Source organism: Malus sylvestris, chromosome 14 (assembly GCF_916048215.2).
Source record: "Malus sylvestris chromosome 14, drMalSylv7.2, whole genome shotgun sequence".
Lineage (NCBI taxonomy): Eukaryota > Viridiplantae > Streptophyta > Magnoliopsida > Rosales > Rosaceae > Malus > Malus sylvestris.
Genome location: NC_062273.1, coordinates 16,666,784 through 16,727,791, shown reverse-complemented (window position 1 = coordinate 16,727,791; position 61,008 = coordinate 16,666,784). Strand labels below are relative to the sequence as shown.

The 61,008-nt window shown below is 39.8% G+C and overlaps 2 protein-coding genes and 2 pseudogenes across 2 annotated transcripts; all 4 read left to right on the top strand.

The window, feature by feature from the left end:
- Positions 1-21,696: 21,696 nt before the first annotated feature.
- LOC126600403 (serine/threonine-protein phosphatase PP1-like) lies at positions 21,697-25,298 on the top strand (annotated as a pseudogene).
- An 18-nt stretch (positions 25,299-25,316) lies between these two features.
- On the top strand, positions 25,317-27,631 carry LOC126600404 (serine/threonine-protein phosphatase PP1 isozyme 6-like; annotated as a pseudogene).
- An 11,738-nt stretch (positions 27,632-39,369) lies between these two features.
- On the top strand, positions 39,370-46,626 carry LOC126600398 (E4 SUMO-protein ligase PIAL2-like). Its single transcript, XM_050266976.1, has 16 exons — positions 39,370-39,682; positions 39,772-39,844; positions 39,947-40,012; positions 40,244-40,309; positions 40,388-40,470; positions 40,812-40,863; positions 40,946-41,017; positions 42,114-42,181; positions 42,271-42,319; positions 42,422-42,506; positions 42,596-42,697; positions 42,818-42,869; positions 43,514-43,565; positions 44,259-44,375; positions 44,462-45,319; positions 45,610-46,626. The coding sequence occupies exons 1-16, from the start codon at positions 39,486-39,488 to the stop codon at positions 46,306-46,308; spliced, it is 2,691 nt and encodes an 896-aa protein (XP_050122933.1). The 5' UTR covers positions 39,370-39,485; the 3' UTR covers positions 46,309-46,626.
- An 8,128-nt stretch (positions 46,627-54,754) lies between these two features.
- Positions 54,755-58,906, top strand: LOC126600401 (serine/threonine-protein phosphatase PP1). Its single transcript, XM_050266980.1, has 4 exons — positions 54,755-55,238; positions 56,647-57,206; positions 57,897-58,106; positions 58,585-58,906. The coding sequence occupies exons 1-4, from the start codon at positions 55,061-55,063 to the stop codon at positions 58,594-58,596; spliced, it is 960 nt and encodes a 319-aa protein (XP_050122937.1). The 5' UTR covers positions 54,755-55,060; the 3' UTR covers positions 58,597-58,906.
- Positions 58,907-61,008: the final 2,102 nt, after the last annotated feature.

The window sequence follows — 61,008 nt, the reverse complement described above, 5'->3', positions numbered from 1 at the left end:
ACAAAACCGAGCGCAATGGCGTTCTAGGATTCATATAGCCGACCCCACTTAGTGGGAAAAGGCTTTGTTGTTGTTGTTGTTGTTGTTGTGGTCATTCCGAGATAGTCCGGTGCAACAAATGCACCCTTACAATAGGAGTGTGGTTATTGAAAATCATGAAGTCGTTGATCAGATTTGGACTTCTTGTTCGGTTTTTCGTGTAACCTCAATGAAGAATGAGAAAATCGTTTGTTCATGTGTTGCAAAGGTTTTCTTATGCAATGAATTGTGAATGAATGAATGAATGTGAAGTTTGGGTGGGTTTTTTATTTATTCAAACTATAAAGGATAGAAAAATAGGAAAATTAATGGAAAAGGATTTGAAAATTGTGAGTTTTCATGATAAGAACAAAATAAAAGGTAAATTGAATAGTATCATGATTGATTTTTTAGGGTAAAAATATAGTTTTTTGTTAAAGTGAACAGTACCGGGAGTTTTTCGTTAATGTTCTCAAAGTGCAAAATCACATTCTTTCAACTACCCTTCAACAAGTCCATTCGAGAAAATGTCATATTTGCCCTCTAGCTCCAGAAACTTCAGAATTTGTTTGAGCTCAAAATATTATTTTGGGCCGAGCCTGGGATTATTCTTGCCCAATGGCATTTATTTAGAATTTTCCTGTGGGTTGTCCAGTTAGGGTCGACTGAATCTTGTTGCGAAGAGGATTAGTTTAGATAAAGGGTGAAGTAGTCGATTCTTAGTGGAACAAGGAGTTTTGAAGCTGAAGGTGCTTAGGATCAAGAGATTAATTTGGTTTGTTATGGAGCTTGGTTCAAAGTCCTATTGGAGCTAGGACTGGCCAAAACCTAATCAGATTGGGTTGAAGAGTTCTAATCCGAGTACGATTCTAGCTCGGCCATAAAGGGGTTTGCTACTATATATAAATAGAAGAGGGAGTGCATTGTTCAAGGCTCTCTTCAATTCAATACACAAATTGCCATGTGCAAAGCTTCTCAACAACTTGAGATTTTATCCTTCTCCCTTTTCTTCCGCCAACACACAGCACTGTGAAGGTAACCGGCGATATCTTCGATTAGGATAAACAACATTGTGAAGACAACCGGCGACATCTTCAGTTTGGATAAACAACACTGGAGTCGTAGAATCAGCCGATCAATGAGCACATTCAGTTTGGATAAACAGCACTACTTCGAGACCGACTAGTTATTTATTCAAGTTTTGGTCGATAGGGACTTTCGAGTTCTTGTTGGTAGAGGTCATCTCATCAGCCTTCTCGGCGGAGTGAGGTGTTATAGGTTACTAGGCTCAGCACATTGAGCGTCGAGTTGTTTTATGATTGGAATTTGCAAGTGAGTTTCAGAGTTTGACATTCCGACGGCTGAAACCACAATTACTATCAAGACATACATCTCTTTCGAATACTTGTGTCTATATAGCCTGGTGTCAGTTTGACGTGCTTACACTCTTACGAATATAATCACTGTGACCGAACCTAGTGCCGACGATTTGTGAACTTCACATAACTAGCAGCCTTGTCTTCAGGCTCAAGAACCCAAAGGCCGAGATTTATTCCTTCCTCGGGCTGCAATCGCAGGATCAAGAAGTTAGCAACTTGCTCAACGCAACATCAACACATTTTACTCCCCGGTCGAGCTTGGTCGTCGAGTTAGCACGCCCCACACATAACCGAATGACATAGTTAGCTTATTAGTTACTCGGCCTACGCGCCACGTAGGCTTGGTAATTTTTAGGGTTTACAGAATTAAAAGAAAAAGTCACGAGACGACTACATACAGTTTAGTAGTATCTTGATCGATGCAAGAAATCATTGAAGAAACAAGGTCTTAGGTTCCTACCAAATTACCAATGTTCTTTTATTTTTTTATTTATTTTTGTTTGAATTAAAAGAAAAGGTCACGGGATGACTATATACAGTTTAATAGTATTATATTTCACTCATAAATAATAGATCTCAGATCACGAGTTAAATATTACTTAACCCACATCATTCCTGCTAGGTAGACTAAATTTGTAAATCATGTGATGTGTCACTAATAAAAATAAGCACGTTAATCAACAATTTAGTTCAGTAATATTCCAACAGACCACATACCTAACACAATATATAAGACCATCTTCAATGGATTAGGTTATAGGGTTTGGGCTTTTTTATAGCCCACAATGAGTAAAAAACCATCTCCAATAGAGGTCCAGGCCAAAGGAAAAAAGGGACCTACTGGGCCAAACTCCAGCCCATGACCATCGAGCTGGGGAATTGAAGCCAGCCAGACAACCTGCTAATGGGGCCCAACCTACAGTAGCCATCATCTACATAACGTCATGTAGTTGTTGGATTTGAATTTTTTTTAAAGGATGAAATTAAAAAAAATATTAAAAATCTAATTTTTTTTGTATTTTTTTTATTTTTTTATAAATACATAAACCATTTCTCACATTATTGTCACCCTTCCATAATATGGAGAGTTGCTCACTTTAACGACACGTGTCACTCAAAATTCTATTCGAAAAATGATTAAGATTATATAAAGATAAAAACCCGAAGGTCTATTCATTTAGTGACAAGTGGCATTCAAAATATGTCCAGAAACCTTATTTTAGTATGACAATTTAATTCAATTAACCAATAAAATTAAAGAACAAACTTAAAATAATAAATTATTGAGGGGGCTAAAAATAGTCCATTTCGGTTGAAGATGGTATATAAATATGGCCTATCACTGTTTGTTAAAAAATAATTTCTTACACGGCTATAATTTGGACAGGGGCTAAACATAGCCCGTTCGGTTCGAGATTACCTAATAATTGACATTTTATACGTTCAAAGTTAAAACATTTATACATTGTAGACGTTTGCACCTATGTTTTTTCTATGTATACAATTATCCCATTCTCCCTCCGTTTTAATGTTTCAAAGTTAGATGCCTCAAATCTCTACTTTTCCTCTGTTGGCCTTAAGAGTTCTAAAGTGACCTTGGTTCAAATCAAAGACACGCTTGTTGCAAACTCTTCCATACAAAAACCATTTCCAAAAGAAGAAAGTGAGAAAAGAGTGTTAGCCACATTGTGATCCGTTGGAAAATTTTAGCGTCTAATTGCTATATTAAATCATGTAGAAAATTAAGAAATAATTTGTGCAATTATATATCAAAGTAATGTGTGCACATGAGTAACCATTGTTAAATGAACATGACATAATAGATTAGAAAAACCCGAATATATGGTTGAGGCAAATGTTGGACATTCTATCCTTACGACAAGTTTACGCCCTACTATGATGTTTATGGTTGATCGGCGCTTGTCTTATAGGATACAACGACCACGTTCTTGTAATCAAGGTCTAAAGTATCGATATTATCCCGATATTTCCATCGAAATTTTCGTGTTTTTTTTACTACCGATATTTCCGATATCATTGATATTTTAGACCTTGATAGGAACTCTATGTGGTACTAAGTCACTCATGTATCTTACCATGTAATGTATAAAGTGTAAAATATTGTACTAATTCATTATATATAAATGATTATGATGTGTTTAAACTTCTTTCATTAATTACTACATATTTTCTACACTCACAATGTTTGCCAGCTCGCTATATAATCAACTTAAATCAGTTAAATCCATGTGCAATGCATTTCCTTCCAATTTTTTTTGTGATAAACTAATAGATAATTAATTAAATAAACATCCTGCAAAGTTTCAATAAAAATTTCCAAGTTTTTCTTACAATTTCCGTGGTTTTTATTCAATTTTTATCGATATCGATAATATCCCGATATTTCCATCGAAATTTCTGTATTTTTGGACTACCGATATATCCAATATTATCGATATTTTATACCTTGCTTGTAATAGTTGCAGCACTCCAAATCACAAAACTCCAATGAACCACGATTATTTTTAATACTCTTTTATATGGACTCAATGGGACACTACAAAACTCTCTAACAATAGTGCATTATATGTTTGAATATATGATTAAATGATTATAAGGGGCTTCCTATTTATAGAATTTGAGATAACTCTTTTAAAAACATGTGACCTTTCATGAAAAGCAAAAAATTGCAAATCTTTATTAAGAGTTAAGACAAACACATATTTCAACCTTTCTTCTTCTTAAAAAAAAAAAAAAACACATATTTCCACCAAAAGAAATCATTTTTAATTTCCATTCAATTAATAAATTTAATATAACAATAATATTAAAATTTCCAACATGATGATTTCCACCCTCCATTTCAAAAAGAACACATAAATGATTTCAAATAACATATATTTGAATGGTTTGGATGGCATCAAAATTTCATGATTTTCAACATGGATTCATGATCATAATCAACCAATCATAGTGTTTAAAGTATGAATATTGATGGAAATATTCATATGCAAATTTATGGAAATATCAATATGTAAGTTTATGAAAATATCAATAAATATATTTCACTCGGTATCGGTTGTCTTCGACAAAAATGATGAAAATTTGCTCAAAACATGAAAATTTAAAATGAAATTTTAGAGAATGTCATGTGAAACCATAATACATGTATGAATTAAAGAATTGATGATTAAATACTATGTAAACAAATAATTATGTGATATGTGAAAAAGAAAACTTCTTTCTAATGACTAGTAATAAAGTAAAACATCTCATTAAAATTGATAAATTATACATAACTCAATCAAAACTTTTATAAAACTAGCACAAGTCTTGAGCGCTCGACTCGACCAAGATGAACAAGGGGCCACCCAAGCGCTAGAAACACGTGGACAAACTAACAGTTTTATGAAATTTAATTGAGGTTGTTGGAGTTTAACTTTTAGGACTATGATTAAGGGTCCCATCATTGCACTAACAAAACAAAAATTGTGTCATTGTACACTCCATATAGATATAGTTGACAAAAAGAGTGACCACCCAGGTGCGAGTCACGTGCTCCCAAAAGTTTCCATAGGGTTGGCAAGCACCATACGCAAGCAGAAAGAAATAGGCCCCCCCCTCTAAAACCTCAACTGTGACTCATTTTTCAACTCTCTCCGCCATTTCTATCTCCTTTCTCTGTCATTTCACCAGCCGAAAATGGCCGCCACGCACACCACATCCTCTCCAACCCTTAAATCCCTAAATATTATTGTGAACACGAAAATTCCTGAAACAAATGAAACAAGAACACGTGTACAAAATAATATTTTGTATTAATGATTTAGGGGTTACATTATCTCTCAAATTTGAGCATCTGATTCGATTTCCGTAAGGTGTTGATTTGTGGATGTGTGATTGATCCAATGGCCGTCGATGCTTGATCTTGGATGAATGGTTGAAAGTTTTCTTCAAGGGCCGTTGGGGCTTAATCTTGAAGGTTGGGTTGACGAAGAACGAAGAGAGCTTTCTTGATCCTTCGGGATTTGCTTGGGAGCTTTGGAGTTTCAAAGCTTCAAGGTTTTGGTGTAAGGTGAATTGGTTATGAATTGGTCCCTAAAAATGAATGCCTTGGCCTCCTATTTATAGAATTCCAAAACTTGATTTTTGGATTTAAATAATCAGATGAAATAAACCATTTCTGCCAAGTGTTGACAAGTTCCTTCAAAAGGCCGTTGGGGTTTGATCTTGAAGGTTGGGTTGACAAAGAACGAAGAGAGCTTTCTTGATCCTTCGGGATTTGCTTGGGAGCTTTGGAGTTTCAAAGCTTTAAGGTTTTGGTGTAAGGTGAATTGGTTATGAATTGGTCCCTAAAAATGAATGCCTTGGCCTCTTATTTATAGAATTCCAAAACTTGATTTTTGGATTTAAATAATCAGATGAAATAAACCATTTCTGCCAAGTGTTGACACGTGTCATGTTTAATGACTTTTATGATGATTCTTGATTTTTTGTTGAGTCACATGCTATGTGTAAAATTTATATGACACGTGCACGTTGAAATTTTAATTATTGATCAACATTTATTTCACCGAAATTTCAATGTCTACAAATGCCCCCACTTCAAGGCGCGTCGTATACATGTGCTTGTCACATGTAGAAGACGTGTTTTGAAGTCCCTTAATGTAGATGTCGATCCAAGGGCCGTTGAGGGTTGATCTTCAATCGGGCTGGAGATTTCTTCAAGGGCCGTTGACGCTTGTTCTTGAACTTTGTTTGAAATTTCTTCAAGGGCCGTCGAGGCTTGATCTTGAACTTTGTTTGAAATTTCTTCAAGGGCCGTTGAGGCTTGTTCTTGCACTTTGTTTGAAATTTCTTCAAGGGCTGTCGAGGCTTGATCTTGAAGGTTGAAATTGGATCACAAAGAGCTTCACGTGGTAGATGATCTTTGGCTTTGGTAGTGGATGAATCGGCGCGTATTTTATTACGCGTATTTTATTGCGCATGTTGACTTTCCACAGCTTTGATCTTGAACTGGGTTAGAGGATTTTCTGGATTCCTCCCATTGTTTACTTTCCACAACTTATTCTTGAACTGGATTTGATTCAAGGGTGGTGAATCGGCACTTGCAGCTCACAACGCCTAGCGAGTCGACCCAAGAATTTGAGGGTCAAAACAAGTCCATCAAACCCAGAGTGATTACAACCCTGATGAGATGAGATACTTCTGATTTTGAAGAAGTAGCGGATGAATCGGCACATGCTTGTTGTGCTTGTCTCCACATGCTTCAATGTACCATTTTCCCTTGCCTTATCTGTTCTTCAAGCAGATGTGGTATCTTCTCTGGAAGCATAAGATGTTGAAACAATGGATGCTTCTAGAGCAGTGCTAGGTAAGCAATTAGGGAAGGGTTCCAATCAGTCGGTTCCTGACTGGGAGTTTGAGTGGAGGTTCCGACATATTGCTTTCTTTATCCTTGTCTTTGCAGGTAAGAACAAGGACAAAGAAAAGGACAGGGAGATTGCATGATATAAGATACTCTTGCTTTCTACCCTGATGATATGAGATACTTTCTCTTTTGGTGTCATTTGTTTGCAGAGGTATTCCCGGAGAGGAAGAAAACTAAGTATTTCAAGAGGCTCTGCTGGGAGTGTACTCTCGGAGGTGAGGAATGGTTGGGCATTTTTGCAGGTCTGCCTTGCTATGGAGGATGAAGGTCGACATATATAGGATTTTTTTTTTCAACAGTCAGTAGCGGCACTATTCCTTTACTCTTGTCGGCAACCGTTGGATGATTTAACAGTAAACTTCATGTGCTTTCTACTTCACAAGAAATCTTCAATAGATTGCCTGAAATTTCCGCAAGGCTGAGTGTGCATGTGACAAGCGCTGACACATTTGGTAAAGCAAGTGCCTCTTCGATATCTGGAATCAGCGCTTCGACAAATTGCCCGTGATTTCCGCAAAGCTGATTGTGCATGTGACAGATGCTGACACGTCTGGAAAAGCTGATGCCTCTTCGATTTTTGATCTTGCCTCTTCGAGTTCTGAGCTCGCCTCTTCGAGTTCTGAGCTCCGTCGAGTGTAGAGGTTGCATGTGACAAGTGCGGACAAATCTGGAAAAGAAGATTGGCCCGTGGTTGCTGAGCAAGCCCAGCTTTTGAGAAAGCTAGCGCCTCTTCGATTTTTGAATTGGCCTCTTCAATTTCTGAGCTCGCCTCTTTGATCTCTGAAATCCCGTCGAGTGCTGATTTTTATAGAGACACGCAGTACGTTTCAAAGCACACTTGAATTTCTGCCTGTAGAAACTCCCTTCTTGCACTTATACGATCTTGACTTGTCCGACCTCTTCTTTCTTCAACACCTTTGAAAATGTCTGGTCCTTCCGACCGTCGTTTTGACTTGAACCTTGGTGAAGAGGCAGCCATGCCTTCTCTAGACAACATATGGCGTTCATCCTTCATATCCCATACTGGTCCTCTTACCGTTGGGGATTCGGTGATGAAGAATGATATGACCACTACGGTGGTAGCCTGGAACCTTGTCACTCCAAAAAATAATAGACTGTTTTCCAAATGGTCTGCTGAGTTGGCTGTTAAGGATTCTCTGGCTCTCAGTGTGTAGTGTGCAGGTTATGTGTCTAATATGGCTCAACGCCTATTTGCTCGAACCCGTCAAGTTGAATCATTGGCGGCTGAAGTGATGAGTCTCAAACAGGAGATTAGAGGGCTCAAGCATGAGAATAAACAGTTGCACAGACTCACACATAACTATGCTACAAACATGAAGAGGAAGATTGACCAGATGCAGGAATCTGATAGTCAGATTTTACTTGATCATCAGAGGTTTGTGGGTTTGTTCCAACATCATTTGCCTTCGTCTTCTGGGGCTGTATCGCGTAATGAAGCTCCGCCGACTACTGAGACTTCTCCTAAATAGCCTTTGTGAAGGCTCCCTCTTGTATGTTTATTTTGATTCATGTATATGTACATATTTGTAACTTATCGGAGATATCAATAAATGAGCTTTATTTCATTTAGTGTCTATATATACATATTTTTTTTGTTGGTGCCTGAGCACCATTTTTTTTTTTTAGCACCATTGTTATATATATATATATATTTTTCTTTTGTCATATGGTGCCGTACACCATTCATGATATCTTTATCAACATATGTATGTATATTAGTAAGTGCAGACAACAATCATGTCAGAGTGAGTGGACATCAACACCTTTTTTTTTTTTTTTAAAGCACCATTGTTTTATATATTATTTCTTTTCCTTTTGAAGCTGTACCACCATTTTTTTTCTATCACATGGTGCCGTGCACCATTCATGCAAATCAATTTATATATATATTTCTGTCACATGGTGCCGTGCACCCTTATTTTTAATTTTTTTAATATATATAGCACTATAGCTTTCCTTAGCAGACTTCCCAATCTCCATTTTTTTATCTCTTGAACTCTGGGCATAAAAGGCTTTGGGTGGGGCTCGATGAAAGAGAGGACGCAGCTTTCTTGATCTTGCCCATGGGTTGGTGAACAAAGAGGAGGAGGGTGGCAGTGAACTCAGCAATGAAATCATTCAATCTAAAAAACACAACTAAAGCCGCATGTCCTTGTTTTTCCCCAAATATGCTGCTTGCATGTTGTTAAAGCTTTTCCCAGCTTTAACAAAAGATTTCTGCGCAGGCTGCTGCATGTGTGAGCATCATCATTCATTGCATGTGCTCTGTAATGTTGATCAATTTTTTTTTTTCAATTTCTGGTGTGTATAAGTAAGCCTTCATGTAAGGCTTTTAGATAGGTATTCGATCCTTATTCCATTCCCATCAGTTTGAGATTTTTAACCTATCAAGTGTAGTTCTGTCTATTTGCACCAAAGCTTGCTGCTTCATATTTGTGCATGTTCGCTTGCTTCTCTGGACACCACAACTGCACAACCATTTCACAGCCAATTGCGCAGCCACTACATTCTCACTGCCTCTTGTGAAGCCTTTACCTTGTGAGGCCTATTCGCGTATATATATTTGCATGACACTATCACAATGTTCGTGTATATAAAATAATATATATATAGGTGCACGGCACCATCACCATGTTCATATATATACATACATATATATATATATATAATCTTTATTTATATATAATATGTGTACCCCTCTTATTGATTTTTTTTTGTAGTGCTGGAGGATTGTGTCGTCACTGCACAACCATTGCATAGCTGCTGCATTCTTGTTGCCTGGGGTTTGTTGGAGTGTATCACTTATCGCATGGTGTTGTGTAAAAGACTGCAGCGAGGTTTCGCTGCATAGTGTCTTTTTATCACAGTTTTCCCTCGGTGGTGCGTTGCCGTGTGGTGTTGTGCAAGAGACCGTGGAGGGACTTCGTTGTGTAATGCCTTTTGTTCATAGTCTTTTTCCCTTGGTGGTGCGCTACCGTGTGGAGCTGTGCAAGAGACTGCAGCAAGTTTATGTTGTGTAATGCCTTTTGGTCACAACTTTCCTCGGTGGTAACGTTGATGTGCCTCTTGCCGCCGCTTGGAAGGACTGTCTTGTAGCTGCCCTCTTTGCCGTGCTGCTTAAGTTTTGTGGCTGATTTTTTTTCCGAGGTCATGGTATTTTTTAAGTGCTTTAAAAGCAGCACCATCACCATTTTTGCGAAGGCAGACGATTCGCAAGATAGAGGAACGACGTTGAAGTTTTACGAGCCACTGACTGGTCCTAAGACGCTTGCCCTTCCCGTAAAAGATAACTCCATGCATATTAAGTCGTGGTCTTTCGAAGTATCTTAGGAGGTGGTAGATTCTGTTCAACCAGATACGAAGAAGAAAGCGTGCATCTCGAGGATTCTTATCTTGAATCCTTCGCACCATGCTAGTGACAATCATTCGGCCACGTTTAAGCTTCTTGGTGATCACATCCGCAGCGGAGCTATGACTTGGAATGGTAACCTGTCGACTGTTGGAGAGGCCATTTTTTATGAGTTTTATTGGAAGTGCTTGAAGATGTCTTAAGCCGACTAAAGATGTGCTTACTAACGTGGGCCTTTACCACACCGTGTACTCATCTTTGTTTAGTTATGATCGCCATCATTCCGTCATTCGTGCGTTCTTTGAGCATTGGTGTTCAGTGACCAACACACTTCACACAGCGCAAGGGGAGATGTCAATTTCACTTTGGGATCTTCACAGGATAGGAGGCTTGCCGATCCAAGGTAGGTTTTACGACGAGGTCGTTCCCAGCGCAGATGAACTTTCTCTTTGCAATAGCCGAGGATTGCCTGCGAGTTGCCGCTGTTTGTTTTGGGCGTATCACAAGCTTTTCCAGGATGCTCAAGGTAAATCAGATGTGAGGATTTCCTCGTGGATCCGATTTTGGTACTGGAAGGCCATAAGGTATAAGAAGCCTTTGAAGAAAAGTGGTCGTAACAAGACCACTAGGCCAAAATGAGACTCAGACCCGTCCGATGTTATTGGCTCAACCAGGCGCCGCTCTTCTGACGAGTTGAGAGCATTTGAGGATCTTGGCATAGCATCAGAGCATGTAGAGGAGTTTTACCTAGCTGCTTTATTAGCTTGTTGGCTTTGTAAGTTTGTTTTCCCAGCAGGCGACGTCAACTTAGTTCGTCTTGGAGTTTTCAAAGTTGCTAGCAAGATGGCTGCAGGTGAGTCTTTTAGCCTTGCTATTCCGATCTTAGCCAACATTTACAATGGCTTAAGCATTGTCTCGGACTCGGCAAACACTGAAGATCGTGCTACGGTGCTTCCTTACCACTATGTGTATGGTTGGTTGGGTGAATATTTTGGCACTCATTTTCCTTTGTTGACTCTAGACAAGTCAAGGCTTCTTCATCGACTGGAGCCAAACTGGGGCCTTTGATGACAAAGTATTCTGGTGTGCTCTCCGCGAAGAGCCTTGATGATTTGCAAGCACTAGCGCTATTTAAAAGTTGTGAAGATTTGAGGATGGACCCTTTAGCGAGAGTTGGCTCGGTGCAGCGAGGCATAGTGGACAATTCGCATATCCACTTTTCAGACTTGTCTTATCTTATAAGTCTTCGATCGGGGTTTGTTTCTTTGTGGCAAAAAGACCGATGCATTGTTCAGCCATATAGTCCCCACTGTTTCAGTAGGCAATTCGGTTTGTCCAAAACGTGTCAGGCAAGCTGAAGGAAAAAACCAATCGGCATCCCTGCAAGCCGTGTACATGCATTGGGAGTCTTGTACCCGTTCATTCATAAATGTTGTTATCACGCTGCCAGCCAAGGATGAGTTCAAGAGTAATCCAGTGACCCGTGTTTACGCACGTTGGTGGTCAAAGACACATTACAAAAACTTGGGAATGGCAAGTGGTACCAATTCTTCTCACTCAAGCGATGATATGTCGAAAGAGGGTTGTCCTGTGGTTCTTATGCGACTGGTACATCTTGATTGCGCGAGTGCAGCTCCCTTACAAGATAGATCTGTAGCTTTAGCTCCTCAACGCCCATGCTTGTCTCCTCGACATTCGGATGCTTCTGAAGAGGCAGGAGATGAAGTTGACTCGCACGAAGATGGATTTATTTTGCAACAGCGTCAACAAGTTTCAAACAAGCGACCACTTGAAGATGCTCAGGTTGACAACGATGTCAATTTTCGTCATAAGAAGAAAGAAGTGTTTAGACCTCCTCAATTCGATGACCGTGCGCCATTTGAAAGAGATGCATGTACTTCATTCTCTCTCATGATTTCTTCTGTTTTCATCATTTTGGTTTTCGTTTCTAACATCTTTCTTTGTCTTCTTTAGGTTGGGCCTTCTTGTCCTTTTGATTTGGCAACTGCAGATGTTTATTCCTATATGGAGATGCTATTTGTAGGCGACCTACCTACAAACAGGGAGATTGGAGATCCGCCTGGTGCAAAGCTTGTTCCAAATCCGCTGAACTTCCCGAGTTTGCCATGTGTAGGTGAAGGTATGCAAGAACCCGTCATGCATCCAACACCTTTCCCAGCTAACTCTGAGATCTCTTTGAGAGGGCCGAACCTTAGCGGTACTAAGCAAGTCATCCATCACATCAGTCTTGGTACGACAATGGATATCAAGAGCCATATAGAGAAGAGGATTTCTAAGTGCCCGTTGGAAGACCTTACATTGCTCAATGAGGATTTGTCGAAGCTTGTTTATGTGATTGACAACCTTAACGTTGATTCTTCATCCTTGAAGATCAAGATTGCCGAACTTATGGCCGCCTCGATTGAGTATTCTTCCTTACGTGTTATTTCCTTTGAGAAGTTGAGCCTAGATGTTAGAGCTCATCAGCTAGCAACAATAAACTTATCACTGGCTCAAGTCTAGTCTTTTCAGCAAGCTGCTTCGGGAGATTATCAAGTTACAGAGACTTCTTTAACTTCTGTCCAGGCGCGTATAGATGCGTTGGTGCGAGAGCGAGAGCAGTTGGTAATCGAAGCATCATAACTTAAAAGTGTTCTCGCGGAGCAGGGAACTACATTTTCTCAATGCCAAGAGGAGATTTCACGCTTAGAACGAGAGAAATGCATGACTATGGAGTTGCCCATCTTGTCTCCCACCGAGGTAGAGACTTTGAAGGCTTTGGAAGGCTTGCTTGAAGATCGCCTTCGCAGTTTTAGGGACATAGTTTTCAAGTAGTATCTTCTGTTTTTTCTTGTAATCAGGCTTTGAAGCTGACTCATTCTTTTAAAGAAATAAAGTATTTACATTTTTGAATTTGCTCTTCATTCTTCAAAGTGTTTTTTTTTTTTAGATGGTGTGACTGTACTTGAAGTTTTGACGTTTCAAGTTGCCTATGTACCCTCGGTTGAGGAGGGATCAAGTCATAACGTGGTTCAAATACTTTTTTTTGTGTCGTACACAGTTTATGCTCTCGCGGGTCAGGAGCTTTGTTGCCATGTGTAGTTTATGCTCGTGTTGGCGAGAAGCATGGCGTTTGTTTTAGGGGTAGTAGCGCTTCAAGAATCTGCCATTGATGGGGCCGATCTTCAAGCCGTCTTCTACCATGTTTAAGTAGGCGCCGTTGGTGTAGACTTCTTGTATTACGTATGGTCCATCCCACTTTGATGTGAACTTGTTTTTTGTCTTGTAAGTTGTGATGATAGGCCTACGCAATGCGAGGACGAGATTTCCAGTTTGGAAAGACATTGGGCGGACCTTCTTGTTGAATGCCTTGGATAGCCGTGCTTGGTAGCATTCCAAATGTTGTTGAGCTTCGAGCCTTCTTTCGTCGAGTGCTTCCAACTCTTGAAGGCGCAACTTTGCATTCTCTTCATCAGTCAAGCCTTCTTGTATAGCCATTCTTAGTGAGGGAATTTGACTTTCAAGCGGTAGAACAACTTCTACGCCATATACAAGAGAATAAGGCGTAGCTTGGGTAGGAGTCCTATGTGTCGTCCGATATGCCCAAAGTGCTTCGCTTATTCTTTCGTGCCATCTCTTTGTTCGGCCAATCACCTTCTTTAGGAGATTGCACAATGTTTTATTGAATGCTTCTGTAAGACCGTTGGCCGGAGCATGATACATGGAAGACTTATGCTGTTGAACTTGTATTTCTCGCAGAACTTGTATTTCCATGGCTTGATTGGCTTCTTCCTCACCTAGGCATCTCAGAAGTACTCATTCGAAAGAGCGCCGGTAGAGTGTTTCTTCGTAGTAGAGGAAGCGAGGTGCTCGTCGACGTATTTTAGAGCGGTGTCTAGAATCATCTGGAAGTTTTCCATGCTCTAAGTAGTCGATTAGCGGTCGTCTCCACTCTTCAACATCGACTGGAAGTACTGAGATGACATTTGTATCATCCAGCAGCATCTCAATAACGAGGGGGGTCATCCATCTTTGGCAGACTGGCGCGTCTGCGGCTTCGTCTTCTCCTAATGTCATGTTTGAGGCTAGGTTGGCAAAAGCGTCTGCCATTTGATTTTCTTTTCTTGGCACATGTTCTAATGTCACAGTCCCAAACTCTTGTAGCAGTTGAGTTGCCAGCCGGAAGTATGGGACGAGATCATCTTTCCTCACCTCATATTCGGTTAAGAGTTGATTGATTATGAGCTTGGAGTCGCCAAATACCTCAAAGGCTGTGATTCCCATGTTGATCGCCATTTGGAGCCCGATGATCAGTGCTTGGTACTCAGCGACGTTGTTAGAGCATAATTCACTTAGTTGAAAGGAATAAGGTAATATCTGCCTTTGTGGCGACATAAATACTACTCCTGCCCCTGCTCCGTCTGCTCGTGCAGATCCGTCGAAGAACATCGTCCATGTTGGGAAGATGTCGATGTAGAACACTTCCTTGTCAGGCAAATCGTCTGAGATTTTCCAATCAGTTGGGATTGGGTGATCTGCAAGAAAGTCTGCTAGCGCTTGTCCCTTGACGGCTTTAGCTGGGACGTAGATGATCTCATACTGGTTAAGAAGCAGCACCCATTTAGCGAGTCGCCCCGTTAAGACTAGTTTGGACATGACGTATTTGACCGGGTCAGCTTTAGCAACCAAGTGGATGGTGTAAGCATGCATGTAATGCCTGAGTTTCTGGATGGCGAACACCAAGGCAAGGCACATCTTTTCTATTGGATAGTAGTTCAACTCAGCGCCGGTGAGAGTTCGGCTGAGGTAGTAGAGCGCTCATTCTTTCTGGGATTCATTCTATTGCGCCAAGAGTGCTCCAACTGAACTTTCCTGAGCGGCGATGTACAATATGAGTGGTTTCCCGGGCACAGGCGCCCCCAAGACAGGTGGACTTGACAAATACTTTTTTATGCTTTCAAAAGCATTGTGGCATGCTTCGTCCCATACAAACGGAACATCTTTTTTCATGAGTCGGCTGAACGCTTGACAACGCCCTGCAAGGTTGGAGATGAAGCGTCTGATGAAGGTTAGTCGTCCTTGTAGACTTTTCAGCTCGTGCAGGTTGCTTGGCTCAGGCATGCTTTGAATGGCCTTGATTTTGATTGGTTTACTTCAATACCACGGTGCTTGACAATAAAGCCAAGGAACTTTTCGGAGGTGACGCCAAACGCACATTTTAACGGGTTCATCTTAAGGTTGTATTTTCGCAGCCTTTCGAACACCATTCGCAAATCCTTCAAGTGGTCTGATCTTTTCTTTGTCTTGACCACCACATCGTCTACGTAACATTCTACGTTTTTGTGTAGCATGTCATTGAAGATTTTCTGCATTACACATTGATATGTAGCTCCAGCGTTCTTCAGACCAAAGGGCATCACCTTGTAGCAGTAGATACCTTTTGGAGTGCGGAAGGCTGTTAGTTCTTCGTCTTCGAGAGTTATGCGAATTTGATTATATCCAGAAGAGTCGTCCATGAATGACAGTGCCTCGTGGCCAGTGGTTGCACCCACCATGATTTCGATGATTGACAAGGGAAAATTGTCTTTCGAGCAAATGTTAATGAGGTTCCGAAAGTCTACGCAAACACGTATTTGTTCAGATTTCTTAAGGACGATGACGATGTTAGAGATCCACTTGGGGTATTGCACCTCTCGAATGAAGCCTGCTTCAATTAGCTTGTCAATCTCTGCCTCGATTTGTCGAATAAGCTCTGATCGATAGCGCCTTTAAGTTTGCTTTATCGGTCACGTTCCAGGCTTGATTGCAAGATGATGCATAGCGATGATAGGGTCAAGGCCGGGCATTTCCTTGTAGGTCTAAGCAAAGACATCTTTGTACTCTGATAACAGTTGGTAATACTCATCTACCTCGTCCGCACTTAGCAGTGCACTAAGGAAGATAGGTTTCTGCTCCTCTATTGTGCCTACGTTGAACTCTTTGAGATCATCAACCGTGGCTTGCACCCCATCCTCAAGTTGTGGTGGCGCAACAGTGACATCTTCTTTGGGGATCTCGTCTTCTTTGCTTTCTTGGATCGTGATGTGGAAGACATCCTGGACTTCCTTTTCGGTGTCGTCCTTTCGGGTGTTGTAGTTACAAGAATCTATGAAAGTGCGGAGTTCCCCTGATTTTTTAAAGGTAACATTTAAGTTCCATCCTGCATCCATGACCTCTTGAATTAGATCACCTTCGATCATGTTGTCGATCTCAGCTTCATCCAGGCTTGAAAGTTATTAACAATGGTATCTTGCCCCCTTTTTGACTGGCGCATTTTTTAATGCGACGTAGGCTTCATGTGTAATTTCTTTGACGTGACATGAGTCCCTCTTTCAACTTCACTTGACTTGGAGCATGCCTCCAGTGATCAAGGTGGTGACTTTGAGTCGAAAGAAAAAAAAGTGACGTCTTCCTTAGGGATTTCGTCTCATTTGCCTTTTTGGATTGTGACGGGGAACATGTCTTCGATCTCCCCTTCAGTGTCATCCTCTTAGGCTTGATGGTATGAAGATTGTCCAGTGTGGATGATGGTGCGCCTTCTTACTTTCAGTGGTCCATTTGTGTCAACCTCCAAGATTGCTTGGTGCTTCATCCTTGAAAGAATTGAGTTTCGAATATCGCCTTTTTCTGCTAGCCTGTCGAGCTTTTCTTCCTTTGATGTTGTCTCCCTATTTCTAGAAAACTTCCAATTGTCTTCAAGTCTTTCCAAAGTCGACTGACGAAAAGGAGAGCAGGCCGTGTGGCTTTGCTTCTTAAGTTTTGACAACCTTTCAAAAACAGAGCTTTGGGATGTTGGCCTGTTAAACTTCTTGAAGACGGAGGTTCGGTTTTGACTACTAATGTGATCAAGTGCTGACGTTCTGGGTCTTGAACAATTCACCCTATCGAAGACTGACGTCCGAGAGGCGGACTTAGGCTCCTCTTGATCTTGTTCAATGCTTACGCTGATGTGTTGAGTGCTATCATTTTTTGCTTTGTTTGAAATCTTCACAGGTGCATTTGGTGTGAAGCCAAGTCCAGCTTTGTCATTGTCAACTCCGTAACCATGTTTCTTTAACTTCTTTTGAGTCTCGGTGAGGTCACGTTCTTTATTGTTGACGGTGTTAGAAACCTTTTTTTCAGGATTCGAGGAAGAATCGAAGTCGTACCCAGCTTTCGACATGAGTCTGTAGGTGTTTGGATCAAAACCTTCTTCGGTCCTCTTAGTTGGGAGAAAGCTTGGTTCCACCCCCTTTGGTAGAGCTTTTATGAAGCCTTGTGGTAGTCTTGTAACCTTAGCGTCGCCTAGCTGTGTCAGAGGCAAAACTGTGTTCGTCTTGAGCAACTTTACATTATCCATATGCCGCTGTGTGTCGGCTTTGCTTGCTCCAGTTTCGAACGGAGATTGACCATTCTTTCTTCTCGACATCGGAATGTATCGAAAGACGGGTGTGTTTGGTCCATTTGAGGGCGTCGTACTCCCTTTGGTTGTTGTAGGTTTAGCACGCTTATCATCGTTCTTGCTTGAAGACGGCATGGCTTCTCCTTCTTGCTTCTTGGGCATGGCTTGCCACTCCTGCTTTTTAAGTGTTGCTTTGCCCGTGGATTTGATCTCTTTTAGAAGAGCTTCAGGCACCATGTCTTCATCCATGTAGAACTTGGCGTCTGCGAAATGTGATTCGGCTGCGGTGAATGGTTTGGTGTCGCCATAAATCACCTTCACTCATTCTCGGTAGAATTTTAAGCATTAGTGAAGGGTAGACGGTACTACTCCATTCGCATAGATCCAAAGCCTTCATAAGAGCAAGCCGTAGGAAGTTCTTGCATCAATCACGTGGAATGTCGTGCTTGACTTGAGTTCACCAATAGCCATCTCTACTCAGATCATGCCTATCGTTTTTTGTCGTCCTTGATTAAAACCTTGGATTAGTAGACGACTTAGGGACAGTTCATCCGCCTTGATGCCGATTGTAGTCATTGTTGACTTTGGCATGATGTTTATGGCTGATCCACCATCCACAAGCATGCGGTTGACTTTGTGCTCCCTTACGTACCCAGAGACGAAGAGAGGACGATTGTGAGGCTTGGATCCTAGCAGCAAGTCTTCGTCGGTGAAGTGGAATGCGTCCTCGATGGCACAACATGTGGCACATTTATGTGGATGAAGCTTCAAGCCTTCATTATTGCTTTCTTGCACTTCGTGGTCATTGAGACTTTCCAAGACCGCTGCTAATGCTCTTCACATCTTCTTTGGCAATCATAACGCTTCCTCAATGCTAAAGTGTGTTGGCAGACCTTATTCGAGCGTGATAGTTTTTTCTCCCTCAGTGGTGATATCTTTGCCTTTTGAAGGTTCTTCCATTTCTACTTCAACCATGTGGCATGCAGCGATAGTGCACTGTTGGAAGAAGTCATTCGGGAAGTACTTATGCAAGGAGACAGGAATGCGTGGCTCTTGCACCATAGGTTCCCCAACATTCATTGGCTTATCAGCTTTTACGTTTCTTTTGGGCTTCCTACTGTTGTGGCAACGGTGCTTTCTCACTTGTTCCATCTTTGGTCTTGTGGCTTGTGGTTTTGGTTTCCTTGTTTTTTTGTAGGTCACCAATGTCCATCCTTCTTCATCATCGGCATGTGCATCTTGTTCGTTTGCCCCCGACGATGGTTGTGCAGAAGGTATCGTGTAACTTGAGCATTGATAGGAATGGTCAGGTATTGCTTGGAAATGTGCGAGATCGAAAGATCCAAATGCAATTGTAGTAGTATGTGTTGCGACCGTATCTTTGAGGTCGAGCTTGATTCGCCCTTGTTGTGCTAGCTTCATGATGAGTTTTTTTAGGACGAAGCACGTACCCATAGGATGGCTCACAATTCGATGGTACTTGCAGTATTTAGGATCGTTTATGCGATTCATTTCTTCAGGCCACTTGCCTTCGGGTAGCTCGATTACCTTTTTTTCCAGCAAGTCGTCTAACATTGCATCCACGTCTGAGTCAGGAAATGGGTACACCTTCTGCTCCAATTCCCTCAAGGTGCTTTTATACCTGTCTTGGGTACAAGGAAGCTCACCTCTCTTTATCTCTTTTGCTTTGGCTTTGAAGGAGATCTTGATGGGTGCCGAAACAGTCTTGACGGGCGCAGTGCTGACAGTGAATGTTTCATTGGGGGGGTTTCTTCCCAGTCTTGTCTACATTTGGGGAGAACACCTTATCCTTCTTGAAGTCGGTGATCGGCTCTTTCTTCTCGTAATGGGCAATACTTAGCTCTATGTCGTGGGCACGGGTGGCTAACTCTTCAAAGGTATGTGGTTTGATGCCTTGAAAGATATAATGTAACCCCCATTGCATGCCTTAGACGTACATCTTGATTGAAGAGATCTTTGAGCCTGTCCTTGCAGTCGAGGCTTAGATTGCACCATCGGTTGATGTAGTCCACGACTGGCTCATCCCTCCATTGCTTCGTGCTCGTCAGCTCTAACATGCTCACAGTGAGGCGGGTGCTGTAAAAGCGGTTGAGGAATTCCCTTTCCAATTGCTCCCAACTGTTGATGGACTCAGGCTCTAGGTCTGTGTACCACTCAAAGGCATTTCCTTTCAGTGAGCGTACAAACTGCTTGGCGAGGTAATCTCCTTCCGTCCTCACGTTGTTGCAAGTTTCGACGAAATGTGCAACGTGCCGTTTTGGGTTTCCTTTGCCATCAAACTGCATGAACTTTGGTGGTTGATAACCCATTGGCATCTTCAGGGTATCAATCTTCTTCGAGTAGGGCTTCGAGTAGAACAAAGAGGTATGTGAGCTCCATTCGTACTACGCCTTGATGGTGTCAATGATCATCTCTTGCAGCTGCTGGATAGAAAGAGATCCCATGACTGCCGTTGCTTGGTCTGGCTCCGGCTTCACATCGATTTTCTCCACCGGAGGCTCATCTTCTTCGTCAGCTCATCTCTTTAGCGGATCATCCTCTGGGTCAGGGTTCTCGCCGTCCTGTGGCTCCAGTCGGTTAACGAGTGCAGCGATTTGTAAGTCTTTTTCTTCTACAATCCGTGTTAGCCTTGCGATCGCTTCATTCATTTGAGCCAGCTGCTCATCGATTGAAGTTGCTTCGGTAGTCATAACTTGCATGGCTGTGCTATCGCTCGAGTCAGCATTGGAAAGCAAAGACTCAGAGTACTTCCTCGGGCTTTCCTCCCTTGGCACCGTTGGCGAGGCCAAAGTGATCACGGGCTCGTGCCTCGGGTGCCCTTGTTCTTTCGGCAGAGTTGATGCAGGGGTGGAAGATGAGGTAAAAAGAGCTCTTGCCTTACTTCGAGTTCTGATGCCCGAAGTGACACCGCCTGCGGCGAGGATGCTCTTGTTCTTCGCATTGGCTGCGAGAACAATTTGAGCCTTCTTTGATGCCATTTGTGCTTTTTTTTTTTGGATTCAAAGATAGAGATGAGAGGTAGAGAATATCCCACTAGGCGTGCCAAATTTGTGAACACGAAAATTCCTGAAACAAACGAGACAAGAACACGTGTACAAAATAATATTTTGTATTAATGATTTAAGGGTTACAATCTCTCTCAAATTTGATCCTCTGATTCGATCTCTGTAAGGTGTTGATTTGTGGATGTGTGATTGATCCAAGGGCCGTCGAGGCTTGATCTTGGATGAATGGTTGAAAGTTTTCTTCAAGGGCCGTTGGGGCTTAATCTTGAAGGTTGAGGGAAGTTTCTTCAAGGGCCTTTGGGCTTGATCTTGAAGGTTGATGGATGAACAGATCTTCAAGGCTTTTGGGCTTAATCTTGAAGAACTGTTGATGAACGAATCTTCAAGGGCCTTTGGGGCTTGATCTTGATGAACAGTTGATGAATGGATCTTCAAGGGCTTTTGGGCTTTATCTTGAAGAAATGTTGGATATCTGGATTTGTTGATGTTGTTGATCCAAAGGGTCGTTGGGGTTTGATCTTAGGATGAACGAATGATGAACGATGAACGCTTTCTTCAAGGGTCGTCGATGCTTGATCTTGAATTGGTGGAAGTTCCTTTAAAGGGCCATTGGGACTTGATCTTGAAGGTTGGGTTGACGAAGAACGAATAGAGCTTTCTTGATCGTTCGGGATTTGCTTGGGAGTTTTGGAGTTTCAAAGCTTCAAAGTTTTGGTGTGAGGTGAATTGGTTATGAATTGGTCCCTAAAAATGAATGTTTTGGCCTCCTATTTATAGAATTCCAAAACTTGATTTTTGGATTTAAATAATCAGATGAAATAAATCATTTCTGCCAAGTGTTGACATGTGTCATGTTTGATGACTTTTATGATGATTCTCGATTTTTTGTTGAGTCACATGCTATGTGTAAAATTTATATGACACGTGAACGTTGAAATTTTAATTATTGATTAACATTTATTTAACCGAAATTTCGATGTGTACAGTTATATCCCAAAATCTCTCCTTTTGATTTCGACGCTTTTATTGTTATTCTGATTCTCTTTGTCTCTCGGGTTTCTACGCGTTAATCACATTTTTATCCTCTCACTTTTCACCTCGACCAAGAGTGCTAGGTTTTGGTATTATGGGTTCGTTTGCTCTATTGGTTTTTTTTTTTTTTTCTTCTGGGTGATTTGCTGTGATGGACGAGAGTATTGTCGACCATCTTATACGGAAGCTTGTGGCAGCGAAGAAAGGCTGGACCACCAAACAGGTGCAACTCACGGAGGCTGAAATACGGCAGCTTTTTTCCACCTCCAAGGAAATCTTTCTCAGTCAGCCGAATCTTCTGGAGCTTGAAGCTCTGATAAAGATCTGTGGTAAAGAACTAGGGTTTTTAAATGATTTGTGGATTGAAAGTTTTGGTTTTTTTGCTTCGGATGAATTGAAAAGTTGCTTCTTTGACTTTGTTTGCATGCTTATGTGTTGAATTTGGACTTGATTGTGTGAAAGAGTAGTATGGGTAATTCGCAACATGTTAAACGGGTTTGATGGTTGGAAATTGGAATTTTGTTAGTGTGGTTTGTGTAATTTGTTGGAAAGGTAATGAGAGTTTTTTTTTTTTTTTTTTTTTTTTTGGGGGTTATGGTTCATTTGATTAGAGCAGAAATGGCAATTACCAGTAAAAGGGTTACCATATGTATTAATCTGTTACTGTTGGCCATATCGGTGAATTTCATATATATTGCAAAGTGGAAAGTATGATTTAGCACATTCTGGATTATTACTGGATTTGTCTTACGAAGTAAAGTTGATGGTCAGAGGATTTAATGTAGCATTTCATTAGAAAAATTTGCGACATATATTACACTCACACATACAGTTGAAAGTCGGTTAAATCGTGTGTTTTTGTAGGTTGGCCAATCCAGTAGTGTTATGTGTCATTCAAATTGTTATTTGTCATTCAAATTGTTATTTGATGCGGAGGGAAAACACAGTGGACTACACTTTTTTTCTTTCTAATTAGCATCGTTTCACTTTCCACCATTTAGCACCGTGCCTTGTTAAGGAATTTCAGTTATTAAGTAATTTTATATTCATGATCATCAACCATTATTTTGTTTGCATTCTCATGTTCACCTTAGTCTTTTTAAAGTGGATGCAAATCCATTTATGTTGATAACGGTAGATTTTATATCATTTCAATAACTATTAAAGACCAATTTCTAGTTGAATCTTAATTCAAATGATTAATTAAGAACCATTTTCATATTTGTTTCCTAAATTGAAAACATGTGAAATTGCTGTTGATTACTAAGATGACAATGCTCATCTTCCCTCTTTGTTTCATAGGAGATGTTCACGGTCAGTATCCAGATATTTTGCGACTGTTTGAGTATGGTGGGTACGCACCTGAGGCCAACTATTTATTCCTAGGAGACTATGTTGATCGTGGTAAGCATTAGCATAGAGACAATATGCCTTCTCCTTGCATACAAGATCAAATACAAGGAGAAATTCTTTCTCCTCAGAGGCAACCATGAATCTGCTTCCATCAATTGCATCTATGGATTCTATGATGAGTGCAAGAGAAGATTTAATGTTCGTATTTGGAAGACATTTATTGACTGCTTCAACTGTCTTCCTGTTGCTGATCTTTTTGATGAGAAGATCCTTTGCATGCATGGCGGTCTATCTCCTGATTTGAAACACTTATATCAGATTAGGAATATTGCACGGCCGGTGGACGTGCCAGATCAGGGCCTTCTCTGTGATCTATTATGGGCTGATCATGATAAAGATGTTGAAGGTTGGGGAGAGAATGATCGTGGCATGTCATATACATTTGGGGCTGACAAGGTTGCTGAATTTCTCCAGAAACATGACCTAGATCTTATTTGCCACGCTCATCAGGTGCTATGAAGTTATTTTCTCTCTTTTTGTTTTTTCTTTTTTATACTGAACTGGACCTGCATGCTCATGTATACACAAAGTCTGGGAACTTAAATATTTGGCCTCATGTGATGCATCTTCAAATAATCACTGTTATTGTACAGTTAAATTTGTCATGACAGTAATATGGATGATAATTTTGAAGTAACTTTATTTAAAATTTCATCTTTCGAATTTGGTGAACATGTAAAAGCACACGGAGTAAGTCATAATTAGAGATTCTGTGTGTGATTGCATGATTTATCTGTTTTTATGGGTTGATTTCCACTCCTTTTCATATTCATTCCACTACCCATCATCTACTTTGTCATTGTGGCATGTCCATTGGGTTGTTACCCTAATGGTGTATTGGTATCGAATGCTAGTATGCCATGTGCCGTGTTGAGATTCTGGGCGCAGGTATAAATTTTTCAATAAATAGCTGCACACTTGAAAAATTTATTCACAGGAGGACTTCTTGTATTTCACCTGTTCCGTCACGTACACTTGAAAAATTTATTCACAGGAGGACTTCTTGTATTTCACCTGTTCCGTCACGTACTCATTTAATTGATTGGATACTCTCTTTCAATTGATGCTGGAGTGAAATTCTTTATATGATTAGTTGTGAACATGTTTTTTGCCTGGTCTGAGATGCAAACTGAATTTTATTAGTAGAGTCTCTCAATGTTTGTCCGTTTCTTATTGAATTTCTTGGGTTTCATTTATCAGGTTGTGGAAGATGGATATGAGTTTTTTGGAAAAAGGAAGCTGGTAACCATATTTTCAGCTCCAAATTACTGTGGGGAATTTGATAATGCTGGTGCCATGATGAGTGTAGATGATACATTGACATGTTCCTTCCAGATTTTGAAAGCCTCTGAGAAGAAGGGGAAGCTTGGGATAAACAACATGTTAAGACCAGGAACTCCTCCTCACAAGGTACAGAAATTTAGAAATACGAATTACATCCAAAAAGCAATAGGGGAAAAACTGCTATAAGTTTTGGGAATTGCTATACCATTTTTATCTTCCTACATGCCTCTTTTTGTTTCTGGCCTACGGATTGAATTAATTAAACAGAAACAATGGACATAATTAGACGGGGGTATGTAGGGGAAGAAAAAGGGTGTGTGGTTATCATTCCCTAAGTTTTTAATGTTTCGTGGAGAGTTAATCAATAGTTTCGAAGCTTTGATGAATCAAATGTAAGAAGTATCTTACCTGGCATCCTTGGATACTTACAGTAGGTCAAATAGTACTGAATGGAAGCCTAAAGTAATTGGCAATGCGAATTAGTTGTTATGGGGAAATCTGTAAGTTAATTCATCGATCGGTGACCTTGGAGTTTATCCAAGTTTATCAACCGTGTTTTCTCTCTAACCAACGATGTTTAACTGCATACTTTTCTCTCTCGCAGGGTAAGGGCTGAATGATTGCAGAAGCTTTACTTGTAACTTCTGAGAACTCCTGGATCATCCTGTGCTGCTTGGCTTTCTCTCGACTGCAAGGTTTGATTATTCACCTCTGCCTTCTTTTGTGCCGTAGAGAAGTATGAAGCTGAAAATTTACTTCTACAGTAGCAAAAGAGCCATTAGTGTATCAGAATTAGTGCCACTTTTTTTTCCCAAAAACAAAAAAAGAAGTGAAACTATCTGTATAATTGAAATTTCGGCTCCATTGTGTTGAATTGTAGAAGTTTTTGTTTCATGGCAAAACCTAAATTTTTTGTTGCTTGCAATTGATTTTACCATTTCAGGGTAATTCAGCTGCGAGTGTGTTGCTTTCCTTTACCATCATTTTGGTGCTCTGTGCAAGTTTCTCACTACATAACATTGCATTATTTGATTGGGACGCCTCATGGTGGTGAAACCTTTATTATAGTAGAAGTGTTGTTATTCCGAGATATTCCGGTGCAACAAACGCACCCTTACAATAGGATTGTGGTTATTGAAAATCATGAAGTCATTGATCAGGTTAGGACTTCTTGTTCGGTTTTTCGTGTAACCTCAATGAAGAATGAGAAAATCGTTTGTTCAATGTGTTGCAAAGGTTTTCTTATGCAATGAATTGTGAATGAATGAATGTGAAGTTTGGGTGGGGTTGTTATTTATTCAAACTATAGAGGATAGAAAAATAGGAAAACTAATGAAAAATGCTTGAAAACTTTGAGTTTTATCAATAATGACAAAATAAAAGGTAAAGTAAATAGTATCGGGATTGACTTTTTAGTGAAAAATATGGTTTTTCGTTAAAGTGAACAGTTTCGGGAGCTTTTCTGTGATCTATTATGGGCTGATCCCGATAAAGATGTTGAAGGTTGGGGAGAGAATGATTGTGGCGGTCATATACATTTGGGCTGACAAGGTTGCCAAATTTCTCCAGAAACATGACCTTGATCTCATTTGTCGTGCTCATCAGGTGCTATGTAGTTGTTTTCTTTCTTTTTGTTTTTTCGTTTGTGACTGAGCTGGACCTGCATCATGTATACACAACATCTGGGACTGAAAGATTTGACCACATGTGATGCATCTTCAAATAATCACTTTTCTTATACAACTATGATAATTTTGACATAACTTTTTTTAAAATTTAGTCTTTCATATTTTGATGAACATGTAAAAGCACACGAAGTTATAATTTGAGATTCTGTGTGTGTTTGCATTGATTTATCTGTTTTTCTGGGTTGATTTCCCCTTTTTTTCATATTCATTCCACTACTCATCATCAACTTTGTCACTGTGGTAAGTCCATTGGGTTGTTATCCTGGTGTATTGGTATCGAATGCTAGTATGCCATGTGCTGTGTTGAGATTCTAGGCGCAGGTATAAATTTTTCAATAAGTAGTTGTACACTTGAAAATATTCATTCGATAGGAGGACTTCTTGTGTTTCACCTGTTTCATCACATACTCATTTAATTGATTGGATACTGTCTTCCAATTGATGCTGGAGTGAAATTCTTTATATGAGTATTTGTGAACACATATTTTTGCTCGGTCTGAGATGCAAATTGTATTTTATTATCAGATTCTCTCAATGTTTGTCCATTTCTTATTAAATTTCTTGAGTTTTGTTTATCAGGTTGTGGAAGATGGATATGAGTTTTTCGGAAAAAGAAAGCCGGTAACCATACTTTCAGCACAAAATTGCTGTGGGGAGTTCGATAATGCTGGTGCCATGATGAGTGTAGATGATACATGACATGTTCCTTCCAGATTTTGAAAGCATCTGAGAAGAAGGGAAGGCTTGGGATAAGCAACAACATGTTAAGACCAGGAAGTCCTCCGCACAAGGTACAGAGATTTAGACATAGGAATTAATTCAAAAAGCAATAGGTGAAAAACTGCTACAAGTGTTGGAATAGCCACACCATTTTTCTTTTCCTACATGCCTGTCTTTATTTCTGGCCTTGGGATTGAATAAATCAAACGGAAACAACTAACACGATTACAGTAGGAAAAATAGTACTGAGTGGAAGCCTAAGGTAATTGGCGATAGGAATTAGCTGTTATGGGGAAATCTCTATGTTAATTCAATGTTCAGTGACCTTAGATTTTATCCACGTTTTATCAACTGTGATTTCTCTGAACCCAATGATCTTTAGCTGTGTATTTTTCTCTCACGCAAGGTAAGGGCTGATCGGTTGCAGAAGCTTTAATTGTAACTTCTGAGAATACCTTCTGTATCATCTTGTGCTGCTCGGCTTTCTCTCGGCTGCAAGGTTTGTTTATTTCTCTGCCTTCTTTTGTGTCGTACAGAAGATGAAGCTGAAAAGTTACTTCTACAGTGGCAAAAGAGCCATTAGTGTATTAGAATTAGTGCGACCTTTTGTTTTCGGAAAAAAAGAAAGAAAAGTGAAATTTAACTGTGTAATTGAAATTTCGACTCCATTGTGATGAATTTTAGAAGTTTTTGTTTCATGGAAAAACCTAAATCTTCTGTTGCTTGCAATTAACTTTATGCCCTAATTGGAACTCCACCATTGTCTGGCATTTCAGCAGGGAGTGTTTATGTTGCTGTCCTTTGGCAGGAGGACACACATGAAATGGGTTTACTATCATTGTGGCGCTGTATTATTGGATTGGGACGTTACGTGGCAGTGAACGTTTACAGTAGAAGTGTGGTTATTGAAAATCATGAAGTCATTAATCAGATTTTGACTTGTTGGGTAGCCTCATTGAAGGATGAGAAAATCGTTTGTTCGATGTGTTGCAAAGGTTTTCGTATGCAATGAATTGTGAGTGAATGAATGTGAAGTTTGGGCGGGTTTCTGATTTATTTCTCCCCTCTAACCCCTCCCCCAAATCCTTTCTTTCCCTCCGTCCTGGTCTCTCCCTCCCTTCTGTTTCTTTTTTTTTTTTTTTTTGTAGGAGTAGCAGAAATTGAAGGAAAGATGAGAGAAAATCGGTTACGGTGGTTTGGACATGTGCAAAGAAGGCCTACTGACGCTCCGATTAGAAGATGCGACTATGGGATAGAGGTTCAGGGCCGAAGGGGTAGAGGAAGACCTAGGAAAACTTTGGAAGAGACTCTAAGAAAAGACTTAGAGTACTTGGATCTAACGAAGGACATGACACAGGACCGAGCACAATGGCGTTCTAAGATTCATGTAGCCGATCCCACTCAGTGACTTGGATTTTCCAAGTCTCCAACCGAGAAGTTTTCCTCACTCAGGAAATTAAGGGAACACTACCTCAACCTACATGCTCCACTCACAAAGCTCCAACAAAAGAAAATTCAAAGAACTTAGCGAAGAAGGCTTTGGTGTATTTAACACAATACGTTGAAATGAAGGAAAGCATATTTATTGATATCCCCGATAAGCTACAAATATGTACATATACATGAGTCAAAATAAACAAACAAGAGAGAGCCTTCACAAAGGTTGCTTAGGAGAAGTCGCAGCAGTCGGTAGAGCCCCAGAAAGAGAAGGCACCGGAGGGGGATCATTCGGAGCATCAGTACTGGACAGAACCCTAGAAGGAGGAGGCATCAGAGGTTGATCATTTGGAGCTTCATTACGCGGTACAGCCCCAGAAGACGAAGGCAATAAATGCCTTTGGAACAAACCCACAAATCTCTGATGATCAAGTAAAACCTGACCATCAGATTCCTTCATCTGGTCCAGCTTCCTCTTCATGTTTGTAGCATAGTCATGTGCGAGACGGTGCAACTGTTTATTCTCATGCTTGAGCCCTCTAATCTCCTGTTTGAGACTCATCACTTCAGCCGCCAATGATTCAACTTGGCGGGTTCGAGCAAATAGGCGTTGGGCCATATTAGACACAGAACCTGCACACTGAACACTGAGAGCCAGAGAATCCTTAACAGCTAACTCATCAGATCGTTTGGAAAGTAGTCTGTTATCTTTGGGAGTGAGAAGGTTCCTGGCCACCACCGCAACGGTCATATCATTCTTCATAACGGAATCCCCAACGGTAAGAGGACCAATAGGGGAGACGAAGGATGGGCGCCATATGTTGTCTGGAGAAGGCGGGGCTGCCTCTTCAACAAGGTTCAAGTCAAAACGACGGTCGGAAGGGCCAGACATTTTCAAAGGTGTTGAAGAGAGAAGAGGTCGAACAAATCAAGATCTTAGAAGTGTAAGAATGGAGCTTCTACTGGTGGAGATTCAAGTGTGCTTTGGAACTTAATGCCAGCCCCTATAAAAATCTGCACTCGACGGAGCTTCAGAAATCGAAGAGGCGCCTGCTCAGAAATCGAAGAGGCGTTTGCTTTCTCAAAAGCTGGGCTGCTCAGAGACCACGAGGGTCGATCTCAGAAATCGAAGAGGCGTCTGCTTTCTCAAAAGTTGGGCTGCTCAAAGACCACGAAGGCCGATCTCAGAAATCGAAGAGGCGCTTGCTTTCTCAAAAGTTGGGATGCTCAGAGACCACGAGGGCCGATCTCAGAAATCGAAGAGGCACCTACTTTTCCAGCCTTGGCAGCACCTGTCACACGCACACTCAGCTTTGCGGAAATTATGGGCATTCTGTCGAAGACTTCTGGTGAAGTAGAAAGCACATGAGTCTTACTGTTCAATCACCCACTTCCCACACGCAATAGTAGCTCATGTGTATCACAGATAACTTTGCCAAAGTTCTCTGCCAAAGTTGAGCACGTGAAGCTTGCAGCTTCCACTACATCGCTCTGACCAAGACGGGTAAAAGAATAGCAAAGAAACAGCACTAACAAAGTTTAGACACATAAATTTTGAAGGTCTAGCTACCCCATATTATTACCCACAAGGGTAAAGGAACAGTATCACTGCTGGATAATTGGAAAGTCCCTGTGTGTCAACCTCTGTGCTTCGTGGCAAGGTAGACTAGCAAACATGCCCAACCTTTACTCACATTCGAGAAAACACTCCCAACAAGATTGCTTGCTCCAAAATCGAAGAGGCACCGTCCTCCGAATCTCGAGAGCCAGACTCCCAACATGACTACTTTCTCAAAAATCGAAGAGAGGGTAAAGGAACAGTACCATTGCTGGATAATTGGAAAGTCCCTGTGTGTCAACCTCTGTGCTTCGTGGCAAGGTAGACTAGCAAACATGCCCAACCTTTACTCACATTCGAGAAAACACTCCCAACAAGATTGCTTGCTCCAAAATCGAAGAGGCACCGCCCTCCGAATCTCGAGAGCCAGACTCCCAACATGATTACTTTCCCAAAAATCGAAGAGACACCGCTCTCCGAATCTCGAGAGCCAGACCCCCAGAATGATTGCTTTCTCAAAAATCGAAGAGACATCGTTCTCCGAATCTCGAGAGCCAGATCCCTGATAGGATTGCTTGTCCGAAAACCGAAGAGGCAACACTTTCCCAACTACAAGAGCCAGATCTCCTTGGATAAAGCTGTCTGTAATCTTCACACGCAACATCAGCTTTCCACATACCACAGACCACTTTTTCAAAGTGCTCTGACAGGGTAAAGGAATAGCATTATTACTTGTTGTTAAGGAGACTCCTATATATGTCAACCTCCATCCCCAACGGACAAACAGACCTGCAAAAATGCTCAACCCTTCCTCATATATGAGAGGGCACTCTCAACGAAGCCTTTCGAAATATTCAGCTCTCTTTCCCCCCGATAATACCTCTGCAAACAAGTTATACTAGAGCAAGAATATCTCATATCATCAGGGTTAAAAGCAAGAGTATCCCATATCATGCTTTTTCCCTATCTTTTCCTTTGGCCTTGTTCTTACCTGCAAGACAAGGAGAAAGAGAGCAATCAGTCAGCACTTGGAATCAAGCTTCCAGCCAGGAACTGACTGCCTGGAACTTACTTACCTGGCATTGCTCTCGAGTACTCATCTTCAACATCTTATGCTTCCAGGGAAGATACCGCATCTGCCTGAGGAACAGATAGGGCAAGTGAGAAGGATACAAGGAAGCATGTGGAGACAAGCGTAACAGCACACGTGCCGATACATCCATTACTCTGTCAAAGCAAAAGTATCCCATATCAGTAGGGTCGAACGTACTCTAGATTTGATGGACTTGTTTTGACCCTCAAATTCTTCAGTCGGCCTTATACTCTGGAGGAAACCAGAAAACCCTCCAGCTCAGTTCAAGAATAAGTCTGTGGAAAGTTACTTCTTCAAAAGCAAAAGTATCCCATATCATCTCTTCTCATTTTTCTTCTCTTTATCCTTCATGCTGCCTGCAAGATAGGGAGAATGTGAACAATCAGCCGGAGCTCTGATTGCTTACCTTGTCTGTCACCTCTTTCAGCAAATCCCCTAGCTCGGCAACTTGAGGGACTCCTACTACATGGTTTGTATCGTGCTTGACCAAGCCTGAAACTACAAGTAAGCTTCAAGTGAAATTGATAAATTACCTTGTGCATCTCCACCAGTTAAAGATACCACCCCTGGATGGAGAAAGAGTACTTCCAGAGAAGATGCCACATCTACCTATGAGACAGATAAGGCAAGTCAAGACGATACCACATTCCGATACTTAGAAGTTTCGTGATTACGAGATCATTCTCCCACAATATTTCCTAATGTCATTTGTACTAAATCATTCACCTGTACTCACTAAAGGAAAGCTTGAACCTATGTACTTGTGTAAACCCTTCACAATTAATGAGAACTCCTCTATTCCGTGGACGTAGCCAATCTGGGTGAACCACGTACATCTTGTGTTTGCTTTCCTATCTATATCCATTTATATACTTATCCACACTAATGATCGGAGCAATCTAGCGAAGATCACAAAAAGCGACCGTTTTCGCTACCTAGGATATATCGTGCAAGAGAACGGAGAATTAGAGAGAGATCTCAACCATAGAATAGAAGTTGGATAGATGAAGTGTAAGAGTGCATCCGGCAGGTTGTGTGACCGTCGTAGGCCACTGAAGCTCAAGGGAAAATTTTATAGGACGGCAATAAGGCCAGCGATGTTGTATGACTCAGAATGTTGGGCGGTGAAGCATCAACACGTACACAAAATGGGTGTGGCGGAGACGAGGATGCTTCGTGGGATGTGTGGGCACACAAGAAATGATAAGATTGGAAATGAGGATATTCGAGGTAAAGTAGGAGTGGCCGAAATTGAAGGAAAGATGAGAGAAAATCGGTTCCGGTGATTTGGACATGTGCAAAGAAGGCATACTGACGCTCCGGTTCGAAGATGTGACTACGGGACAGAGGTTTAGGGCCAAAGGGGTAGAGGAAGACCTAGGAAAACTTTGGAAGAGACTCTAAGAAAAGACTTAGAGTACTTGGTTCTAACGGAGGACATGACACAAAACCGAGCGCAATGACGTTCTAGGATTCATATAGCCGACCCCACTTAGTGGGAAAAGGCTTTGTTGTTGTTGTTGTCTGCTTTCCTTCTGGTTTTGTTTTCTTTCCCTCATCAGCATTAGCATCTGTTATCCTCTGGTGCTGTGCTCTGAGCTTTTGTCTCAGTTTATTCTGAGCTCGTTTCAATTTTGCTTTGAGTTTATCTCAGTCTGTTATGCATCGTTCCTCCCAGTTGTTGTTCCTCCTTACGAATCCTCTATCATCAACCTTGGCTACTTGTTTCATTGGATGGCTCTTCCAAGTTGTTCATTAGGAGGTGTGCTCCACCATATGGTGGCTTTTAAAGTGATATTTGCACTATCTGGTAGTAGGACTATGGGAGCGCTCATTGCGCGGGTGGCGTGGCCACCTTCATTTTTCATTCATCCATTTGTGGTTCCTTGGTTCGTCTTCTTGATGGTGTTGGCGTTGCGAAGGTGCTGCAACTAGCTTATAAAGGGGTTAGGCACTTTTTCTTTTTTTTTATTTATTTACTTTTTTTTTCGCCGACCCCACTTAGTGGGAAAAGGCTTTGTTGTTATTGTTGTTGTTGTATTTATTTTTTTTTTCAAATTTAGGGTTTCAGTTGGAGTTTTCTCTTGTTTGTGGTCTTTCTTTTCTTATTCATCGTATTTTCTATTATGTTGGATTGTGCTTTTACTTGTTTGTTTTGGGCTTTCCTTCTTTTGTACTTGCTTTCTTTATTAATGGATTTTATAATGTTTGACAAAAAAAACCTAGAGGATAGAAAAATAAAAGTGCGAAAAATTACTTACTTTCAACTACCCTTCGACAGGTGCATTCGAGAAAAGATAATGCTAGGGAGACTAAATTGTTAGACAAATTTTTGTAAACTAAATGACATAAGAGTTGATTAGTTTACCTAGCATTACCCTTCTAGAAAATTTCTAGATTTAAGAAGCCAACTTTAAGAGGGATATTTTTTTCGATATGCAATCGGTTTGATGCGTACATGGCATATAGATTGAAGCTTCACGTTACAAAGAACATGATCAATGCAAGAAATCATTGAAGAGATCTTAGGTTCATACGAATTTTCTTTCGTTTGAATTAAAAGTAATAGTCGCTAGACGACTCTAATCTCTACTACGATTTAGTATTTCACTTCACTCAATAGATCTCAGATCACAAATTAAATATAACTTAACCAAAATCCCCTTCGTCAATGCCTATACTTTATTTGGCATGGGGTATCCCAGCTATTTTACCAACGTTTTTGGCATATTGTTGGGCATGATGTGGTGGACGATGTTCGCTCCTTCCTTAATTCGGGAAGACTTTTGAGGGAGGCTCGCTTCGCTGATGTTGTTTTGGCACCCAAAGTTAACGAGCCTCAAGATATGTCATAGTTACGACCCATTAGTTTATGCAATGTCATCTACAAGATAAGAGCTAAGGTGTTAGCCAATCGGCTCAAATGAATTATGTTAGCCAATCGGCTCAAATGAATTATGTCTACCATTATCTCTCCACATCAAAGTGCTTTTGTTTCGGGCTGTTTGATTTTGGATAATTCCTTGGTGGTAGCGAAGATTGACCATTATCTACATAATAAACGTGCGGAGAGAGATGATTTTCTAACTTTGAAACTGGATCTCAGTAAAGCCCATGACAAAGTGGAATGGACGTTTTTGGAAACAATGATGTTTAAGACGGGATTTGACGGGAAATAGACTAAGGCAATCATGACTTGCGTGAAATCAGTCTCATATTCTTTTTTAATTAATGGAGAGTCGCGAGGTTACGTGGTACCAACCAAGGGACTACAGCAAGGGGACGCCATATCTTTTCCTCATTTGTGTTGAAGGTCTATCGGCTCATTGCAAAGAAGGAACAAATGGGAGCTTTGAGTTGTATACACATTTGTGACGGGGCACCAAGTATTCATCATTTGCTTTTCGCCGACAATAGCTTTCTATTTGGTAAGGCCAACGTGGATGAATATGTTGTCGTCCAAAATGTCTTGGACTTGTATTCCAAGTCATCAGGTTGGGTCAAGCAGTGAACTTCAGTAAAAGTAGTGTGGCTTTTAGTGCTAATATGCAATACTATGAGCAGCGGTAATTGGCCGATTTTCTGAGGGTTTAGTTGGTGGATGACATAATAGATACTTGGTGCTACCTACCCTTGTGGGTGTGGGAAGGAACAAGAAACAAACCTTCTCATTCATTAAAGAGAGGATTGCCAAATGGCTTAGTGGATGGAAAAGTAAGGTGCTTAGTCGAGGTGGCAGAGCACTCCTTATAAAGTTGGCGGCTCAAACTTTCCCATCTTATGCAGTGAACTGTTTTTCATTACCGAAAACTTTTTGCAATGAATTACATCAGTTAATAGCAATGTTTTGGTAAGGAAGTGATCCGGAGGCGTGTAAAATCCATCGGTGGTCATGGGACATTATGTAAATTAAAGGCGGAGTGTGGTTTGGGATGTCGAGACATTTATGCCTTTAACTTGGCAATGGTGACTAAGCAAGGGTGGCGGCTACTCCACCATTTTGATTCCCTGGTGGCAAGACTATCCAAAAGGAGTCAAGTTGGATATGGTATGGAGGGTGTGCAATGGAGCGCTTGAAAACTGACGAACATTTATCAAAGGACTTTGGGTTTGCTCGAGCTGTCTGGTTTGTGTCTCCTTTTATGACACACCCTGATCCCGATATCCTTCAAACACCAAGATAGGCACGTGCTGGCTGACACCCCAGGGTGAAGAAGCCATTTTAACATGTATGCAAGTTATGAAGAAAAAGCAACTGTAAATAAAATAAGTAAATTTAAATATAATGAAATATGCGAATGCGGGAATGTGTTCAAAGTTTACAACTAATCAAGGATACTACGAAAAGAATATTATATAACAATGGTATTACAAAGAAAGGGGGGTCCTACACCGAGAGGACTCGAAGGTATTGATATAGGAATGCCTTAACATTGAAATCGTACGCCTCGATTCTAAGTCTTGAAGGGGGTGAGTGGACCAAAGTTTATAATAATAATAATACTAAGTAAAACTAATTTTCTTTTGAACATACCTCTGTTTTGAAAACATACATATATAATACTACATACTAGGTTTTTCTGAAAACCCTAATGTGCCATGAAAACATCTAAAATGTGTATTGTTTGTACCATACTTGACCAATCCCGAAACTACTGAGCACCGGTCAACGTTATACCGTCAAGGACCCAAAAGAGTTTCCCTCAATCCAGGAGGCCAATCACAGCGCAACATGTGTCGACATCAGAAGCCAATCATAGTGCGACACATGTTAACATCAGAAACCAATCACAACACGACACGTGTCAATGTCAAAATGAAACTAGAAACTCTCTTTTATAAATAGAGATCATTCTCTCATAATATTTCCTAATGTCATTTATACTAAATCATTCACTAGTACTCACTAAAGGAGAGCTTGAACCTATGTACTTGTGTAAACCCTTCACAATTAATGAAAACTCCTATACTCAGTGGACGTAGCCAATCTGGGTGAACCACATACATCTTGTGTTTGCTTCCCTGTCCTTATCCATTTACTTACTTATCCACACTAGTGACCGGAACAATCTAGTAAAGGTCACAAACTTAACACTTTCTGTTGTACCAAAGTCCTCGCTGATTTTGTGCATCAACATTTGGCGTCGTGGAATCAAGCTTCCAGTTAGGAATTGACTGCCTGGAACCCCTTGCCTGATTACTTACCTGACATTGCTCTCGAGTACTCATCTTCAACATCTTATGCTTCTAGAGAAGATACCACATCTGCTTGAGGAACAGATAGGGTAAGTGAGAATGATACAAGGAAGCATGTGGAGACAAGCGTAACAGAACATGTGCCGATACATCCACTACTTTTTCAACAGCAAAAATATCCCATATCATCAGGGTCGAACGTACTCTAGATTTGATGGACTTGTTTTGACCCTCAAATTCTTGAGTCGGCCTTATACTCTGGAGGAAACCAGAAAACCCTCCAGCCCAGTTCAAGAATAAGCCTGTGGAAAGTTATTTCTTCAAAATCAAAAGTATCTCATATCATCTCTTCTCCATTTGCTTCTCCTTATCCTTGGTGCTATTTACGACACAAGGAGAAGGAGAACAATCAACCGGAAGCCGAAGTCGAACTTCCGATCCAGGTTGCTTGCTTGGAAGTCTGATTGCTTACCTTGTCTATTACCTCCTTCGGCAAATCTCCTAGCTCGGCGACTTGGGGGACTCTTACTATAGGGTTTGTATCGCACTTAACCAAGCTCGAAACTAAAAGTTAGCTTCAAGTGAAATTGATACATTACCTTGTGCATCTTCATCGGTTAAAGATACCACCCGTGGATGGAGGAAAAGTACTTCTAAAGAAGATGCCACATCTACATATGAGACAGATAAGGAAAGTGAAAATGATACCACACTTCGGTACTTAGAAGTTTCATAATTACTCAATGACTTGGATTTTGCAAGTCCCCAACTGATGAGCTTCCCTTATTCGGGAACTTAGGGGAGCACTGTTTGTACCATACTTGACCAATCTCGAAACTACTGAGGACCGGTCACCGTTATACCGTCAAGGACCCAGAAGAGTTTCCCTCCAACCAGGAGGCCAATCACAGTGCAACATATGTCGACATCAGAAGCCAATCATAGCGCGACACGTGTTAACATCATAAGCCAATCACAACACGACACGTGTCAATGTTAGAATGAAACTAGAAACTCTCTTCTATAAATAGAGATCATTCTCTCACAATATTTCCTAATGTCATTTGTACTAAATCATTCACTAGTACTCACTAAAGGAGAGCTTGAACATATGTACTTGTGTAAACCCTTCACAATTAATGAGAAATCCTCTTACTCTGTGGACGTAGCCAATCTGGGTGAACCACGTACATCTTGTGTTTGCTTCCCTGTCCCTATCCATTTACTTACTTATCCACACTAGTGACTGGAACAATTTAGCGAAGGTCACAAACTTAACACTTTCTATTGTACCAAAGTCCTCGCTGATTTTGTGCATCCACATGTATGTATAAAATAGTGCTCATTAATGATAACATAGTCGCTCGAAGGTAAATCCATAAAACCTTCATAAACCCAAAATAATAAAGTACTCAATTAAGGGTATCATAGTCGCCCGAAGCATATCCATCACTCGAGGGTGAAGCTGTACGACACTGGGTTATGCCAGTGAAGAAACATGGTAGATCCCATCACCTAAAGGTGAAGCTGTAACATTCTGGGTGAAGCTAGAGAAGAAATATAACATAACACACCGACACTAACTGTGGCTAGTGAAGCTATCTAACATTGGTTTTTCCAGTGAAGCTAGGAGTATGCCATAAGTATCTCATTGATCCTGAACTGTGTCCTATGGCTATAAACGTATACATACTCAGGTTGTGTGTATGTGTTGTATGATTACCCACCAGATAAGCACCGAAAAACGTAACCAAAATCTCATACCAAGTGTACAATACCAAAACTTCATCATCCAAAATCATAATAAATCCATCATGTATCGTAAAGTGTAAAAAGCCATGGTTCGTAAATCTTTCGTAAACTTAAATTCAATAAATCGTAAATAAAGCATGACACGTAAAATCATGAAACCATGCTTTTCATGAATGCAAGTCTAGCATTTAATAAAAATCATGCAATTTAAGAAGGGGTTCATTCATTGATACTCTGTCGTTAAAGAGCCGTTTGGGCAAGGGAGGATGGAATCGCCACCAACAATCGCACCTAAGCACATAAAAGGACCAATTATTAAAACCCTACTAATACGATTGAATTTGGGAAAACGAATGTCGAATTTGGATTCGGGACGTCGAAAAACCTAAGAAGGGACCTCGGGTTCCTTCACATGCCGCCGCGCGTCACCGCGGGGCGGCGGCTGTGAGGCTACTCACCACTGGATGTTCCGCCATACATCGATTTGGGTCATTGGAAAGTTGGTCGGAAAGTCATCAGTGCTGCCGTGGTCGTCGTCGTGGATGGTGGCGAAGCACAGTACCTCCGATGGAGGTGCGTGTGCTCCACGCACTGGGCATTACAACACCACGCGTAGCCCCATGCGCCCATGAGTACACTGTACTCGCCTTCCCAATTTCTGGAAATTTTCCAGATTTTCTTCCAACTTCCAGAGCTTATTTTGAGCTCAATACAACTCTAAATCGAGTGATTCAAGATCCTATGTAAAGCTAGAAATGTGGAGAAGAGATCTATACCCTTTCGAGATCAACAAAGGTCAGAGTTGGCTAGAAAAGTGACTAGAAAGTGGCCAAACAACCACGGTTTAGGTTTTTCCAGAAAGTGTACAGTACATTCCTTCGAGTTTTCTCCTATGTCCACATGTGATTAACGCCTAAAACTTCCCTAATATAATACTAGAACACGATCCACGAGGTTCTAGGGACTTACCTTCGTCGGAGACGGCGAGAACTCGCCAAAGAAAGGGTTGTGTGTTGAAAAACATTGTGTAATGGTGGAGGAAAAGGTTTGTTGAGAGGTGTTTCCATCATTTCTAGATTCATGGTGATGGAGATAGATTCGGCTCTTGTGGTTAACTTAATTAATAATATGATTGATACCAGCTTTCATTCTCATGCCAACATTATTCATCAGTGTAGATAACTTATGACACGCATAGCCGAATGCAAATTAGTGCATGTCTATCAAGAGAAAACATGATTGTAGATAACATTGCCAATTGGAGCTATAATATGGATTTTGACACCATTATTTTGAAAACCCTCCTAATTGGATTGAAACTCGATTATTTGATGATATGATAGGGGTCTTAGGACACGAATTATTTGTAATAACTCTTTGAGCTAGTTTGTAGGGTGATCTACCCGCCCAAAAAATAAATAAAAATTACCTACACTTTATTTATTTATTTTTTGTTGTAAAATGCCTGCACAGTTGGAAATTACAAGTACTGTGTCATGGGTCCCGCGTAGCTTTCCGGAACCCTTTTTCTAATTTCTCCTGCAATTTTTGTAACATTTGAAAGGCCTAGAGGGAGGGAGACAGAGAGAGAGAGAGAGAGGAGAGAGAAAGGAAGAGAGAGAGGGGCGCGTGTAGGTGTGGGTGTGGTGGGTGTGTCTGTGCGAGCTAATGAGCGGAACAACGCTAACACCGCAGGCGGTCAGCAACTTAGTCGGTCTGAAAGGCGTTGGGCAGCAGCGACTCTCCGCTTCCGTCGTTAACTCCTACCGAATCGCTGCCGTCGCTGAGCGCTTGGCAGCTCACGTCAAATCTGGCTATCGCGGCGAGGCCATGGAGTTCTTCAATCTCTGCCTTTCCCTTTCCAGGTAAAAACCTTTCCCCCATTTTTCTCAAATCCCTAATTGAATTCCTCAATTTTCCTTCCTTTTTATGAAATTGCTTTGGCAAAATGCAGAGGCATTGACTATGCCGTTGCAAACAATGAGGTTCCGGCGATTGCTCAAGATTTACCTGGGTTGTTGAAGCAGGTACTGTAGTTTTCTTCTTCTAGTTCGTGAATTCCTGGTTTCGGTTTGTTTTCCCCTTTATTTTGAGTGACAGATTTGTAATTTAACTCTTGTTTTGTGTAGATATGCCAACGCAAGAGTGATAAGGTTTTGGAAGCTGCTATCATGGTGCTGATGATTTCTGTTAAGGTATAAACCAGAATGTGGTTCATTTTATGTAATAAATGCGAAAACGGATGCTAACCATTTATCCAAGTAGCATATCCTGCTTCTTTACCAAAAAAAAGTAGCATATCCTGCTTGCCCATGTTCATGTTTTTGTTATCCCCTTTTTGCTTGAAGCTTTGTTTGGTTTTTGTTTTGTATCCAATTTTGAACGTAATCATGAGTTTCGAGCTGACTTTGTGTTTTACTTGGCAGAATGCTTGTAGGACTGGATGGTTTTCGGATAAGGAGACTGAAGAGCTCTTTTTTCTAGCTAACGAGGTATGCTGTTAATTTGTTTATTATTGCTTAAATTTGTCTTATGTTGATGTTGCTGATGATCTTCTTGTGCAATTATAGATAGGGAGTAGCTTCTGCAGCTTGGGGGATGTTAAAACTGGAGCGAGCTGTTCTCTTTCTGTTATAGACACAATTATGGAAAGGTGGGAACTTGTATCGTGCTTTAATTTTGTACATGTTGTTACAACATACATGTGTATACACGCGTATAATATAGATTTCATTTGATGTTTCCTTTTAAAGGATATCATCTCAGCCTAATGATCCTGCACCATGTTCATATTAGAATTTAGAATTTAGAATTTAGAGTTTAACTAGAAATAGGTAGAATTTTTTTATTACAATGACTTCTTTAGCTTCTAAGGTTCAAAATATTCTTTCTATGCTTGTCCTAATAATCATGCTTTTGGTATCAAGTATCAACGGATGTCTTTTGCTGAGGTTGCAAATGATTTAGAAAGATCTCCTTTTGTGTGTGGTGTAGGTATTATCCAATGATGAAGATGGGCCAGATACTTGCCTCTCTAGAAGTCAAGGTGGCTCTTCATTCCCTTTTTCAACTTTTTTTCCTATCCCTTCTTTTGGGTTTGTTTTGACGTATGTCTTATCACGTTGTAGTCTGGATATGGGGCGCATGTGCTTGATTTCCATATTTCGAAGAGTACACATTATTATCCTCAAGAAAAAATTGTAAGCATCTTATAAAGTTAGATGCATTTTTGTTTGAATGTTGGAGTGGTTGTAAGTTCTTGAGTCTTGTAGTTTATTTAAACATGTATGCATGAATGTCATACATCATACACAAGTTATTATAATGTTGACTCCCTATGGATCTTGCTCTTTGATGTATCCGGCAGTAGACTAAACTTAGCAAATTAGAGAATAACTAGAAACACACAAGATTTATGCTGGTTTGTCAGAACTTTTGCCTACGTCCACTTGTGATTTCCCTGGGTAAAAAACCACGACTTCTTTGATTAATAATAGAGTTATAGTACTTTTGTAAAATCCTAGAACTATTCGCCCTTTATCCCTCTCAGCTCTCTTTGGCTTTTCTCACACATTCCCTAGCCTTGCCGCACCCTACTTATAAGTATAGGGTGTGGTTTACATGCCTATTTTCTGATTAAGTTTCCTATTTTATATGGAATAGGAAAGTACACATTTTTCCTTTTCCAAATTAGGCTTCTTGGACTCCTAATCTAATTGTACAAGGAAACTTTGATTCTTTCCTAGTCCTTTTTGGAGAAGAATCGGTGCACCTTTTATTTCCCTAATACAATCCTATACAAAATAGGACACTAACCTTGACGAGCCAAAATCCTAACACAAGCAAACACATCATTCATGAAGGCTGACTGAATGGTCATATCTGGTCCAGTGGAAGGCTTATGTCTCCTTCTAGATGCTTATTGTTCATTTCAAATAGTAGTGAGTGAGATGCATCTTAATCTTCCATATCTGATCTAACATTTAGGGTGCAAGTCCTTAATTTAGGTCTTTAGCAGTTGCTAGATTTGATATGGATGGCTGAGATCTTATCCTCTGTGCATCCTAGCTGTCCATTTCTATCTAACAACAAAGAAGTATGTCCATATTTATCTTATTAGAGAATAACTATACATATAATTCGTGTCATCATAACTTTATTATTTGGTTATATACTCGTGGCGGTTTCTGTCTTTGTTCTAATTGTTTACGTTATACTGTTTTCCATTTATATGTGAAATTGGAATTATGATTTGTAGAAGTTATTCTTGACCTCACCCTTTCTGTTTGCCTCAAGCGATTACTTGTAGCACAAACAGATAATATAGAGACATCTGCATGTATTATAAGTCCACCACAAGTGAAGTACGGCTGATTTTCATCTCAACCTTTTAGTTTAGTTAGAAGTGTTTCCTATTTATTCTAACAACATTTTTTTTCTTTCAATTCTGTAGCTTTCTGCTAAATGGAAAGGGAGTAGATAAAAGGATCAATGTTACAATGGTTTGTGTGGTTCCGCTAACTGGATAATTAAATTTGACAAAATTTGGATTGTAACATAGTATTCATTTCATAACACCCTGTGCCTTTGATTTTCTTTAACAGGATACTGGACCCCAGTTACCTTCAGTTGTGACTGGAATGCTTAAGTTTGGATCAAATCTTCTGCAAGCTGTGGGCCAATTCAATGGTGAGTTTGGATGCAAGTCATCACGTTCTAATTATTGTAGTTTTCTTGTGCCATATTCATCCAGCTCTGACACATTGAACTATTTTTAGGTCATTATACCATAGTGGTTGCCTTTATGAGTATCACACCATCACCTGACACTCCAGTACTGAAAGATTATTCGCAGTCCACTGTGTCTCCGTCAGATTCAGGTATTCTCCATAGGAAACATCAAAAGACACTTGATTATATCTTGTAGTATCAGGAATTTGCAAAGCATTTAGGCTTTTTACAATGGCATAGTTTTTTAATTGTCTTCTTTTAATCATTAGATCCTGATATAATTGAGGGGCCATCAAGAATTTCTCTCAATTGTCCCATAAGGTATGCCTTGATATCTATTGCTTGTAGCTTTAATGTTGCTATAATTTTCTTACTATATTTGGTTTTGAATTTTATTAGTGTATTTGTAACCTTTTATATCGGAGATATGTATTCCTGGGACATTTGATGTGAAACGTATTATCAGGATTTACTTTAAGTAGAAATGTTAATGCTAGAAACATTATGGGATATTTGCTAATTTTCAATTGATTCTGATCGGGAGAGGCTGAGTAGCTTCATATGAAGATGTCATAGGTTAAATGTTGATGCCTATTTATGTGATCTTTCTCGTCTCATATATTCTGAACTTCTGAATCTCTTTTTGAAGAAACATTTTTTGTTTTTCGCTGAAATATTGGAACAACATCAATTTTATTTTGTGTGTTTTTCATCAGTTACACCAGCTGCTTCTATATTGTCAAGCATTGAGTTCAACAATCAAAATAGCATTTTGTTCATGTGTCCTGGTTTCAGTGAATAAATTTGTTAATGGTTTGAAGTGTGTTTCGTATCTTATCTACTTTTTTGTTGTCTATTTCTCTACATTAAAATGGATGAAAAATGTGTAGTTTGGTAATCCTTTCATGATGAACCTTCATTGCTATGATGCTGATTATTACATTTTACTTTTATCTGTAAAACAGTTATACACGTATAAAAACTCCTGTCAAAGGACATTTGTGCAAACATCTTCAGGTGAGTGCTCCATGCATCCTTTTCTCCTATTGATGCCTTTGGTTTTAAATTTTTGTTTGCAACTTCCTTCATAATCATTATGTAACTAGCTTTTGAGATTTGTAACATTGTTCCTCGATTTGTTTGCGTCTTGCTTGCATGATTGATTCTATTAGACTCAGAGTTTTTTGTTTTTTAAATTGTGCACTAGAGGTGGATTCTAATTACATTGATGCTTTCCACCTCTATTATATGTGCAAGTGATTTAATGTGCTGCTTGGAGGTCACGTGGTTTCCAATTTATACGTTGGAGATATTTCTTATGAGTTCGGGTTCAGATTTAATATCTTAAAAATATTATTATGATTTTTTTTTTCATTCTTTGGGAGCAGAAAAAAGACAAAAATTAAAATTTTCTTTGTTTGTGCTATAGGGGTTGTAAGGAGGATAGAAAAAGCTGGATGAAAGTTTTTGCTTTGTCCCACCAAAATGTTCTCTTGTTAGTTGTTGAGGTTTGGAGGGGAAGTTGAGAATTTGGAATTGGATTTGTTGTCCTTTATGTCCTGAGTTGATTTTTTCGGTTTCGAGCTTTTGGGTAGTTGATGAAATTTGAAGTTCTTCTGTGATTGTAGTTGTACATGGTAATATATTTTCTTGTAACTATAGTCAATACTGACTTCTAATATAATTTTCTGTTGCTTATATGAGCTATAGTGTTTCGACTTCAGTAATTACGTCAATATAAATTTAAGACGACCTTCGTGGCGCTGTCCCCACTGTAATCAGTATGTCTGCTATTTGGACCTCCGCGTTGATCAAAATATGGTTAAGGCAAGTAGCTATTTATTTGCATTCGTCCTGTCTGTTTGCGTTATTTTTTACCCAATATTATAAAATCAGTTGCTTTTCTCCCCTAGGTCCTGAGAGAGGTAGGAGCGAATGTTGCTGAGGTAATAATCTCTATGGATGGATCATGGAAAGCTGGACTGGAGAATGATGATGATCTAGTTCAGGCACATGATAAGGCCTTTCAAAATGAAATTTCCGAACAGGAAGAATCTACCCGTGTCTCATCTGCAATTCCTATTGTTTTGGATCTTACTGAGGATGATTCTGAGATGGACACCTTGAGTGCTTGCGAAACCGAAGATGTAAAACCTCTTTGCAACACAAACAGGGTTAATCAAACTGTTCCTGCTCATCTAGAGGACGACTTTTGGTCTGGCATTTACTTACCTAATGGCTCGTTGACTTCGAGTATAAGGTCAGACACCCAGATGGATGGTGGTATCTCTCACTCTGGTCCTGCAAATTATTTACACCTGCCTGTGTTGACTGATGCCGTTTCTCCTGCGCTTGATCGAGGAACTGAGAGTCGTGTGAACACTGATCTTGTGGCATCTGCAATGCATACTCAATTTTCCTCCAATAATTTGCAGTTACAACAGCCGCAGTTTGCAAGTTCAAATGCTACTGTTAGCAATGAGTATGGGAGATTTGCTAACACAGTATTACCTAGGACACCAACAGCAGTTCAGGCCCTTCCTGCCCAGACGCCAGGATTGCAGCAAAGATCTAGAACTAGTTTCAATACTCCCCCTAGTGCCTCTCTTAGTTCTCAGGTTGGCCAGTCTATCACACCCACAGCAAATGGTGTCACTGCAGTATGTAGTGATGTGGAAAGACAGCAACACTTTTCTAGGCCCCGAATGAATCTGCCTCAAGTGTCAATTATTGCTCCATCGTCAATGCAACCGCCCTCACAAACAACACAGGTTAATGCTCCCTTCTTTTCTTGAAGTCCATTTTGTTATGCTGGTGGCGACCAGTATAAATAGAAGTTGGGAACCCTGGACCTCAAATTCTTGATTTTTAATCAACACTTTTCAGTTTGATTGGTTCCTCAAATTCTTGATTTTTAATCAACACTTTTCAGTTTGATTGGTTGTTGGCCAAAGCATTGTAGAGACTTTTTTGTTGCTAATTTACGGAATTCCAATCTAAATGATATTTTTTTGGTGTCCATTTTGTCATGCTAATGAGTTGCATTTCATTAATCTTGCAGAACTGGGATCGTCATGGCCAATCTGCCCAACAGGTTGTTGGCCTTCCAGCTCCGAGTCAACTGCAGAGTGTTAACCGAACATCTCTTGGGCTTATGGAGTTCCAAAATGCACATCTGCAGCAAGCTTTTAATCCACGGACTCCCCAGACTGTAGGTCAGCTTTCAAGCGCCAATCGATCATCTTCACATGTCTCGCGGGCCCATATTCAGCAAGGAAGTGTACGAGTTGAGACTGGTCAAACATCAAGTTCTTTAGACAACCAACAAAGGTTCGCGATTGGTCAGCAGCAGCGAGTTGCTATGATGGCCAGGCAGTCTCCATCGATGCCAGTTCAAAATCAATCTCCAAGAAACAGGCCAATTTTGCCAGCAAATGCTGAAGGTTTCAGGACAGCTGCACTGGAGCAGAGCAGAAACGTAGTAGAAACGGTGCAAGCAGTTTCAGGGGCTGATGGATCACCAGACTTGTCATCCGGAGAGAATTGGCGACCAACAGGTCGGATGCGTGGAAGCCTGTCAGGTCGGGCTTACTCTGCTGCTCTCAATCAGTTCATTATTCAGCCAACCCAACCAACTCCTGCTGCTTCAAGACCCCCGTCAAATCTGTCCGCTCCACCACATCTTGTTGCCGCGCAACAGTCATTGATTGCCAACGTGAGCACTAAGGTTCCTCAAACAAAAAATAGTCATCCTCAGTAAATCGATCTTTGAGTCGAAGGCATGTGTACTCTGCCAGGGAGTTCTTGTAGGCTGCTGTATATAAGGTAGTAGGTCAATTTTGTGTTCAGTGGTCAACCGGTGAAGTTAATTTAGGACTATGCTCCGGTCAATTGGGTGATATTCAGGTCCCCTGAATTGGGCAAACTTCGACCGGAAAAAGAAGAATTGGACAATTCGGGGGGTCGGCTTGTAAATTTAAACATGCAGCTTCTGACTGCATTAGTTATAATTTTCCATGATAATTTATATGTAAACGTTCTGAGTTGTGATATGCTGAGTAAGAATCTTGATTGCTTATGATTGTAATAGTCATTGAACTTTTCCAAAACTGAGGAGTGCTAAGTTCAGTTGCGCATGCCCGCTTTTTGGGCGGTTGTTGGCAAGTGCTGCAATTGACACCAATGTTCGTAGCCGCATGGGAAAATTTTTACACGGGCTGAACTTTGTCGACCTCTTTTGCGCTCAAATTCTATTTCACATTTCCGCAGTGAGAAAAATTAAAGGTTGATTATTCTATTACTTGGTGGCTTTCACTCACCTTTGAGATGGGATGACATGATGAACTTGCGGAAATGATCATTTTTAGCGTTCGGTCGATATGTCGTCAATGTTGGAGGGAGCAATATGTCAGCATTTGATCGATGTCTTTTGTACTTTAATTTTAATCCGTTCATCAATTGAGATTTGTATATTCATCGATTTTCACCCAATCTTCCAAATAAATTCTCTAAAATGATAAATAAACAACATGTCGTTTTCTTCTACATGAGGGTTATTGTGACAGCCCGTCCCTAATTCTACGATTTTATGAATTTTAAAGGCATGATTTTACGAAAGTGCCCTTAGAGGTTAGGGTTTTGATTTTCGTTGATCAGCGTATAGTGAGGCGTATGAAATTTTGCTTTAGCGTATCCCTGAAGTATTCGACAACACGAGTTCGTAGGTGCAAGCAGAAGAGGATTTGGAGTTACGGTTAAAATTCTATGGAACTCTAAATCGAGAAGTACTTTTATTTTGGTTACTATATATATATATATTTTTATATGTATATGATTATAAGTATTATTATTTTATTAGTTGTCGTTAGAATTATGGGAAAAAGAAAGATGAAGGCGTCGAGAGGAAGAAAAAAGAGGATAGAAAGGGATTGGGCAAAGCTGCCCAATCTGGAAAATTGAAGGAGAGGCTGAATGAGGAGAGGAGAGAGGAAGGGAGTGACTAACCAGAAGAAGGAAAGAAGGGAAATGAGGGAGAAAGAAAAGGAGAGGATCGGCTGGATCCCTTGAACCCGCACCCAACACGGTTTCGAAGCCGATGGAATTCCGGCGTTTCCAAGCCGTTTTTCAGGCGAATTTCACCCCATTTCCACCTGTAATCATCACCATACCTCTTCCCCTTCATTCTTCTATCGAGATTCGATGGAAATTGGGTCAAATCTGTGACATTTAGCGATGGTAACACTGACGGGTTTTGTGTCAATTCTCCCATTTCTGAAGCAATTTCTTCCAATTGTCACCACCAATAGACTTCCCTTGAGGCCTAGAACAATGCCCAATCATTGGTTAGAATGTTGGAGTCGAATTGGGGACAAATCAAGAACACCCATTTCTAGGGTTCTCGGCGGATTTGAGGGAAATTGGAGCCTTTCCAGGCCAAATTGGCCTTGGTCACAGGCAGTGATGGTTCGTGATGTCTCCATATGTGTGCTAGGGAGTCGTAGTGCGGACCTCAGGTGAGTGGGTCTTTTCCTTCCTATCGTGTGTGTGTGTATATATATATATATATAATTGACAATTCCATAAATGTTTATAAATTAATTATTACCTATGATTACTGTGAATGCTTTGACATACTAATGCGAACTAAGAATGGCTTGATCCCTGTTTAGGGTACGTAGGTAGTCTAACAAGATGTTAGATGCAGCCATATAATAAATGAGACTAAATAATTGGGACAATAGCCTTATTTGGGGAATTGAACAATGTGAGGGACATTGGTGGAAAATGTGAGAATTAATCTTATGATTTGGTAGTTAATTGTCGTTCCTAAATCAATGTGTGAAGAATCAAGGAATTAAAGTAAGGAAATGTAAGTAATGTTAGTTAATTAAACTAGTGTCTAATTAGGCTTATCACTGATAATTATTCCCAAAAGTAAATGGTTCGAGAGTGGGGCGTTACAGTTATTGCATTTTAAGCCATTTGTTTATGTGTTTATATATCTGGAAATATTATGGTATGGTTGAAATTCAGAATTACATCCTGATATATCCATATGTATATTCATTTCACATAATTATTGTGAACGCTTTAGAGTGCAAGAAGGAAAGCAGAACACAGCAAGTAAGTTCAGGTAAGTTCAGGTAAGTTTAGGTAAGAATACGGTATAAGTTGAACTGATGGGGTTATGGTATGACTACAATTATATTTTAAGCAACTTCGACACTGTCGCACAGATTGCAATAGTAGACAACTTCGGCATTGTCATACAGGTTGCTTATGAGTCATACATGTTGTATTAGATGCATTTAAAGCTCATAAACCTGCACCCCGGTGTTAGTGCTCCCGCCCTTGGCCAGGGCACAATCCTTCACGTAATGTTCACCTCCCGCACCATACGCTCACCTTGAATTCAAGGTAGGTGCACAGGTCTATCGTACAGACCACTATAGGTGGTTCTGACACGTAGGTGACTCTTCACGTGATTGTAGCACTTGAGCGTATTCATTTACACCCAGTCCTGTCGTACAGACCACTACAGTGGTTCTGACTCGTATGCAGGCGTAGTGTCGTATAGGTCACTAGAGGTGACTCCGGCTAGATTGAGATATGAGCTATAGACTTAGTTGTACATGCCACAAGAGGTGGATCCGGCTGACATATCATTTGCATATGCGATGAGATACGAATATGTCGTACAAGTCACTATAGATGACTCCGACTTATATGCTAGCAATGATTAATGAGATATATGAGGAGATATGGATAAGTTGTATAGGTCACTAGAGATGACTCCGATTGATAAGTTAGCATATGTGAAGAATATGTGATGAGCTAGCATATGATGAGCTAGCATATGTGATATGTGATGAATATGTGATGAGCTAGCATATGTGATGAATATGTGATAAGCTAGCATATCACATGTGATGAGCTAGCATATGTGATGAATATGTGATAAGCTAGCATATGTGAAGAATATGTGATGAGCTAGCATATGTGATGAATATGTGATGAGCTAGCATATGTGATGAATATGTGATGAGCTAGCATATGTGATGAATATGTGATAAGCTAGCATATCACATGTGATGAGCTAGCATATGTGATGAATATGTGATGAATATGTGATAAGCTAGCATATCACATGTGATGAGCTAGCATATGTGATGAATATGTGATGAATATGTGATGAATATGTGATAAGCTAGCATATGTGATGAATATGTGATGAGCTAGCATATGTGATGAATATGTGATAAGCTAGCATATGTGATGAAATATGTGATGAACTAGTATATGTGATGAGATATGAGTAAGTCGTACAGATCACCATAGGCGATTCCGACTTGCGTACTAGTATGAGTTATTAATCACATGATTATTTGATATTGCTGACTAGATGTTGTATCGTGGTATATTTATGATATGTTCTGGAAATTATACAGGTGTTGTAGCGAGGGGTTATAATGTTTTATATGGGTTCTATTAAAATTTTATTTACAGAGCCACTCACCCTTGTCTTGTCTTCACCCTCCAGGTCTTATTAGCTGAGCTTTTTTATCGTCGAAGATTCGTGACGATTCTTAGTATTGGAGATTATTTCGAGGGTACGATTCTTAATTCACTATTCTGTACTTGCTTATGCTCTAATGTCACATGTGAAGTGGGTTCATTCCCGCTCACCAGTGAACTCTGATATTTAGGCACTCTTAGGTTTAAATTTATTCACATTTTTCCACATCATCACAATTTATGGCTTCGTCACCTTTTAGGTGTCAACCAGCACACCTCGATTCGGAGTCCTAGCAGACATTCCGGGTCGGGGTGTGTCAGTTATAGAAACTAAACATTCATCTTTCTTTCAATACAATGAATAATTACAACAGTATTTGTTATACAGGCCCTTTAAGGGAAGGGATCCTCATTTAAAAAAAAAATGTAGACACCCTCTTAACCGTTAAATTTGCCTTTAATGAAATTCTGTGGTTGAGATTAAATCACAAGCCACAAAATTTCAACCACAGAATTTCATTAAAGTTAAATCTAACGGTCAAGTGGTTGTCCTTAATTTTTTTTGAAAAATGGGACCCTTCCCTTAAAGGCTTGCATTTGTTATATATATAGTCTTGGGCTTTCTAGCGGATTACACTAATACCCTTAACTAAAATAACAATTTACAAAATGACTCTAACAAACTCTAACCAACTCTTATCAACACTTTGATGACTATACTTTAGCTTCTTTACACCCCCTCAAGCTGAACTTGGAACCATCAAAGGGACCAAGAGAAAGCTTGGATTGAAGATATAAGAATCTGTGCCTGGACAAAGACTTTGTATGAATGTTTGCTGTTTGATCTTGACTTGAATCTTGATAAGTTGAGCAAGGACAACTTCACGAATGTAATGATAGTCAATTTCGACGTGTTTAGTCCGGGCATGGAAGACATGGTTAGAAGCTAGAGAAATTGCAAAAATATTATCACACCATATATTAATGTTATACCATATTTTTATGTTGGAGATATGTATTCTTGGGACATTTGATTTGAAACGTATTATCGGGATTTACTTTTAGAAATGTTAATGCTAGAAACTTTATGAGATATCTGCTAATTTTCAATTGATTCTATTGGGAGAGGCTGAGTAGCTTCATATGAAGATATCATAGGTTAAACGTTGATGCCTATTAATGTGATCTTTCTCATTCCATATATTTTGAACTTCTGAATCTCTCATTATAAAAAAGGGTGTGTTTTTCGCTAAAATATTGGAACACCATCAATTTTTTGTTGTTGTGTTTTTCATCAGTTACGCCAGCTGCTTCTATATTGTCAAGAAAATCTCTAAAAATCTCTAAACGAGTCATCAGAGCTAATTTTGAAGTGAGTAGCCTTAAAGTAGCCCAGTTTACCCAAAGAGCCGCCTTGGCGATACAACGGTGACACACCATTGTCACTCTTGTGGCTTGAAGAAGACATACTCAAAGAATTCTACAAAGACACAAGGAAGAATAATTACACAGTTGCACCAAAAAAATAAAAAATAAAAAAACAAGCGCACCAGGCTCTACGGCCCAAGGACCAACCAGCCACGGACCCAAGATTGCAAGAACCCGGAAGCCATGCCAGGCCCCAAGACCTGGTCCATTCTCCCTCGGCCTAAAGGCCTTTCGGCCCAACTCAGCTGGAAAAGGGGACTGGCACCCCCGTGCCTCTCACATTTTCTCTTTACACACGGGCCTGAGCCCAATAAACCAGGAGGCCCACGCCTCCTTGACACCACCTCAGCAAACCAGGCCTAAAGCCTAGCCTGCTGCTCATATGCCTGGCCCGTGCCAGGCCCAGCCCAACGCTTATTTCGCTCAAATCAGCTCAGCCTAAGCCGAGCGGCACCTGGCCCAACCAGCTGTCGCCACATCATGCCACCCATGGCAACAATGTCGTGGCCTTTCCAAGTCATCTTTTCACACATCCTCAATCCTCGTCTAGCCAAATTTCAATCCCCGATGCTCCAAAAAATTATGAAGACAAGGAAAAATTACCTTGGTGCGGCGTGAAGACAAAGAAAGCAACGAAAGATGGTCCTTTGCATGGGCAAGTGTAGAAGATTGCTAGGGGAGGGAGAACAAATATCATCTAGCTCTCTCTCTTGTAGGGTATAATAAATTTTTCTCTGAAGTTGATTTAATCATCTCCTTAAGGTAGACTTAAATAGACTCTGGAAGTGATTAGTTCCCTTTCCTAGAAGGATTTAATTTCCAATTAATGTGGGAATCTACATCAAAATAGGAAATAATCTCACGTTTCTTAAAGCAAGGGAAGATCTCTACACATGCTGCCCATTCCTGCGAGCAGCCCAACATGTGTGGGGGTATTTGTGGAGCAAAAAATAATCCAGAAAATTATGGAGGTGACACGTGAGCTTTTGGGTAAAAAGGACAAAATTACTCTCGGGGCACACCAGGATTCCCACGCGCATGCAACATACAATAATGGTTCAATCAAGGAACAGTCAAAGGTGATCAAAATGATATTTATCTAAATTCCTCTCATTACTCATCAAATCCTTATTCAAAAGGTAACTCCCAATTTTCCTATTTAATTTAGGATTAATTGCCAAGTTAATTGCAAGATATTATTTCACATAATATCTTCCAATTATACTCACAATTTCACCATATATGGCCAACCCTATTTGGAGAATAGGGCCGGCCACTCCCCTATAAATAGCCCTATTCTCCCACTAAAATGTTAAACCATTTTGCTACCCACAAACTCCTAAACACATTCTTTTCAGAATTCTAACTTCGGCATTGGAGATTCTTCGGCCACAGCCCTTTCATTCATCGTGGGTGCGTGAGGCTTTTGGCCTTAATCTTAGGTGTTATTATTTTGCATGTGCATTTTCATTAAATGAGAAGACAACGAAAATTTGCATCCACAAGTGTGTTTCGTATCTTATCTACTTTTTTGTTGTCCATTTCTCTAAAGTTAAAATGGATGAAAAATGTGTAGTTTGGTAATCCTTCCATGATGAAACTTCATTGCTATGATGCTGATTATTACATTTTACTTTTGTCTGTAAAACAGTTATACACGTATAAAAATGGAGGCATATTCTCTGCCCTCCCACTTCTAGTGCCCTCCCGTGCCCTCTCGTGCCCTCCCGTGCCCTTCTGTTTTGTGTGGTCACGGTTAAGTCACGTCAACATTTTATATTATTTTTTTATAGAGATAATAAGACAAAAAGGAATAGTAATATAAAATGTTGGCGTGGTTTAACTGTAATCACACAAATAGGAGGGTAGAGAATCTACCTCCTATAAAAACTCCTATCAAAGGACATTTGTGCAAACATCTTCAGGTGAGTGCTCCATGCATCCTTTTCTCCTATTGATGCCTTTGGTTTTAAACTTTTACTTCCAACTTCCTTCATAATCATTATGTAACAAGCTTTTGAAACTTGTAACATTGTTCCTTGATTTGTATGCATCTTGCTTGCATGATTGATTCTATTGGAACCCAGAGTTTTTAGTTTTTAAAATTGTGCACTAGAGGGGAATTCTAATTACATTGATGCTTTCCACCTCCATTATATGTGCAAGTGATTTAATGTGCTGCTTGGAGGTCACGTGGTTTCTAATTTATACAATAACGAAAAATAAAATTCACCTTAACTATCACTCTGGTGTGACACCCAACATTCCGGCAAAACTCTATTTTCATCTTATTCATCTTTTTCTACTTCTATTTTCTTTATGATGTTCACTCATTGGGTTGAGATTGTAGTTAAGCTACAACCACACTCTTCTCAAACTTTAGAATAGATAATGAAGAATAAAAATGAACTCATGAGCCTACAACTTTATTATTGTTCCCCGGCAACTATGCAAAAGGAAAAGGAAAGTCAATCATTGAGCAAGCGAAATATAAACAAAAAAAAAAAAATGTTGTCACATTGGTTGGAATTTTAAGATTTGAAATACGAGTCATTATTATTCAATGTGCATGCATCATTTTGTAAAAGGAAATTACATTAGCATGTCTATCAAATAGGAGGATAACGTAATCGGAAATCGAACGTCTTACTAATTCCAGCCATGTGACATATTTCTTCACATATTTAATAGTGTAAATATTTACAAAAATTGCACATAGAGTGGATGAAAAATCGAAATATAGGAAACAAAAAATACTTGGCATTAAGAATTTGAGTCTCATAATTGTAACCAAATCACAATTCATAAAGATAATAATCTTTCTATATAATTTATGGCATCACATTAGAAGTGGTTAAAAATATTTATCATACCACACCACATTCTTGAATTTTGATTTCTTTATGACTCGCAACGGTACAAACAGATAATTAAATTTGCTGTTTTAATTAAGGATGCAACGAATAAGAATCTAACGGTAAAAATTTTTAGATCATTTTCAAATATCACTGGTATGAAAAAATAAAATTGGCTAGTGGCCTTTATATAGTAGTGAAAAACAATTGAGTTCTTGCATGACGGTGTGAGTTCGAACATAGTCAGTGGCTAATCTAACATCTAATTTAATCCAACAAAATACATCGTTTAATAAAAAAAAAAGAAAAAAAAAATAGATGTATGAAATTTCAAAAACCCACCAAACTAAGCAAAAGTAAAATAATAATAAAATACCCGCCATGTCCTCCCCCAAGCCCAACTCGGACTCACTTTTCAATTCTCCTCTCTCTCTCTCTCTCCCCTCTCTGCGTCATTTTACCAGCCGAAATTGGCCGCCACGCACACCTCCACCACATCTTCTCCAACATGTAAATCCCTAGATATTATTTCCCAAAATCTCTCCTTGTGATTTTGACACTCTTCCTTGTTCTTCTGATTCTCTCTCTCTCGGATCTCCTCTCACTTTTCACCTCACCCAAGAGCTAGGGTTTTGGTATTCTGGGTTCGTTTGCTTTATTGGTTTTTTTTTTTTCTGGGTGCGATTTGTGTGTGGGTAGAGAAGACTTGCTGTGATGGACGAGAGTATTGTCGACGATCTTATACGAAAGCTTGTGGCTGCGAAGAATGGCCGGACCACCAAACAGGTGCAACTGACGGAAGCTGAAATAAGGCAGCTTTGCTCTGCCTCCAAGGAAATCTTTCTCAGTCAGCCGAATCTTCTGGAGCTTGAAGCTCCAATTAAGATTTGTGGTAAAGGACTAGGGTTTTTAATTAATTTGTGGATTGAAAGTTTTGGTTTTTCGCTTCGGATGAATTGAAAAGTTGCTTCTTTGACTTTGTTGGCATGTTTATGTGTTGAATTTGGACTTGATTGTGTGAAAGAGCAATGTGGGTAATTTGCAAATATAAAAAGGGTTTGATGGTTGGAAATTGGAATTTTGTATGTCTGGTTTGTGTAATTTGTTGGAAAGAAAATGAGTTTATGTTTTTCGGGTTATGGTTCATTTGATTAGAGCAGAAGGGGCAATTACCAGTGAAAGGGTTACTGGGTGAAATTTCATATATATATATTGCACAGTGGAAAGTATGATTTAGCACAGTTTGGATTATTACTGGTTTTTTCTTGTGAAGTAAAGTTGATGGTCAGAGGATTTAATGTAGCTTTTCATTAGAAAATTTTGCGACTTTGGCAGGGTTATGTGACAAAACTTTTGAGCATTGCAGTATAAGGTTTCGTATGTGCCTTTCAGTAATTCGTTAGCTTGTCCCTTGTCGTTTGTTTTGGCGTGGTTGCCTGTTGGTGCATTAAATAGGCTTCTTACTCTGAAGAATAGTTCTTAGGTCATCCAGGGCTAGTGTCTATGATGTGGCTGTATTGTGCATTTTTTCTACTTTTAGATTATACAGGCATTAATTTTTGCGTTTCTAGTTCCATGTGTGCTTTGTGTAAGTAGGCATTCTCTGAAGTTGGATTTGGTGGATAGCCATTGAAGTTCGTCATTGTGACGAATGAGAGTACCCTTTTTTGAGGTGGAGATTGACTCATGAAAGCAGTCAAAATTTGATGTCTCTGCCCCCCCTGGGTAAATGTCTACCATGCATTAGCCGTTATATTTGATCCTCATTTATTACACTGGCATATACAACTTGAATGTCGGCTAAATTTTCTTGTGTTTTTCTAGTATGCCAGTCTTGTAGTGTTACGTGTCACTCGAATTGTTATAGCGCACAAAATAGCACATATAGCTTCTATTTATTGGATGCGGAGGGCAGGCATAGCTTTTGGACTCCACTTTTTTGTTTATTAGGTTCCTTTCACTTTCCACCATTTAGCGCCGTGACTTGTTAAGGAATTCCAGTTGTTAAGTAATTTTATACTCATGACCACCAACCCTTATTTGGTTTGCATTCTCATCTTCACTCTTGTCTTTATGAAATGGAAGCAAATCCGTTTCTGTTGATCATGGTAAAAGGATCTTGTTTTAAATAAATATCAAAGACCGATTTTGAATTGAGTCTATAATGTAGATATATGTTAGGTTTTTTATTTTTATTTTTATTTTTTTAATTTTTTATAATGGTTTCCTGAATTAAAAACATTTGAAATTTCTGTTGATTACTAAGATGACAACGCTCATCTTCCCTCTTTGTTTCACAGGAGATGTTCACGGTCAGTTTTCAGATCTTTTGCGACTGTTTGAGTATGGTGGGTACCCACCGGAAGCCAATTATTTATTCCTAGGAGACTATGTTGATCGTGGTAAGCAGAGCATAGAGACAATATGCCTTCTCCTTGCATACAAGATCAAATACAAGGAGAACTTCTTTCTCCTCAGAGGCAACCATGAATGCGCTTCCATCAACCGCATCTATGGATTCTATGATGAGTGCAAGAGAAGATTTAATGTTCGTATTTGGAAGACATTTACTGACTGCTTCAACTGTCTTCCTGTTGCTGCTCTTATTGATGAGAAAATCCTTTGCATGCATGGCGGTCTATCTCCTGATTTGAAACACTTAGATCAGATTAGGAATATTGCACGGCCAGTGGATGTGCCAGATCAGGGCCTTCTCTGTGATCTATTATGGGCTGATCCTGATAAAGATGTTGAAGGTTGGGGAGAGAATGATCGTGGCGTGTCATATACATTTGGGGCTGACAAGGTTGCTGAATTTCTCCAGAAACATGACCTAGATCTTATTTGCCGCGCTCATCAGGTGCTATGAAGTTATTTTCTCTCTTTTTGTTTTTTGTTTTTTATACTGAACTGGACCTGCATGCTCATGCATACACAAAGTCTGGGAACTTAAATATTTGGCATCATGTGATGCATCTTCAAATAATCACTTTTATTGTACAGTTAAACTTGTCATGACAGTAATATGGATGATAATTTTGAAGTAACTTTATTTAAAATTTCATCTTTCGAATTTGGTAAACATGTAAAAGCACACGGAGTAAGTTATAATTAGAGATTCTGTGTGTGTTTGCATGATTTATCTGTTTTTATGGGTTGATTTCCACTCCTTTTCATATTCATTCCACTACCCATCATCTACTTTGTCATTGTGGCATGTCTATTGGGTTGTTACCCTAATGATGTATTGGTATCGAATGCTAGTATGCCATGTGCCGTGTTGAGATTCTGGGCGCAGGTAAACTTTTCAATAAATAGCTACACACTTGAAAAATTTATTCACAGGAGGACTTCTTGTATTTCACCTGTTCCGTCACGTACTCATTTAATTGATTGGATACTCTCTTTCAATTGATGCTGGAGTGAAATTCTTTATATGATTAGTTGTGAACATGTTTTTGCCTGGTCTGAGATGCAAACTGAATTTTATTAGTAGAGTCTCTCAATGTTTGTCCGTTACTTATTAAATTTCTTGGGTTTCATTTATCAGGTTGTGGAAGATGGATATGAGTTTTTTGGAAAAAGGAAGCTGGTAACCATATTTTCAGCTCCAAATTACTGTGGGGAGTTTGATAATGCTGGTGCCATGATGAGTGTAGATGATACATTGACATGTTCCTTCCAGATTTTGAAAGCCTCTGAGAAGAAGGGGAAGCTTGGGATAAACAACATGTTAAGACCAGGAACTCCTCCTCACAAGGTACAGAAATTTAGAAATAGGAATTACTTCCAAAAAGCAATAGGGGAAAAACTGCTATAAGTTTTGGGAATTGCTATACCATTTTTATCTTCCTACATGCCTCTTTTTGTTTCTGGCCTACGGATTGAATTAATTAAACAGAAACAATGGACATAATTAGAAGGGGGTATGTAGGGGAAGAATAAGGGTGTGTGGTTATCATTCCCTAAGTTTTTAATGTTTCGTGGAGAGTTAGTCAATAGTTTCGAGGCTTTGATGAATCAAATGTAAGAAGTATCTTACCTGGCATCCTTGGATACTTACAGTAGGTCAAATAGTACTGAATGGAAGCCTAAAGTAATTGGCGATGCGAATTACTTGTTATGGGGAAATCTGTAAGTTAATTCATCGATCGGTGACCTTGGAGTTTATCCAAGTTTATCAACCGTGTTTTCTCTGAAACCAACGATGTTTAACTGCATACCTTTCTCTCTCGCAGGGTAAGGGCTGAACGATTGCTGAAGCTTTACTTGTAACTTTTGAGAACTCCTGGATCATCCTGTGCTGCTTGGCTTTCTCTCGACTGCAAGGTTTGATTATTCACCTCTGCCTTCTTTTGTGCCGTACAGAAGTATGAAGCTGAAAATTTACTTCTACAGTAGCAAAAGAGCCATTAGTGTATCAGAATTAGTGCAACTTTTTTTTTCCCAAAAACAAAAAAAGAAGTGAAACTATCTGTATAATTGAAATTTCGGCTCCATTGTGTTGAATTGTAGAAGTTTTTGTTTTATGGCAAAACCTAAATTTTTTGTTGCTTGCAATTGACTTTACCATTTCGGGGTAATTCAGCCGGGAGTGTGTTGCTTTCCTTTACCATCATTTTGGCGCTCTGTGTAAGTTTCTCACTACATAACATTGCATTATTTGATGGGAACTTTAACGAAAAGCACCCGGTACTGTTCACTTTAACGAAAAACCACATTTTTACACTAAAAAGTCAATCCTGGTACTATTCACTTTACCTTTTATTTTGTCCTTATCATTAAAACTCAAAGTTTTTAAGCCCTTTTCATTAGTTTTCCTTTATTTGATTGGGATGCCTCATGGCAATGAAACCTTTATTATAGTAGAAGTGTGGTTATTCCGAGATAGTTTGGTGCAACAAACGCATCCTTACAATAGGATTGTGGTTATTGAAAATCATGAAGTCGTTGATCAGTTTAGGACTTCTTGTTTGGTTTTTCGTGTAACCTCAATGAAGAATGAGAAAATCGTTTGTTCAATGTGTTGCAAAGGTTTTCTTATGCAATGAATTGTGAATGAATGAATGTGAAGTTTGGGTGGGGTTTTTATTTATTCAAACTACAGAGGATAGAAAAATAGGAAAATTAATGAAAAATGCTTGAAAACTTTGAGTTTGATCGATAATGACAAAATAAAAGGTAAAGTAAGTAGTATCAAGATTGATTTTTTAGTGTAAAAATATGGTTTTTCATTAAAGTGAATAGTTCTGGGAGCTTTTCATTAAAGTTCTCAAAGTACAAAATCGCATCCTTTGAATTACCCTTCAACAGGTGCGTTTGAGAAAATGTCGTATTTGCCCTCTAGCTCCAGAAACATCAGATTTTCTAGATTTTAAAGAAGCCAACTTTAGAGAGTGATGTTGTCGATATGCAATCGGTTTGATGCGTACATTAGAAGATTGAAGGTTCAGGTTACAAAGAACATGATCAATGCAAGAAATCATTGAAGAAACAAGATCTTAGGTTCCTACCAATTTTCTTTTATTTTTATGTTTGAATTTGTTTGGGCCGAGCTTGGGATTATTCTCGGCCCAATGACATTTATTTAGAATTTTCTTGTGGGCTGTCCAGTTCCGGCCGGCTGAATCCTGTTGCGAAGAGGATTGGTTTAGATAAACGGTGAAGTAGTCGATTCCTTGTGGAACAAGGAGTTTGGAAGTTGAAGGTGCTTGGGATCAAGAGATGAATTTGGTTTGTTATGGAGTTTGGTTCAAAGTCCTATTGGAGCTAGGACTGGCCAAAACCTAATCAGATTGGGTTGAAGAGTTCTAATCCAAGTACGATTCTAGCTTGGTCATAAAGGGGTTTGCTACTATAAATAGAAGAGGGAGTGCATCGTTCAAGGCTCTCTCCAATTCAACATATAAATTGCCCTGCGCAAAGCTTCTCAACAACCTAAGATTTTATCCTTCTTCCTTTTCTTCCGCCAACATAGCACCGTGAAGGCAACTAGCGACATCTTTAGTTTGGATAAACAACATTGGAGCCGTAGAATCAGCAGATCAAGGAGCACCTTCAGTTTGGATAAACAACACTGTTTCGAGACCGACTGGTTATTTATCCAAGTTTCGGTCGACAGGGACTTTCGAGTTCTTGTTGGTAGAGGTAATCTCATCCAAGGTTCTAAAAAATGGTAGGCGCTAGTCGGGCAGCGGGCTAGCGCCTAGCGGCTAGGCGGTTAGGCGGAGTCTAGGTAGGCGCCTAGGCGGCCTAGGCGGATTTGGGTAAATTTCTTATATATTTTATTATTTAATTAAATTTACTATATCAAATGTAAATAATTATTAACTAATATGCTATTTCTTATAGAAGAACATACATATGTGAATGTTTTATGTACAAATATGATATGCTTGCTTAGGAAAAAAAAAACAAAATATTATCTAAATAATTTATAATTTATATAAGATATATATATATATATATATATATATATATATATATATATATATATATATATATATATGTATGTATGTATTCCACTTTATAAACCATCCACCTCACCTTTCTCTTTCCCATCACCCATCCACCTTGGGTGGTTTTCATGATTAAAACCATCTCAGAGTCCATGGTTTTCAATTTTAAAACCATCTAAAACGTCAACCTCATCTTTGCTCTTT

Coding starts and splice junctions, on each gene's coding strand:
- LOC126600398 (XM_050266976.1), top strand. CDS start 39,486: ATGAGCGGAACAACGCTAACACCGCAGGCGGTCAGCAACTTAGTCGGT. Junction 40,013..40,243: donor TGCTGATGATTTCTGTTAAG/GTATAAACCAGA, acceptor TTTACTTGGCAG/AATGCTTGTAGGACTGGATG. Junction 45,320..45,609: donor CGCCCTCACAAACAACACAG/GTTAATGCTCCC, acceptor TTAATCTTGCAG/AACTGGGATCGTCATGGCCA.
- LOC126600401 (XM_050266980.1), top strand. CDS start 55,061: ATGGACGAGAGTATTGTCGACGATCTTATACGAAAGCTTGTGGCTGCG. Junction 55,239..56,646: donor AGCTCCAATTAAGATTTGTG/GTAAAGGACTAG, acceptor TTTGTTTCACAG/GAGATGTTCACGGTCAGTTT. Junction 57,207..57,896: donor TTATTTGCCGCGCTCATCAG/GTGCTATGAAGT, acceptor TTCATTTATCAG/GTTGTGGAAGATGGATATGA.